Genomic DNA, 72,089 nt, shown 5'->3' with positions numbered 1-72,089 from the left:
ATTTATATTCAAATTTTTTTCTTCTCATCCCGTGACAATGCCAATACATGCCTCATTGCTCTCCGTGGACGAATGGCTGACACGTTGTGCTACATAGACCTCCCTCCCAGTACTCTGCCACAGAACAACAAAAAACACGCAGGCAAGTTTGTAAAAATGCTCAGCTTATACTTCTACAAAGATAATGAACTAAGAGGACTCTTCCACTAGGTATTTCGCTGTGCTAATGGGAAATGCTGGGGACAGCCACGTGATAAAGAGCAGCCAATGCTGCTGTTACCCCAGAACCACCAACCTGTGCAGCGGCGAAGCGCAGGAAACGGGCAAACACGCTCCATGGTTACAGTTTACACCACTGCTTCAGAACGTAACTAGGAAAAAATTGATCAAGGTGGCCTCTTCAGCCTTCGGAGGCTTTGGTGCGACAAGCCAGAAAGAACTTTTAAGTTCTCGGAAAAGCCTTGCGGCAGGTCAGGGTGCCACAGGGATCGTGATCCAACTGCACGCTGCAAACCGACCCAAAGAGAGCGCAAGCCTGCCGTTGGTACCACCAGATCTTCTTCCTTCTTCAACAGAGAAGTGAGCCGAACCCAAAGCGAAATGCCCCAGCTAAGTCCCCAGCAAGAGGAAGAGCAGGGCCTCGCACCCGAGAGCCAACCCGCGCCTCCACCACCTCAGCCAAGGCAGAAGCCACCTCTCGCTATAGGTGTCGCTGTGGACCTGTCGAGAGCACCTGGAACATCGCGCATCTGCGCGCGAGAGGGAGCAAGGGAAGAAGAATGAACGCTTGAAAATTAATGATGTCAGCCTGTCTTCATGTATCAAGCTAATTTGAAAGGGCTTTAATTTTCTTAAAGGATAAAAAAAGGTTTCTTTGCTAGATTAAACTTGCAATTGTCATTCATATATTGTTTATAAGGTACTCATCTCCTCACTCTGTATTTTTTTGTTTTTGATTTTGTATACTAGTTAGCAGTGAAGACTTGTCTGTGTGTATCAGAAGGAATAAAGAGAGAAATGTCCTTAACTGTCAGTTTTAATAAGAGGAGTCAACATGCCTCTATTCAGGTTAAATATTGCCCTGTCACATTTCAATAGAGTCAACAGATTTTTTAAAGAAAAGTCAAAAGCACTGTGTTTGCAAAAAATAATAATAAAAAACCCTACCCCCACCTCCTTGTCATAGAGTGTCAAAGCCCTTCTTTATTTGGGGGGGCGTGGAGGCAGGACAGAAAATTCTTTTGTAAAATGTGAAAAATTACTACTCATAATTGGCACTGACATGAAAAAGGTTGGGGTTTTTTGTTAGAAAAACAAAGAAAATCTCTAATTTAATAATCACCTGCAAAGTGTTATTGTGATGGGAACAAAAAACACACAATCAAAGTCATCTCTTTTAAGTAACTATAGTGTTTTTAAGCAATCACTGCACTTTACTGCAGCTCATACACATAAACTGATGATGTGCAAAGTATAACAAGACACTCCAAATTCCTGAAGTAAAGTTTCTCAAATAACAAGTGACAAGCTACACAGAAGAGTAGCAAGAAAGAATCTGTCAGGTAAAAAGCAATCACCAAAACGAAGTAAAAGGAGATTCCACAGTGATTGATACCACACGAAAATTTGCAAAAGTTGACTTAATCTACCGGGCAGAGTCTGATCTTGCGTACAGCCTGGTAAGGAAGACCTTCGTGACCCTCACACGCAGACTCACGTGGGGTTCATCCTGCCTGGTCGAGACTGGCCTAGTTCCATGCAGAAAGATGAGATACAAAGCAGACCTCTCGCGGCATGAAACACAATTTAAGAGTTCCCGATTTACTTCCAGTGGCAAAGTCCACGATCATTATTTGGAATGACTTGTGCTTTACTTTCTTCATTGAGGAGAAACACTGTTCAGAAGCTAGTTCCTGGCCCATGCTGCCTCAATTAACAATCACAATGTAATAATATTTAATAAATAAGAAGGGAATACAGACCTTGGGAACTCATACATCGTTCCCGAACTGGACAAGAGGATGAGAACAGAAGCACTTTCTCAGGGGAGCGGTGTGAACCAATTCACGCTCCAGCACTTGCATCCGTCCTTGCGGCCATCCTCGGTCCAGGGGATGCAGAGGGACGGGCGGCTGCAGCTTCAAGCAGCCCCTGTGGAGACTCGCTCCGCGCCTCCCCTCGGAGCCCCTGCTGCCGACGCTGTCCCGACGGGGACAGCTGTTCAGGTGAACTACGAGAGCCTCATAAATCCTCAAGCTAGATGGGAGCCTTCTTTTTCACAGGGCAATCACCGGGGGTGACACTGTGTCCTGCGTTTGGGGAACACGCAGTATTTCACTGAAATCCCAACATCTGTAAAACTGGTTTCATGCAAAGTTCCAAAGCAAAGCTCACATAGGTCAGCGGTGCCAAAAAAGCTCCTCTCAGTTCAGGTAACTCGGATCCCTAAAACACAGGTGGTTCCCGCGATTTTGTTTTACAAGCCATCTGCCAGATGCTTACGTTTCGTTTCACAGACAGTCTAATTTTCATGAAAAGGCCCCAAGATTTATTCAGTGAAACCGAATCCTGCCGCCTGTAAAGCCGGGAGAGGCGAGCGGAAAAGCAGAGCACGGCCGCTCGGTTTGCCTCCCCTGCAAAGGCACGCGGGCCGGCGGGACCTGTGCGGGGTGGGCACAACGGCCCCGCGTCGCACCGCGCCCCGGGAGCACGGGGCACCGGGAAACGCCCGTGGTGGCCGCCAAGATCAAAGCAAGAAGGGGCGCAGCGGAGTTGCTACAGACTTCTGCAAAGAAAAAAAACCACAATACTGGTAAAAAGTAGTACTTAATTTAAAAAAAAAAATGTAAGAGTAAGCGGGTACTTTCTTAGGGAGAGGCAGCAACTCCAGATAACGGCATCCCCGAAGAGCACAGAGACCTCACCATGCTCCCTCGGTACCCAGACTTCTCGCTTTTAAAAGCGGAAATTGATAAATCAATGTCACACACAAAGATCACTAATGAAACGTTCTGCCAGATTATTTAACAGACTTGTTTTCTCTTTAAAATGACTTTTTTGAACCATCCCTAAACTTATAGGGACAAGCACTAAAAAAGAGGAACCGTAATTTTCTGTGAAAGCAGTAGTTTACCCGAAAACGGTGCACAGTTCAAATAAAAGCTATCTTCAAGTCACCAGATCCATCTATGTATAGCGAGCAGATTAAGTTGGTAGTCCCAATATGCCAACAGAGTTCTTTGTTGGAATATTAACTGAAGCTGCATTTTCTTGCTTTACAATTCCTTTGCAAGGGAATCAAACCAGAGTGTCTTTCTCTTGAAGCAGGCAGTTCTTTGCTCCTGCTTCTTTCTGTGTGAATATTTACCTTTTAAATGGCTTGTGGGCTTTAACAACTGCAGCAAGTCCAGCCCCTCTGCCCCGGCTGCAACGCTGGGAACTGAAGTGGGGAATGAAGCAAACCCTGCAAGGCCCACACCGAGCCACGCTGGCGGTCAGGATCTCTCCAGCTTGGGATTCAAGAAGCGATAATTTCTGGCCTCTTTAGTATTTTCCTCTTGCTTTTGCAGAGGTTTGTACGAGAACAACGTCCTCCTAAGCCACGACACCCAAGCAGCCAGGGTCCCGGCGAGGCCCGTCGCTGCAGCGTGGTAAATGCTTATTAGGCCACCAGTCCGCTGGACCCGCTCCCGTGCGGTCACGGCGCGTTCTGCTCGCCAGCAAGCCCTTCCTGGAAGGGGCGTTCAGCTTCCTGGTTGCCACACGTGAAGCCGGTTTGGTGGAAATGGAAGTGGCGTAACCCCTCCCGCTCGCGCTCCAACGCCTCGCAGCAGCAGCGGACGTTTCCCATCGGAACGTTTCCCGTTCCTGCAGGATGCACTGCCGTCGCTGAAATTGTGACCTGATGTCACAGGAAGTTAATATTCCTTGGCATTTCACTTTTAAATTTAGCCTTCCATATGCATGCTTCTCCGAGGCAGATGTCGCTAGCGTGACTTCATATAAACAGACAACAAGTATTTCATAAATTAATCTTTGTAAGACAGGGTTCATTAATCTGTAAAAGACTCCGGTTGTATGTTAACCCAAAGGGCATAACACTGAAATTCTGTGATCTCTTCTGACATACAAAAGTAGTTCCAAATTTGCAGTCATTATCCAAATAAGCCTCTTGGTAAGTCAAAAGCAATCATATACTTGATTTGTGAAAAAAACGCAAGGAAACTTCCTCAATCCTTATCTGACAGATAATGCACATGTAATTGTACGGCTTCATATAAAGCGGCATTTAATCGCGGGTTTGGGTATTTTTGCTCGATACGTATAGGCATAATAATGTATCTAGCAAAGCCCACAAGGGCAACTGCAGGACCCAAAAAAATATTTAGCACATTCTTCTGAGAATTCTGAAAAACTACTACTTTGGCAATTAAAAGACGACATGATGCTCAGCACTCACAAAGGGTTTTTTGGGGTTTTTTTTGGTTTGGGGTTTTTGGTTTTGTTTTTTATTTGTTTGTTTTTTGTTAACTTACTTGATTTGTATCTTTCTCACCCTGATACATACAGGGAACTTTCTGGAGTTTGCCTAGAGATGAGTTACTGGGGTTTAGGGGTATTTTTTCAGTACTAACATGAAAAAAGGCAGAAAACAGTCCTGAGTTTACCTATTTATTAAAACTCTTATTTGTAGGTGCATGTCTGAGCATGCACGCAGACTATGTTGACAAGCAGAGGTGTGTGCATAAGCGATTTCCTAATTTGCATCTGCGGCCATAACATTTTGGCACGCAGGTGAGTACTTCCATTCTCCCTCTAGTCGCCCTTATGAAAGTCCTTGAAAATCGGGACCCATATATTTAAGAGACTTCACTGTCTAGCAAAGCTCAGAGCCTTTTTTCTTTCAGTGCCAGCATTGTTTTCGTTAAGCATGGCCATTTTTCCTTTTCTTTTTTTTCTCTCCCCACATATATATTTTCAACTTTGGAACAGTATATTTCACTCTAGCAGGAATCTAAAATGCTTTAGCAGGAACAAAACTCTTAAAGAGATTACTGCCCAGCACAGCCCAGACTGAATCTCACAATTAGGGACTCAATTTGCATTCTTCAAGTGAAATTCATTGTTATAACTGCAACTGTAGTTGACACAGTAGACTAAGCTATTGTTGAAGTAATTCCTGCAAAAGGTCATATACTTAAAGCCTTCAATTTTTCTTGACAGCCTCTCAGAACCGAACAGCACAGTTGCTCTGTGTCCAAATAAGCCGTGCTGACCACCCCGCTTACTTCTGTAGGCAGCGGGGGCTATTACCAGCCATCACGGACCTTCCTGGCTATAGAACACGCTTTTCAGACCTCAACGTCAGCAATCCTAAGATTCCATCCTCGCGCGCCGAGGATTTTCCGCATGGATTGTCTCCGCTTACGTTTAGGAGTTAACCCCGGTCTGGGGAATTTTCTTTGCACGCATCTCCGTACGCCGTCTCTGCCGGGAAGTGGGGAGCCTGCAGCAGTGGCGATTCCCAACACTGCCTTGCAGCAGATCCTTAAGACGACGTTCTACCTCCAAAGCGACGGCGTGTGCCATTTCACTCTACCAGCCCTGCTGCTGCTGTTACACGCTAATAAGCTTCAGGAGCGTAGAGTTACTCAGCTGAACATCACGTTAGTCTTAACATTATCCGGGGGTAGGATTGTCAGATTCATAAATGATTCTCTCATTGAAGAGTGAAAGAGAAGGGAGCCTCCTAGTTACGATTTTACTATAAATACCTCTCTAGTGGAGAAGATGCAGGCTCAACAGAATTCAGCTTTTAAACTGCTCCTAAGAACTACCTATAATTCTTCCCCCGCCCTTTTTAATCATACTAAATACAGCCATGTACCAGAGAGGGAAATGCCTTGCCCATCCAGCACATGCAATAACTCCTGTCTATTCTGTTGGGCTTTGTATCATGCAGAAGGCATAATGTCTTATTGATAAGCTGATATTAAGCTATTTTTACGGCATCAGAACACAGGAACTCCTTTCCAGAGTTTTCTGTGCAATTTTGTCCAAGAAAAATCCCTGTGAGAGGAAACTTGCTGTGTAACACGATGTCTCGGCGAGTATGCTGGCAATATGCAACAGGCCAACTTTGCCAGGGAACATCCAGACTGGGTTTAAATTCCTCCAAAAACAAGAAAGCATTGTATGTGCTAATCACTTGTCCTAAATCCTAGCCAAAACTTTTGTCTCAGTAAAAGGCTTATTTTGTTAACATTTGTAAAATGATATATACTGCATTTTACATACATTTTAAAGCTACCTTTTAAAGATTGCTTGTTTGGGTTTTCCCAATAGGTTAAATATAAAATTCACTTTGGTGGCAAACGTGATGTATTTGTGGATATTGTTGTGACCGATAAAACTGATCTTTTTCTTTAGTGCAGTTGCTGAGTATCTTTAGTGCTGTTACCATATGAGTAAATAATCATTTCATCTTTTGACCCTGGAATGTAAAAGTATGTTTATGTAATTAATATTCCCCTCCAAAAAAAGTCTGGCTACCCCTGTGAATACAGTTATTTGATGAAGATATATTCAGTTGTTTGTTCTTCACAGGGAAGACAAGATGTCCTCCGGAACCCTGGATATTTCACACGCCACAGAACAACGCAGAGGCAGTCAGCACCTCCCTGGCACAGGCACTGCCCCGCGTCGCGTGGCACATGCCTTCTGGGGCGGGCAAAGGCTGGCACGTTACAGGGCTGAGACAGGTCACCTGCTCTAAAGAGACTCTTCCTTTAGACTGGACTTTCCACTGATGTTCCCATTGGTTTCAAAATTTCTTCCCAGTATCTCAGAGGGGAACGTACGGAGGAATTTGGTTGTGGTCTGTGGATGGTGCTGAAGCCTCCTCCAGTCCGCCCAGAAAGCCAAGACAAAGCCCAAAAGCGTACGCCAGCGCGTGCTGGTGTCACTCCTACGTTGCCCTAAGCCATGCTTGTTCATCTGTCAGCTCCCCACCGCACCTTGGGTTGGCTTCACTGATGAGTTAGGAACTCGAATATACTCACGCTCAGGTCTAATAAGACGCAACAACCATCACGCGCTCACGTGCAAACCAGAAACTAGAGAAAAGGCTTAAGAACAAAACATAGCCAGACCTCGCTGGTATGAGCCAGGCCATAATATAGTTAAATTTGGGGATGGGGTGGTCCCAAGAGACAGAAAACTCCCTAATGTTTCAGAAAACTCTATAATCCACCCAACTAATCCAGTTTTAATTATATGAATAAGCAGATAGGGGATCAGGCTATTTTTCAGGGTAGACTATAACGTACGAGTAATTTTTCATGCTATTGCTATTCTGCTTTTAAAGAATACCTAGAAATTATCAGTGTGGGCAAATCTGAGGAAAAAATTTAATAACATAGCATCATCACATAATAAGATTTAATGTTTCTATTCCCCCAGTGAGAAGCATAGTGGCCAAATATTGTGTGTCGCTCTGCGCAGCAGCACCAAATCACTCAGCCCAGTAAAAAACTAAAGGTGTTTTTCTCCTTAGCTCCTTGCTTGAAAGTAAAAACTTATACTGAATTGCAAAGTATTTCCCACCAGAGAGAACAAAAACAGTAAAGGAAGGGGAAAAAGAAGTGCTCCTCATAGGTATAAGCACATCCAAGGTAAGAAAGGTTTTTCAGCACAGGAGAGCACAAGTGAGCCCTGCCACATGAGGGAACCCATCAGGCTGAAGTGTAGTGGGTGATACCAAAGTTTGTGATTGCACGGGAATATAAACAAAGCAGCTTACATTACATGACATTAGAAAGCAAGACAGCATTAGTCACAGTCCTTAAAGATGCCTGTAAAGCCAAATTTCCCTTTTATCCAAATGTTAACAGGGTAGAGGAGAGCAATTCAAACCGGTGATACCAGCAAGTCCTCCACTAACTTCATCAACCAGTTTACATCTTGTTGCATCCTATTCATCATCCTTCGCACCTGTATGTAATCTCCGAGTCTCAACTGTCTGATACAGAGAAATTACTTTCATGCACACCTATGAAGTAGTAATTTCTCTTTTGAGTTATGCAATAAATGTGACCAATACAGAGGCCGGAAAAGAATTTCTTGAGACACAATAAAAGCAGAGAGTGATCTGCGGTGATTGTTGACCTCTGCGTCCTTTATACTCCATGAAGCGATAGGAAATACTGTTCATTTAGTTCTGAACACCTCCTAGAAAGTCCAAACGTTTTCACACACAGCGATTCCTTGCAAAACAAGGAAACATAAAAGCATAGACGCCAGTGCAGAAGATCCCATTAAGCAGCATAAAGCAAACCTTCATTCGTTCCTGTATCACTCAAGCTATGTAGCGCAGAAGCTTCTTTCGCCATCAAAACCACACACCCGGAGCAGACGAGATCGTCCTTCCGGATCTCGTCTCCTAACCCAGAGCCGGGGTTCCCAGCGCGGCCACCAAGCCGCCCTGGCCAGCGGAGGTCTCCGTCACAGGCCCGGCTTGCGGCAGCGGCCACAGCGCTCGGCGCCCGCTCGTCCCCGCGCTGGGGCCGACGCCTCCGTCGCGGGGCTTAGCGGAAACGGAGGGAGGCGGAACCCAAACGCCCTCACAGCACCGCCCAGCCCGGCTGTGCCGGCTGCCGCCCTTTTGGCCGGAGGCGGTGACGGCCGTTATTCCAAGCTAGACTACGGCTTAGCGGCTGAACCCCTCCCGTGCATAAGTAAACCCGTTGTCGCGGCAGCCGCCGGTGGCGCGGTCCCCGGAGCCCATCGCGCCCCAGACAGCGCGCTCCGAGCCGGGCCTCGGGAGCCTCGGTTTACGAATCGCTGGACTGGCGTTTTGCTTAGGAAGTAGAACAAACCCGTCACGGGCACGGGTTGCGTTTTGTAACGGCACGCGTGCCGCAGCCCCGCGCGGCACTCGTACGTCAGCCGCGGAGTACGAGGCGGCGGCGAGCGCGAGGAGCCGGGCGTCCGCCTGGAGAAGGCCGCGGGCACGCGCAGCGCCGGCGGGCGAAGCGCAGCCGAAGGCAGAAGCGTGCGGGCCCCGAGGCGGCCGGGGGCGCGGGGGGAGGCTGCGGCCGCCCCTGCGCACCCCAGAGCGGCCAGCGGCGCGGACACGCTGGCGGGCGTCCGCTGGTCTGTCCCCAAAGCGGCCTCGTCTAACTCTTGGAAATGGTTTCCCTCCCTGCCTAAGCGGTTTTTAAGTCCGTTTACCCAAGTTAGAAATAACGCACGTTCTAGGAACACAGGAACAACGTTCCCAGAGAAGGCTGCGGATTAATGGAAATTTAAATGCTTTGCAAATTTTGAAGATTTTACCCAAAACTCATTTTCAAAACAAAGTTGGGGCGGGGGGGGAAAACTTTAACAACACTGAACTACCGTATTATTCCTCATTTGCTATCTGTCATATTTGGAACACAATATTTAGTCTCTGTTTTAATTTTTTTTTTCTAGAGCTTCTGCTGTATATTTAATATTAAATTTCAAGAAGTTAAAATCCAAAAGAAATTTGATAGATGCATACTTTTTTAAAGAATTTTCCTCTGTGGTTTTTTCCCTCTGTTACAGTTCGGAACAAAATCAAATTTTGAAATATAAAAATTCTTAGAAACTGTGTCTATACAATCCCTTGTATAATTTCACCATCTGAACAAAGCCAAAAAATAGAAAATAAAGAGAGAGACATGGCAATCTAGAAATTAATTCCTATATTTATTTTCCTTTTTTCAGGGTTTTACATATACCTTAAGTTCTATCCCAGGGCTTCAGTCTATAAGTATCTAAAGCACAGAGTGCTCTATTCTTCGAAACGTAATTTCCCAGTTGCAAAAAATTGCCCCATTTGGATTTAACATGTGTTTCTAGGTATGAACTTCACAGAATGCTTAAATTAAATGTTATCATATTTTTTGAAGTCTGATGAAATTCATAAAATGAAAGCAATTAAAAAACAGTGTAACTAATAGGTTCAAGTTAGGTGTGTAATTATAAATAAACAGTAATTAATTTCCTACCGCATCTTGGTTATTATCCATGTTTCACATGAACCCATTCATGCTCATTTGCAAATGAGTAAGGTAAAATAGTGCTCTATGAAGTATATTTGTTTTATTGTTTCTTTAACTCTGCCTTATGAAGCAAGCGCAGCCCCTCTCGCCGGGCAGCAGCTCCGCCTGCACCGGGGGAGCAGAGGTGCCGATGTTCGGTACCAAAATTCAGGTTTTCTGCCAAAATGAAAATAAAAAAGGCAAACAAACAGAAAATAGCCCAGCTCCATTAGCCATAGACGTTCCCACTGGTCTTACTCTAAGTCTTCCTAAAAAGTGAGGCAAAAGTGACACCAGGAAAAAGTTTGGAGAGTTTGGGGAGCCGGTGGCAGGCTCCCTGCCCCGACGCCGGCAGCTCGGCGGGCAGACCCTGCGCCGCGGGGCTGGGAGCGCAGCCGGACCCGCGGGAAAGGAGGCAGAGCGGCTACAGTACAACTGACCTCGCGGCCTCTCCAAGTTTTAGAAATTCTCTCCCTTTCATTTATTACACAGAACAGATGGAAGGTTTTTTTAAGCCTCTGCGGATGAGCACACAGTATTTATTTTCATTTATCTTTTCAGGTGATCAAAAAGTAACGGAAGTTATTCACACGCTGCATGTGGTACATATATTTTCTTCTGGATTAAATAAGTCCATTAAGTTTATTAACCATTTCTTGGCTGCCACGCCTATTTCAGAGAGTTGAGGCAAAGTATGCATCGCTGTCAGCGCGGCAGAGGCACAGCGGCAGTCCGCAGGGACCGCGAGAACTGCCCCAACGCTGCGTGCCAGCACAGCGGCGCGGGAGCCAGCGCGTCTGGCCTGAGCATCCGCGACCGGGACCTGCATCTGGGCAGCGACTCGGGAACAGCTCAGCCTCTCCCCACCCACCCCGGTTCCTCACGGGTCCCGATCCAGGGTGCTAACAAAGGTGACAAAAGCCTTCCACGCTGCTACCAAACACAGGGATTTTTCCATCATCTATTTGACTGATGATGTCACTATAAGGCACCTTCACACGCCCCCCCCCGCAGTCGTGCAGGTGTACACACAGACCTGGCTACACAATGGTGTAGACATTCAGCTGATAAAAAATGACCCAATAAATAAGCTTACGGGGTTTTTTTGATTGTTTTTGCTATTACTACTGGATGAAAAGCATTGACAGTTTTATAAAATTACTGCTAATAACCAGACAGAAAAGTTGCCTTTTCTCATTGGTTGCTCAGAAGGGATGCCCTTTTCCCTCTCTGAGGAAAGCTCAGCACTTGCCAGAGCCCTCACACAGGGAAGGCTCTAATACCGTCTCCTACCGGGAATTTCTGCACATCCTCCCAGAAACGCATCATGCAGAAAGACAGTGCTCTAGACATGGGTGCATGAGCCGAGTAGCTCATCCTATCAAACCTCCAGACATTAAATGTAAACCCACCGCGTATTCACATACGAAAAACATTTGACATTTTTATTGCAATGTGACTTTCTCATTGAGATCCACAACAGATCTTTTTCTGACTCGGTCTCTTTAAATCTTTACTTCAGGTCTGTGCTACTTTTCCACCTGTCTTGGTACAAGTCTATATATTCCTTTGGGCTGAATATAATTTTGGTAGCTGAAGTACATATTTTTAATTTCTCCACGTTCCTAAAGTTGGCTTCTGTCCCACCAGTATTTGCTACTTCTGATTTTGAGGTTAACTTCAGTCACATTTGGTTTTGTACCTTCTAGATCCTTAACAAAAATTCTAAATCATTGGTTATAGTCTCATACTGATTTCTGAAGAATAGTTCAGTCACAAGGGAACTACAAGGATCATCTAGTCCAACTATAGATGATATTTACTATTGGTATCCTACTAATCTTAATTATTATCTGTTCTCTATCAACTAAAAACAAAGTAGTTTTATCCTGTTTTATTTATTAGCATCAACTTTGTATCCAGCACTAACAGCATCTTTACCAGTTACTACGGTCGTTCTTTACAAGAGTGTCTGCAATCCTTTTTTCTTTTCCTAGTGTACACCTTCACCCATAGGGCTGCCAAGCACTGGAATGGGCTGCCCAGGGCGGTGGTGGAGTCACCATCCCTCGAGGGATTTAAGAGGCATGCAGACGTGGCACCTGGGGACACTGTTTAGTGGTGTGCTGGGCAGCGTGAGGTTAATGGTTGGACTGGATGATCTTAAGGGTCTTTTCCAACCTAAATGATTCCATGATCTATTTTATATATATGTAAGCATGCAGCACCCCACTGTAGCTCTATGGGTTAGTAAAGGAAGGGGATGTTCAGCGGCACCACTGAAACGCACCTCGTTAACAAGCGGTAGCAATATTAAGACGAGGGGGTGCCCCAATGGCCACGCTGCTGGGGGCCATGGAGAGCAGCAGCTTGTGGACCGCGGGCGTCGCGGTGCTGGTCCACGGGAGCCCAGCCATACAGCACGTCCTTCCCTCCGCAGCAGCCAGAGCTCAACATGACTTTAAATTACAGACCTGCCCGAGGTCCAGTCCCGGCGCTGAGGGTCCGGCAGCTCCCCGGGCCCAGAGGTGCGGAGTTGGCTCCTACCACCGCAGCAGCGGGCTCGACCGGGAACGGCCCAAGCCCAGTAACCCCAAAAGCTGAACGTGAGCTTTCTCTATGCCTTTCAGCGTCTGGTACATTTATTTTTATTTTGCCTTAATCCCATGGACTTTAAGGGTACCTGGCTGCTGTGAGGAAAGCTGCTGCCGACACCGTTCTTCACCTTACAGATCAAAACCTGAGCCAGCTACTTGACAATCTGTGAACTCATTTCTTTTCACCCCTGATACACAGAATAGGAAAACAAATAAAATTCAGGACTGAACAGTTTGTCCAGGATATTAACAATGAAATGAAAGTTGATCATCTATTTACATTTTAGCTTATTCCATTTCCATTACGCAATAGGAAACGCCAAATACCGTTATTTCAAACCGATGAAATGTATGTACCGCTCTGTCCTGCTGTACATACAGTGTCTCTACTGCTGCTCCCGTTCCCTGGGAGCAGGATAGATTTACCTCAGGATTTACAAACTGATCCCATTTCTCAGCTCAGGAAAATCAGATCCTCTGCCTCCAAACAAAATAAGTAATTGCACTGCAGGCAGTACTATCTTTCCTGTGTAATCAAGAGTTTTAAGATAAAAGCACTCAGCTTAGGGAAAAAAAAAAAAGAAGGGGTGGGTGGGGGAGAAGGAAAATAAAGGTAAGCATTCCCAGCAAGGACACCCTTACCCAGTTCTGGATCTTCAGGGGAAAAAAAAATAAAAATCTCTAAGTACAACTGAGGTTTCTTTATTGCTGTCAAGAGCCAGGATGGAGGCTTTTTGGACTGGGATATCATCAAGATAAAGCGCACCTTAGAACAAAAGCTTTCTGCAGCAAAGGGCAGTGTTTACTTCTCCAGTTTGAGAGCATGTCATTTGAGGCAATCTCCTCTTTCACATTAACACTTGTTTGCACCACAGAAAGGTGTTTTTAAGGACACAGAAGCCAGGCTGCCTTTTTCTCCGCTCTATCAGACACTTGGGTGCCGCCGGGAGGGTGTCTCACCAACACACCAGCCAGACGGGGTGAGCCGAGACGCAGAGTAAGAGTCCATCTTTAGCGCCTGACCCCCCGCAGCCCGCGTTGCCCGCGCTCCGCGCCCGCACGGGTTCACGCTATATTCGGTCTTTGTCCCGAGATAAAACGAGCCGCGCTCCGCAGCTCCACGCGCCAGCGGACGCTCTGCGGCCGGGGCCGTTCCAGCGGCCCCTGGTCAGGGGTGCTTTGGTCTGGACTCACTGGAGATGGTGTCGCTGCCTGAGCTACCCGGGTCGACTCCGCGCTAAGCCCCTATTGTGTTCAGGCAGCAGAGGAGAAAAATAGGGATATTAACCTCTAACACTGATGAAAATAATAGCCACAATAAAACAGGGACGAAAAACACGGTGGCAGTAATTATTCTGCCCTGGTTTATGCGGGAGTAAGCAGAGCCTGTAGGAATTTCCAAAGTCCCTTCGGCCAGCATGTCACCGTGCCGCAGGAGCACGGGGTGCCGCGGGGCCGTGCCCGGGGCAGCGGGTGAGCGGCCCCCGGCCGGGGGGACCCCGCTCCGCCACGGCTAACGCCTGCGGCGAGGGTGCACGCGCTCCTCTGATCTGCCCGGCAGATATACCGGGCTATACGTCAAATAACCTAAACCAACTGACCAAGCGCACTAAATTCTTGCTTTTGTGTCTGGCTCTTAAATTCCTACAGACCTGACTTAACAGACAGGAGAGGGCCATAAAAGCAAACCTGTGAAACAAAAATAGACCTTTAGGGATTTCTCGTATGCACACAGCAGGGATACCAAAACTACTTTCATTTGTTCATGCCGTATTCCTTGGTGTGAGTATATATGGGCACATATGGCGCACCCGCATCTGGCTGATGTATAAGCATATATAACCAAACATCAAGGCTAAATTGTACAAGTGCAAGGATGGGTGTCAGTATATGGGTTTTATGTGTGGAAGAGCAATAATCATTGCTATTTAAAAAGCAACTGTTTCTTCTTCTTTTCCCCCTCTTTTTTTTTTTTAGATTCTCCATGTCTGTAATTAATTTTTGACATATATAGCACAATTTCATTCCATGAGTTATCTACTTCTTCTCAGGTTTAAATGTCACTCTTCTCTGAAATCTTCTTATTCAAAAATCAAGTTGGATCTAGTAAAAAATTCAAATGTGCATCTAATAATCATGAAATAGCAGCAGCAAAAAACACACACCTGCATTTATGCCAAAGAACAAGGGATACAAGAGACAAAAATGTAGGGGGAAAAAAGAAATGAGAGGTAAAATCATGATATTGCTGAAGTGCTGCTCTCACACTAAGACCAGGGGGATTGGGATAAGGCTAAAGTTAATTGCATTTCCAGATGACAAACCTCTCACCTCTGAACTGAATGGCTCTTTATAAAAGCTATCAGTAATAAACTGTAAATCTCAGCTATGATTGCAAATAAAGGTCATCCCTTTCATGCTGCCACTTTCCCGGGCCTTATTATATTCCTGTCTGAACCCTTCTTACTTCTTAAGGTGTGCTAGCTGCCCATATAAGCAATCAGTAAGGCTTTTTGATTTTATTTTGAAAGACACAAGGCGATCGGATTTACATTCTGGCACTGCACTGAACCAAAATGGAAAAATCACTGAATTCTGACAAGACGACAGAATCCTGCTAGCAGAATTAATCTTCATCTTATATGAATGCAAAGAAAGGAAATCTCTTCGCTCTCCTTCCTTCCACTTCTGAAATTTGTATTTTCTTCTTCACCGGTACAAACAGGCATCTCCAATTTTCTTGTATCCAAATGTAAAGATGATTGTGACAATACTCGGGGGGCTGCAGCTAGTTAAGTGACCGGGGACCCTGTCCCCACCAGGTCCTTCACAAACCAGCCTCCCCACGACAGCAGGCTACAACCACAGGCACCGCGCCGGCGTCCTGGGCTCATGGCGGCAGAAGACACACATCCTCCAAAGCCTGAGCCCAAGCCCCAGCAGCCACCATTATGGACAGCCTGGATTAACGCAGTCCTGTCCGACGCACGCGGGACTCTCCGTACGCAACAGGTCGTTGGACAGAGCGTAGCAGGGAGGCAAAGCCTGGACCCACCCCCCATCCAGCCTTCCTAGAGCCAGTTCGGCACCTTGGGGCACAGACTGCTTAACCGCGACAAACTGCCAGCAGAGCCTCTTGTGCGCTAACAAAGGGCCCAGAAAGGCCCAGCGAGGACCACATGCAAGGCCGAGCAAGTAAGAGGTGCCGGTTTGATACGCAGCAGCAGCCAGCGTTAGGATGGGCGGGTCAGTCCTCTGCATCCCACCCTTACCTCACATCAACTGACCAAGAGACCTGCTATAATTCAGATTAGCCAGACCACAGAATGAGTGGGGTTGGAAGGGGCCTTTAAAGATCATCTAATCCAACCCCCCTGCCATGGGCAGAAACATCTTTCACTACATCAGGTTTCTCAAAGTCCGATCCAACCCAACTTTGAACAATTCCGGGGATGGGGCATCCACAGCTGCTCCAGGCAACCTGTTCCAGTATCTCGCCACCCTCATCGTAGAAAGTTATGTCCAATCTAAACCTACTCTTTCAGTTTAAAACTGTTGCCCCTTGTCCCCTCACTACAGACCATAGTAAAAAGCCGCTCTGACTTATAAGCCCCCCTTATATATTGAAAGGCCACAATAATATCTCCCTGGAACTAAATAACCCCAATTCTCTCAGCCCCCTGATAATTCTCCTGGCCCTCCTCTGGACCCGCTCAAGTAGATCCATGCCTGTCTTGTGCTGGCGACCCCAGAGCCGGACGCAGTACTCCAGGTGGGAACGCTCCAGATGTTCTGAGTGTTCTCACTAGACTCTGCAGGGGACATGTGGGATGCTGGGACCCGACTGTCTATTCAGAAAGCAAATTCTCCATTGGAGGAAAAAAATTGCATCAGCTCACATGCTTATTGAGTAATTTCTGTTTCTCCGCAGAATATTTCATGTTTGTGAGCATCAAGATTTTTGACAAAGAATCCACCTCTCTAGCGTGACACTGTGAGAAAACAGACTGTTCCTTACAAAGGCGTTAACCCAGCTAAGCAGAACATCAGAAAAAAAAACCCTCAATTTTGGGGAAATCCATTTTCGTTGCTGTACCACCAAGTCACCACACAACAGTTTACTTTTCAGTAAGCCTTTTGCAATGGCTTGGTGCTGACTCGAGTCCAAACGCAAGGTAGCACTAGGAACGGCAGAAAGGAGGAAAGGCAGCATGTGGAACAGCAGAGAATACCTGTATTCAGTGCCGTGAAGTGCGCCATGACAAGAATTAAGGACCCAGTCTAGACACCGTGATCTTAGTCCCCCCAGACCAACGTTTGGGGCGCGTGGGCGCTGCACAACAAGGCGGCTTCCACTGAAACTCACGTGGACAGCCCAGTGGTCCCCAAGAGCCATTATGTAGCCCACACCATTCTCATCATGCCCATCCTTCTGAGCACGGGCTAGAACAGAACTGAAACTAAACAGCACCTGCCCAACAGATTATCTACGGTGGGACCACATCGACCAAGTGGGAAGGGAGCTGGGAGACAGCCAGGGTGACAGCTCAGCGTAGCAGGTTTATTGGCTGTCCACCAGCTGGGATGCCTCTGAACTGCTGTCACCGCCGGTGCAGGGCCAAGGGACTTCTACGCTCACACCGATCACTGGGGCCAGGCCTGCTGCAGCATCTGCAAAAGCTGCCGAAGGCGTGTCCTCACCAGATGGGGTGAATTCTCCTTAAAGGCTGTGACTGGCCTGACGGACTTGTTAATTTAAGAGACATAATGAAACACGTAATCTGCAGATTTAAGGTGATGTGGGACTAGGGGAATCCAGACAAACTTAACTTCACAAAATGTTTGTTTGCAGCATACGCAAACAGCAAATGTAAGGAGAGCAGCCGCTTAATAAGTCTGTTGTACCCTTTAAATGAGGAGAAAGAGAGATAGAGTCAAATTGCACATCCATAAAAGCGATGGGTGTAAGGAACAAATAGACTTGTCTATGGGATGGGATAATTATCTTCCACATCTTCAGGCTCCTGGAAAATGTGACAATGGCATATCTGAATGAGGCTTCTGACAAGTCCCAGATGCAGCCAGGTTTCTTTTAGTTTAGCTTCTAATTTAAGCTGCTCATTTTGAAAGTGATATACCTATAGCTCCAGTTCAAGGCAGGAAGCAAGCGCTTCCGCGCAGCGCTTGAACAATGCCCCTCACTCACAAATTCCGTTAGCCCCAACGCATCATTCCGGCAGCCTGCGTGATCCTGCCGACACTCATCTACCCCGTCCCTGAACCCCAGTCTCGGGAAGACCGCGAAGAGAGACTTGTGGTCAAAGGAGCGCCACAGCGTACACCCATTTTCCAAGTGCTTTGTTTCCTCAGCCATTTTACTTGCACTCACACATAAACTTGGCAGATACTTCCAACAGTCTCTGTGAACACTGTGGAAATGAGAAGACAACGCCGCAGCCATAATAACACTTCACACCTACAGGCTTCCTTTATCTAGGCTTTCAAAGCAGTTTTACGAAGCCGAGTAAACATCATTCTGCCATACAGGAACAACGAATTGGCCAACGATGAAGTTAAATCCCCGTTTTCTAAACAACAACTGATTTTAGACACCTTACTCGGAACCAAGACACTGCAAATCTGAAGAGTATCAGAGTATTTCTCAGGTACTTCGCTTAGAGAGAAGCGCGCTCAAGGACTCGTCCGGGCCACGCGCTGCCTCCGAGCCCACGGGGACAATGCCTTGCCGAGGCTGCCGAGCCACCCCAAGATACCGCCGCGTCCGGCTCCAGCGCCATGCCTGCTCGGCTGGTCACGGGCCGCCTCCCCGCTGCCACCCAGCCAGCTTCCCCAACAGCTTTGCTTGCTCCAAGGCAGGCTCGTGCCATTGCAGGGCCCGCAGCCCCAGCCCTGCCCCAGCTGCGGCCCAGGGTGCTGCCCACCGCAGCCCCACAGCCAGGGCCAGCTGCCGGAGGCACACCCCTGCTGCTGCTGATCGCCTTCATGTTTTCTTTGATCTTGAAAACAAAGCCCTCGATTTTAGCTGGGGACAGTAAGTGAAGAACCCTGAAGTCTTACCGCGTGATACAGGCAGCCTCGTGCAGCTGGAAGCCAGCGCCTTCCCCTTATCTCCGCAGGCCCAGGGTGCGTGCGTCCGCATTTCACCTCCTATGTCTCCTCACAGCTGGGAAGTCACATCGTGTTCCACACTTCCCCCTCAACCTTCTCTTTAGATGCCCAGAAAAAAAGAAAAATCAAGCAAAGCTAGTGAAAATAATTCCAGGCATTAACCGTCTGTAGCACGTGATAACGAACAGCCTTCCTCATGTCAGAGCATCCCTACTTTGGGTGTGCCGTCAGATGTAACCTAAAAAAGTAATCTGCGTCATACGGAACGCGTTCGTCAGTTGTTCTGTCCTTAACGCGTCTATATCACTGTGTCCGTGTTTGCAGATCTCATTTAGCACTCGTGCAGGTATTTGTTCATCCCTGGGGAGCGAGAGGAATACGTTTTAGGTATTTCCACATTGGTAAGTACGAAGGATTCTGGTTTAACTGAGTTTTTTGGGGGAACTGGACTGCTAGAGGAAGGATCTCCTCCCCACTCATCTTCTGGGCGCAGCTTTGCATGCGCCAGTCGACCCTGCCGCGTACTCCCGTCTCCCCTTCCACTTCAGCGCAGCACGCGCTCCGTGCCGAGGGTTGCCTACTGGAAGCATCTGTGGGCAGAGGGTCAGGCAGCGATGGCCGAGATCAGGCCTCCAGGCTCGGGGAAGCGCTCAGCACAAGCATGCAAGGGTTTTTTTTCTGTTTTGCACTGCACAGAGTTGCCCGAGGTTCTTCTGCTGAGGACAACTGAACGAGCACCTGGGCAAACAGGCTTTGAAACCTGACTTTGCAATGAAATGTGACTGTCTCTGGTGTGTCCAAGGCCAAACGCTCTTGACATGGAGGAGAATTAATTTGAGGTCTTACTGTAAGAGCCACAGCCTGAGAGGCTTCTCCTGACAATCCCTGTCTGTCCGCGAGTTTTCATCTCGGGGATTAGCATGGCTCCCAGTTCACACAATAGCTGCAGGACCAAGAACAAAGTCTTCTCGGTCACAGGCTCGTACGGTTTTGCCATCATCACAGAGCGCAAAGGGTCTGGGCATAATGTACTTTAGTTGTGACAGTCACGTCCGCGAGACTCTTAAGGAGACGAATATAACGTTTTTCCCCTGGACTGCAACGGTTGCAGTACCTGCGTCAAAGAAAAATGGCTGCACGTGACAAGATTGGGCTTGACTCCAGCAATGGCCTCAGAGAAGGGTCCTGCCTGCCAGGCCCACCTCCCTCCCACTGCTCAGGAGGGCCTCCCCTGGGCGAGGACCCTGGGCAGGAGAAGGCCCAGCAGCACCCTTCTCGCCCGTCCGCGCCTCGCGAGGCGCCGACAACGGGCTGCGGCTCCTGCGGCCAGGAGAGCCTCGCCGGGCGGGGGACCGCGGGGACCGCGTCGCCTCTGTCGGCCCGGGGCGGCTGGACAGGCATCACGCACGCGCGCTTGCGGCTGGGCTCATGGGGGCGAACGGGTCCACCTTGCAAAATAACTACAGAATTAAAATAAAACTAAACTAATTGCTCGAAATGGAATAAGCGTTATACTGTACATATAACGTACAGGAGTTACTGAGCCTTTTTGATTCATAGGATCAAAGAATTATTTTTAAATCTCTGCTATAATAAGTATATTTCAAGGCAGCAGCATCCAGCTAAAACGCTGAAACGTAATCAGTCAACGGAATTTTTTTTTTTAAGCTTAAAAATACTTCCTTTCTTGAAAACGGACACTAAAGCCCTAGGCAACATAACCACTGAGGTTTTATTATAAAATACATTTCAAAATAACGGCTGAAAGTCTTAGGAGCACAGAAATGAAAGAGTAAACAAGCCTTTTTCTACCACTAAATGATAAATTAAAAGCAGTATTTTGCTGTTCTGTCTCATTTTTTAATCACACCGCATTCACACTACTATGACTATGGTTGTGTAGGTATTCCCATTAAAAACCACCTATTACTAAAGGTTTACAATTTTGAAGTAGCAAGTCAAAACATTGCCAGGTAAACCATCTCATTCCGATTCAAAATTTTCATTAAATTTTGAGAAAAAGCAGTACCTGCTTGACATTACAGACATGGCAGCAAAGAAATATGCCCCTCAAAGCATTTGAGTAATTTCAGAATGGAATCTGAAAGGATTTTAAGAATAGTAGTGAAGACACCGTAATGTGCTGTTGTCGCCATCAGATAAAGCTCCAAATCTTAATCCTGCGATGCTATCTTGCCTTGGTGCAGACTACATCTCAACATTTCTGTTTAAAAATGCTAGAACAAATAAATAGATACTTGCCTGTGAAGAAAGAGATTTACAAATTATGAAGGGAAATGGTATTAGTTTTACAGTCTCTTGCTCAATAATTTTTTTACTAATTATTTTGCAATTTGGTTTTGTTCCTACTGTCAAATCTGTAATACAGAAATATCTATGAAAAACATCTGCAGCTGTTAATCCATTCCTAACTTTCTCTAAACAGACATACTTTTCAGTTCGCGTTTTCTCAGTTTGCCTCCTAAATGTATTTTCAAGTGTGGTTCAGATAATATGTGTAGCATATGATTCCCAGCCTCTAAAACCAATGGACTTGCTTGCAGAGTTTACGTGCTCGCTCTATTAGAGAATACACTTCAAAAGCCAAAAAAAATCCTATTTCCTCCCCTCCGAAAGGGCTGTGCCATGAAAGCCTGATGTGCACATGTTGGCTGGAAAGTTCAGGCTCCCTTCTCTTCAAGCAAGGCTCGTTCAGCCGCATGTTCTGGCAGCGCCCACGAGCTACCCGGGTACCGCCACGGTTAGAACGCAACTGAACCAGAGGACATTCTCCTCAGGAAAACGTATGGTTTGGTGCAGCAACACCCACTCGTATCGTCACAGGTCTGCCTGGACCCGTGCGTTTAAATATTGTTCGAAGCCAAGTAACTGCAATGAAGATATCTGATGCATTAACTAGTACGTTATAAGATATCTCTATGCTATGTTTTGTGTAATCGATGCACAGGGAGCTTTTAATTCTTTTTCATGATACTTGTTCATATAAGAAACTGCATCTTTAACACGGAGCCAAATTCACTCCAACCTTACCACGATCACAAAATGCCCTTTCGCCCTTACCTCCCCCAACAGAAATCGGCAATATTAAATCAACAGAGTAATGCGAGGTGGAAAAGAAAAAGACAACCATGGACAAAATAAAAAGGAAAATTTTACTAATGCTAAATACACTTTCCCTTTCGGGTTTACACTACTGTTCCCATAACCGTTTCCAGATGGCTCAGCCATCGTCCGAGCAGCTAGCTGGGAATGAAGCCGCGGCTTGCTGCCTCTTTTATGCTAAGGGGGCAAAATCCTGGGCATAAGTGTGATTTATAGGTTTGATAAGCTAAAAACAAAGGTAAAGACACATTGAGAAGAGCAGGAAGTGAAATTAAAACTGAATTAAAAAAAAGCTGGCAGCTGAAGAGTTAACCACAACCTTCTTCCTTTTAACACAGCCTTCTGTAGTAGCTAATGAAGGTAATGAAATATGACATGTAGTTTGGCCCTTGACCACAGAGTGCACCTCCCTCCCCTCCGCCTCGCGAACAAAGCCAAAACAGATGTAGCTGCTTCGGTAGGGTTTGGGGTTGACGGCTGTTACACAGAGCAGGTCAGCGGGCGCGTTCCCAGGGCGCGGGCTTCTGGCACACCGCAGCGCCGGGGAAGGTCCCGGCTCCGCTCCGGAGGCGGCGGGAGCGGACAAGCCAGCACACATGCGAACGGAGCCAAATTCACCCTCCCCATCAGCAGCACCCCGAGAACCACACCGATTTCCAGCCTCTTTTACAGACCTAATTCCATAGAAACCCATTCCTCCCATTTAAGTATACATCTTATGTGCCCGACTAGGTTATCTACTGTTAGCCTAAATATAATTTAACAAAATGTCTTACAAAAAAAAAAAAGAGAAGACAGGCTATTGCTTGGGCAGAGGAGAGGCTTCACAGTTCGAGAATTATTGCCCTCGGAGAAGCAACCCACCACAAACAGCAGTCAGCATTTCATTACAGAGCGCCAGAGGTGGAAAAAATATTCTTAAAATAAACTTTTCTAAAAAAAGCTTACAAATTCACAAAATACTACAGAATTTATTAACCTTTTTAAGTTCTTGCAGAAATTCCTCACACGGCCCTTGCCATTAGGGCAACGGACTCGACTTTGCCGCACTCGGGTCTGATGCGGCTGCCAGGCTATCACCTCGATAGGTACCACGTGAAAACACGTGCCAAGAGATGCCAGACACTTCATCCTCCTCGATCCATCATCTAAGCACAGGAAAGCTCCGTCACAGCTGCTGGTTAATACTGAATATGTGGATAATGACCCCCGTTGGTCAAGGGGCATCAGCTCCCTCCCTCCCCCGGCTAAGCGCTAGCGGCGTCAGGGGACATCCTCCTTCTTCGGGTAGAAGTCACCATCCACGTCCCCCAGAGACCTGGCTGGTTTCCGGGGGACAGAGGGGCGCAGGCAGCCCCGCGCATCGGAGAGCTCTAGGGCGGGATTCGTTTCCCCCCTGGGACACCCAACTCGTCGGTAAGTCTGATCTAACCGGCTAGAGCTCCCTTCGCCGCCGCTGGCGAGCGCGCGACGTGGCAGAGGGCAGCCGAGGCGGCCCAGGCAAATCGCTCTCCGGAGAGGAGCGGGCTGCTCCCTGACCTGTCCTAGCTGCTCTCTGAAAGGTTTATTTGTCTCCATCGGCTCTGCGGAGAGCCGCGGCGGCTCACTCCGATGTCTGCGCCTACCTCCGAGGGAACGCGGATGCCGCCCCGGGTGACGCCTGCCTCCTGCCACGGCCCTCCTTCGCGGGAAGCACCCCTGGCCGCACGCCCCCGCCCCAACCGCGCAAATTGCCAAAGATCCGAGATAATAAAACTTAAAATTTGGAGTAAACCTGGAAAACAAAGAAGTTCTCTGGCAATTGTTAAAGCTGTAAATGCAGCAAACAAGCGAAAAAGCGTCCTCCAGCCTCATGGCTGGTGGAAGCCATTTGGCCAAGCCGGGCAAGTGAGCCACCCTCCTGGACTACCCAGGGCCCACGTGCGCTCCACAGAAACCGCTGGCTTTCACGGCTGCCTTGTACAGACCACGTGTGGTGTTTTTATAAAAAAAACTATGTATAAAACCTTAAAGTTGCAAAAAGCTAGAAAACACCATCGTTAAATTTACCTGTTCAACCTTAATTTGTCCCTCTGTTGTAACGTGTGCTGGAATTCCACGCTAACGCACCGTCGTTCGGCAGGAGCCGAACCTCCTCCAGCGAGCACAGCAGCGCGTGCCACGGGCTGGTGCCCAATAATGAAATTAGCTCTTGGTTATCGACACAGCCTCATTTAAACCAAATTCGGATACGTTACTTCCGTACGCGACCTTAACCGCAGCCACTTTGCTGCCGGTGGGTAAGAAGGGGTTAACGGTGATTTGGGTTGGCTTTAAGCCGCGTGAGCAGCACGGCATTTCAGAGGGAAGTTTTGAGGGCGTTTCCCCAGTTGTTTGCACAGTACCAGTTACACCTCAACCGGCGCGCCAGGAGCCAGGGAGGAAGGGCGGACTTCGCAGCCAGCGCGGCGTAAATCGCGGCGCAGAGGCAGGAACGGGCGAGGGGAGAGGGAACCCGGGACGTCCCCTGCGCGCGAAGCGGCCCGGGCTTCTCGCAACGAGGCGCCGCGAGCCGACGTGGCTTGAGGCTGGATCAGGCACCCAGGGAGGGTGAGCTGGGGCTGCACGTGCCACTCCGGCACTTCCAAAATTTTTCGGTTTGTTGCTTGATTTTCCAACCTTAATGACCTGTGTGCGCAGAGAGCTCTAAACACTTAAACGCGTGACACGAGCTACCGAAGCGGCGTCGCTGCGTTGAGGGCAGTGACATTTGCAGCCTTCCCTGGCGCGGTGCCCCAGCAGACGCGGCAAGAGCCCCCGCCGGGACCCAAGCAGCCGAAATCGCCGTGGGTCCTCGCCCGCCGCGAAGCCGCGGTGCGGTATCTGCTCCCCTCCCCAGGCCGTCGGCGAAGTTCGGCACGCCAGCCGGGGGGCAGGGCCCTTGGAAACGGAGAGCCCGTTTCAAGCGTTATTTATCATTCCCAGCACAGACACCGACATGTGCCTTTTGAAAGGGGATACTGTACCTTTAACCTTGACTCTGAGCGCGCTGGCAATTTGGGATGCGAGCCCGGGTTCAAGCGGGGTGACCTTTTGGGGGGAGGGGTGGGACTGCATTTATTTATGAGGCAGTTGGACATTTTTGACATCACACGCTAGTCCCATTATTCACACGTTACATGACACAAGACTGGCCCTTTTAATGCAACAACATCACATCAAAAAATTTGATTTTCTGCTCTGGCAGCAGGCTTGTCCTCCGGAGCTCCCCAAAACGTAATCTGTTCAGGTTCAAGGCCGCAGGAAAGCGGGTCCCGGGCCAGGGGCGCGCGCTCGGCGAGCCAGGGCTGCTTCGGGGCTGGAGAAACGCTCTCGAGAGCGCAAAAGGCCCAGCCGGTGAGGGACCCCCGCCCGGCCCCGGGGTACCCGCCGTCGCCCCCGGCCCCGCGGGGCTCCAGCGTCACCCCCAACCGCCCGCGGCCGCGGGGACGGGCCCCGCCTGCCCGCGCTCTGCCCTCCCGCTCCTGGAATTCGGGATGTCAAACGTTCGCCGCCGCTACGTACACACGGACCACGTGCAGCTTCCCCAAGAGCAATAAAAGCTTTTTTGAGCCCTTGCTGCACAGCGACACAAGGTACGTGCCTACGCTCAGCACGAAAAAATGTGGGGTTTTCCCCCCCCCGTGTAAAAAGATGCACCGCAAAAATTCTTTGTTAGGTTTACCCTGATAATGCTATCTGGAAATAATAGAAGTTTTTAAGTTTGTGCACAGAAAACACTATTTCAGGGCTGTGCTATACATATACACCAAAGATACGCTGCGTGCGCGTACAGCCCACAGCAGCACGGCACCGGCTCCGACTACGTGCCCGCACAATGCGGAAAGCTGGATCACAGAGCCACACTCCCTCATTCTCATAGAATTTTAAATATTAGCTAATGCACTTAAAGATAATGAAATATATTTCACAATAATGCACCACAAAGCATGCATATTAAATTACTCACCAGCTAATCCCACAGAGAGAAGAAAATAGTTTATATGTTTAACTTCTCCAAATATCCTTGGTTGGGGGGAGGCAAAAGAGGAATTTTAAGATGGTTCATTTATATCTGGCAAATAATTTCTAAGATTGCTACAATGTCTTTACAGAAATACCGCATGATGTTGATGAGGCCGATAATAAAACAACATTACAAGTAAATAAAGTGGGCTAATTTTATCACTATTTTTATCAGTTTAAACAGTGTTTTCTAAATATATTGCCAAGAGTAAGTGCAATGAGAGAAACAAAAGCCAACGTATTAGGAATGAGTAACCTTCTCTTATGGGTCCAAAGGAGTAACCTTCTCTTATGGGTCCAAAGGACGTTTATTCTATTCTCATGGCAGAATTTTAGGCGTGTTATTTACTACTTCACCCAGGGAATCAAATCTATAAAAGTGTTCCTACATTCACCACTAATACAAAAATACAACATGAAATAAAAAAAAAAATAATCTGCGCCGTGCCAGCCCCGTCGCTTTGCCGCTCGGGTTTTCCCTCCGGTCAGCCCCAGGACCCGAGCCCCCGCGCGCAGCAGGCTGGCCGCGGGCGGCGCTGCCCTTCGGGAAGTTTTAATTGCAATTGTCCTCCAAGCCACGAGGCCACACGCCCGGCGAGCGCAGGGAGAGCCCGTGCGAGCCGGGGAAGCCCAGCCAGGGAGACGCAGGCAGCCAAGACCCCCGGCCGGGCTTCCCCAGCCTGCACCGGCTTTTTTTGGGAGGCAGAGCGTAAATCCAGCAAAGAACAAATTTGCTGTTGTGGCAGGAGAAGGGCGAGGGAAATGGCAGCATCTCCCACAGTCATGCCCGCGCCTCCCTCCAAATTCCTGCCGCGGACTTCTCGCCGCCCCTCGCCGCGGAGGTGGCCGCGCCTCCCCGGCGCTTCGCTTACGGAGCACGAGGAGATCCTCGCTGGCAAACGACGCTCCCTCGGCATCATTTCTGTTTCAGTATTGCTACCGTTACATTAGAAAGTCATGAACATTTGCACTTTTCACCCTTTGTTGGCTATTTACCAAAGGGTTCGTCCTGCCTTTTTGGCAAGGGCACCCCCTCCCCGGCCGCCGGCCACGGCGGGACAACGGGCAGTCACCAGCCGAACTGCAGGAAGGGAAGGGGAAGGTGGTTTATGAGTCAAAGCTCAGAGACAACACCTTCAGGAAAACCCTCCTCCAGGAGGAAGAGGAAGATCCTAAGGCGGTATTACATTTTTACAGATTTATATGGGTTTTGAAGCCAAGTCCCAAGACTGGCAGAACGCAGAGGGGGAATCATTTTCTTCTTATTAAAAGAATGAAAAGACCCAACGTTGATTTTGTCCTTCATCACCACACAAAAAACCTTCCAACTACTGAGAGGATGACGGTATGGATTATCACAACACAGTAAATCAAAGTGAATGTATTTATTAGGGTGACTCTCTTTGTTGTACACGTGTGCGCTGTTTGTTGGCCCATACTGTTATTATTTTAATTTATGGTTTGCTTTTTCAAGTCTTTCCTCCCCCTCACAAGACTGGAGCCTGTCCACAAGTTTTACTCACGCCAGTTAAAATCAGCATAATGAAATGTCACGGCCAGATCCCATCGCTCTGCAAGGACATCAGGGCAGCGCCGTCTCCGGGACGCGTCCGCAGAGTCCTGCGAAAGTTCTCTCTGACGGGCAGCGCTGCTGCGGGGCTTCGCTAGCGACGGTGGGTGGGACAGGGCGACCAGGACCCCGACAAACCGGCTAATGACACCAGCAGCGCATGGTAAGGGAGCCTTTCTTAGCTGCTTAACAGGTCTAGCTATAATTAAGTGCAATAATTTTAAGCAATTCGCAAATCCCACCCCATCTCTCATTCTGTTATAATCACGATCTCATTATTAATAAAGCGTATTTCTACGGAGCCGGTGTTCCGGCAGGCTGCTGCGACACGGGAAGAGGGGAGCGAGGAGCCGCACAGAGGAGTTCAGCTCAACTCTCCATCTGCCCCAGCTTAATTTAAACCACGCTTGATGACCTCATCTGTGGCAGCTAATGACAGCACCCACTCCAGGGAATTGCCAGGCACAGAGATCCAGCTCTAGCCATGCAAATTCACAACTTGAGTGCTCAGAAAGCATGACAATTCCCCCCAAAATACTTACTTTCGGGTCTCTATTTGCTCTCCAGCTGCTGAACTTTTGAGGTTATTTGTTTTAATCCTCTCTTTGAAACCATGAAGCTTTAGGTGGGGTTTTTTTCTTTTTAAAAGATTCACTGTGGAATCACAGGAGCGGGCACAGCAGAGACTGAGCCACATATGAGCCATGGCAGCACGCAGAAGGGCCGGATGGCAAGACAGACCCTGTCCCGTCCCATTTAAATGATCTAAAGACCATGCAACTGTAATATGCCAGGCAAGTCTGCCATTCGAGTCTCGTATTTAATCATCCAGCTGTGCAGCCCATTGTATTAAATGCAAACATGAAATATTTGATACAACGCCTGTATTTACGAAGCACAGTACTACCCTAAACTATGAGATTAACTCGTTGGGGTTGAGTCTGGTGGCCAAGCCATGACATCTACAACCCCTGAGAAACACGAGCGACAGCAGCAGCGTGCCTCGGCACGGCCTCCCGCAGGAGAGGAGGGCAAGTGGCACGCTAAGAACATTTATGGCCCTCCTACAATACGAATGTCAGTGGAGTTAAACACGAGGAAGGTGAACTGTGGAGACTGCCTCCAGTGAGCGAAACCCACCCCAACTTCTTAAATTTTTATTTTCTGAAGTCATGCATCAGCTGAGAACCAAATACAGCCCCCACAACACCCCGTCAGAAAACTAAGTACTAGGAGCAGCGTTGGTTACCGGCACACTGAAGTAACGTCCTGTCGCTTTGCTGTCCTCTGCTCTTTTTTTGAGCGAAAAGGAGATGAACGAGGGAACAGGAGTTTGCAGCCCTGATGTAAGCTCATTTAATCTGAAAAATCAAATACTTCTCTGACAAGGGAGAGCCCTTGACACAGCTAAAACTAAAAAAAAAAAAAGATTCAGCACTTACTTTGGGAGCAGGGAAACACGGTAGTGAAGAAAAGACATTGGAAGAGTATTTTTTTAGGTACGAGCAAGCCATTGTGCCCCACAGCCACATCAGCACAAACACGGTCCGGTTGCATGTTAAGAAAAGGTGCCTGAGCAGCAGGAGCAAGGCAGGCGGGCGAAGGGCTCCCGCTCCACGGGAAGAGAGCAGGATGCCCGTGCCGGATCCAGCCCCGTGCCTCTGCGCATCGCAGCCGTGCGACATTTTCCCACGTGCGAAACAGCTGGCTTCCAGCGAGTGCTGCTTCGCTTCGTGGTGAGCGCCCATCTCCAGCAGCACCCACACCTGCTCCTTCCTCCCCACCATTTCTCAACCCTCGCTCCTCTATTTCCCACCCAACACCCTCCTGCAGCTCTGACCTGCGTACCTGCCGGCATCGGCGCTGCCTCCTCTGCCCTTACCGGCTCCTCCTCCGCCATTACTGTCCCGTTCCACACCTGCCTCCCCCCTCTCCATTTAAATACTGTTTTTCTCCCCTTCTTCACCCTGATTTGGCATCCAAGCCAGGAACAGTAAGATCAGAGGAGAGTTTCCAGGCTCTCCGTGCCGATGGCCAGGTGAACCGCTGCTCCAGCCGCCCCGAGGCAAGTAGTACGGGACAGCTTCGCTCAGCCGCCACCAGCCCGAGCGAAGCCTCTGAAGGTGCAGAGGCTCGGACAGGCTTTAAAACCCAGTCAAGTTTAAGACAATTTTCTACAAGATGGCAGGAGACATGACCTGACACCAGACCGGAGTGCCCGGCCACGGGGCAGCAAAGCCAGGGAGAATCTGAGGACTGGCCAGATGTGATGCGCATGGGCGGACGCGGTTTCCGTCAGCTTTGGGCTGGCAAGATGCGACTGCACCACTGCTCTCCAGGAAATGAGCTCAGGAATCCCGAGCGAGACAGAGCAATGAGAACCATCTGCTCAGTGCACAGGCCTGCAAAAAATGTCAAAGTAGTTGATTCTACCAAGGCTGTTACTAAATGTATTGGGAATATCCTTATAGAAACCAGTATAACAGGCTTTTTTTTTTTAATAATTGTTTCAGTTTTGGCTACTATGTGGAAAAGTATTTTGCAGGCAGAATCCACAGAAGAGCAATAAAAGCATAGGAAAAAAAAATCAGTAAAGAAAACTTTTATGTAAGTGGGCTTTTAAAGATCACAAGTACCTGTCTGGACAAAAAAAGCTGGTGGGGGGCAGCAGCCAGGGAAATCAAGAGATCCTATTCATCGTCTTTTAATACCAAATCTAGAGGACACCTAAAGAAACTGCCAGGCAACTGTCTCAAAAATGTAAATGGAAATAACAGCACTGACTATAAAAACAATTTTTGGAAAATACACAAGATGTTGTCTTTATTTCAATGACAATATACTCTTTAAATAGGCTTTTTGTTATTCCTAAAACCCATCAGCTGAATTAGGTGCTACAGGATTATAATGGACACAAGCCTTCACGCTGGAGAACAGTCCTGCAGAGATGGCGGACGGGCCCTCCGAGGCGAAACGTGTGACCGCGAGGCAGCGCGGAACAGGATGGGACAGAAGTCAAAGCTGGCAGCGCTACACCCACGCGACTCTGCGGAGATGTTGGTTTGGGACATGCCCACGGCAGAGCTGACATCCCGCTCCCTCTCATCGCTTCTCACCAAACCCATCACACCTACGACGACGCCCATTCCCAGCCATTGGAGATCACGCTTCCATACCACCACCTCCAACCAAGCGTCCTTGTCCACTCGGTCCTCCCCCAAGGCGTAATAACCCGTGCCATTGCGCCGGTGCTGCCACCACCGTTCCGTAATGCCACACAGGTACCAGTTACGCCCATTACTGAGAATTCACGATTCTCCTGGTCTGCTGTTCACCTCCTAACACTCACACAGGCAATTAAGGATCCTTTTTTCCCCTGCCTGGTGCCTCCATTAATTCTGGCCTCAGCGTCCTGGTGGTGTGCTGAATGAGTACCGATCCATTTCCTCTCCGTCGAACATCGATGAGGCAGGTCAGTGTTACCGGAGAGGCCAGCTGGGGCACGGGGAAGGATGAAGCGTGTTTTGTAGGAGTACGCAGGGAAATACACACAGTTGTGAGAACCGGGTTCAGGAGTTCCTGGCTCCAGCCAGGCTTCAGTCACACTCTAATTTAGAAATTGGAGATTGTACCAATTTGACTTTGGTGAGTCAGTTCACGTGAGCTGAAAGATTTGCCCCGTGCCCCACAGCTACTCTGAATACACAACTGAACAAAGAGGGATCTACGTGTGAATACAAGAGCAGCATCGTTGAGAATTTTCTCAAAACAGCAGATTCAAAACAGAATCAATGCAGAGAAGACAAACATGCAGCTTCATTTCTAGTATTACCGAGTTTACTTTGCTGCCGCCTTTGTCTTTGGTTGTTTTGTTGGGAGTTTTTTTCTCCCAAACAGGGAGGAGAGCGCAAGGGGTTGCATTTGCGGAGCTCCTCCGCCTGCGCGTCTGCCTCCACCCGCAGCCGGCTCTCCCTGTACCCGCTAACCTACTCGGACGTTCGGCGGCAGAGCCTCGAGTTTTCATGGATTTATGCCCGACGCTGCACACAGTGCCGTCTGCTTCACGGTTACTGTTCTCACCAAGCCTACTTCATCATTTAAATTATTAACAGCAGAATTACACTGACTGAGATCTCCTAGAACAGGCGGCTTTAAAATACAAAGGCTCCTACGTAACTTATTGATACGCTCCGAGTGGAACAGAGAAGTCGGGAGGAATTTAGACTTAAGGGTCATTGCTTCAGTTCAGTGACTGTTGGGGTTTTTTGGTACAAGAATAACAGAAGAAAAAGCTGGAAAAATCTCCTTTAGATGGTCACCTAAAGATTGACACTTATGTCCGAGTACCTTCATGTAATCAGTAGCCTGAGGCTAATTATGTTGCCTGCTCCGACATGTGGCACATCTTCAACTCTTCATGGCCCCCCCAGCACCAGCCCCGTGGCCGGGCTGGTGCCCAAGAGACCCTGGAGCAGCACAAAGCACAAATGTCGCGCGAACCTTAGCGGGACGGAGCCTCTGCAGCCGAGACACGGGTTCTTCCGCCAGCTAGGAGAGCATTTGCAGAGCACAGACCTCGTACAACCACGTGCAGCAAAGACGTAAATTACACACCGGTGCAAATCAACCCCCCGCTGAGAAAAGCACAGTGACCCCCAGGGGTGGAGGAGGAAAAGCAGGACAGGATCACCCAGCATCAGGACACTTCTGGGTCCTGGCTCATCGATTTCTTCTCTGTCATCTTCTCATTAGGAAAATAAAACAGTTTCCCACAAGCCTGTTATACCCCTGTTCCTATCATTAACTATTCCGAAAAGCCAAGTGTTACAATTGCACGAAGTCTCAGTAAATCACAAAATCCCAAGCAAATTCATCTCTCTCCCTTGACTATATTTTTTAAAATGTAGCACATGCAAAAAGGTGAACATGAAAAGCCGCTCGTGTTCAAAAAGCGGCAAAAACCCACCTGCTGCCTGCCACAACCCTTCGGTCACCTCAAGCAGCTCGTCCTCACCACCAGATACCGCAGATCGGGGCGACTCCAAACCCATCTCAGACTTAACAATGTTCATTAATAACAGACTAGACAGCACTCACGTTCAGGCTAGGCATATGGTTTGAATACAGAGAATTTGCTTTTCCCATGAACTGCACCACATATTTATACTGAAATAAAACTTTTTTTTTCCAGGGTAATTGACAGATGGAGCCGATTCAAAAAAAGTAATCAATGTATTCAAATAGTTTCTACCCATGTTGCTTTGCCTAGGCTTCAAATATTTTATTACACAAGGATCTCTGGATATTTTTTTAAAAATATTTAAAGTTCATACAGCTTTTCATATGATATTTTCTTTTAAAAAACTCTAGCCTTCTGAAGCAACAGCTTCTCTGCAATCAAGTCAAAAAACCAACGAGCTTGCACTGTACTAATAATGAAAGTCTTAAGTGCACAGACAAGTTGCTTTCAAGTAAAAATAGTGTATTTTCATTACCTCATTGATCCAAAAACATAATACTCCGTTGGTCACCCAGGCAGGAGCTGACTGAGTTAAAAGTTGGTTCAAGGCAGGTCTTCATAGCCACCAGGTGCGAGGGATACCTGGGCACACAAGCCTCATTTCTGAGAGTAATAGCAAAAACAACACTAGGAAAAAAACCCAACTTCCTACTTGCGAGGTGGGGAGGAAGAGACAAAATAGTAGTTTTAGGGGGACTCAGTATCAGTATTTACCAAGATATGCTCTTGCACTAGTACAAGGCTCAAGAAATCTCAAGTCTCAGCTGCCATCAGCTCCACCACACAGATCTACCAAAGCCTCCCAAAGATGCTGCTCGTAAAGCAACACTTCCACCACCACGGGTCCCAGAGACCGCCTGGCTAAGAACAGTCAACTTCAGCGAAAGCTTGACTGCTGAAATTAGTTACGTTGCACAAGGGCATTTCATTAGAGACGCACAAAATTAAAGTTATCCTTTGACTCCTACAACTGCAGAGACGCTTAACCGGGTAACTGCAGATGGAAACCCAAACGTACCTTGCTCCTCTTAGTACAGCTCCTTCCCTCTACCGTTCCCAGTGCCACTCACACTAAGCAGGCTCAGCTGCTTTATCCTTACATATATTCACTCCCTCCTACCCATAAGACATCTCTGATAAATTGCCTGATGCCCTACTCCTGTGCCGGATTTGGTAGGGCGGATCCCATCAAGGCGTTGTGCTCCAGCAGCTGATGCTTGTATCATCACCAGGCAGCAGGCAGGCAGCGGAGCCAGGTCCAGGCTACTGGCCCCACCCAGAAGCAGGCCTTTGCTATAAAAGACCTCCTAGAAGCAGCAGCAATAAGACTGGAGGAATCTCTGTATTCTAGAGGTGCAAAATCCAAAATGAGCTGCTTTATACATTGGGCTCACACATCAGAAGTGCACCAGAGAAACTTAAAGCATGATTCTTTACTTCCTAAAAAATAACTAGCTATTCTTGTCTTTACCATTTTTCTCTCTCCTCACCGTTCATAATTAGACATCTTACATCAATGGCCAACCCTCAGCTCTCAGAAGATCTAGCAGAGAGTGGGCTGCTCACTGTGTCACTTAGCTGCAGCTGAATAAAGCATTCTTCGTCCTCAAGTCTCTACGTCCTAACGATGCTTCCAGCTGGAAGTAGCTAGATGTTCTCCTTGGAATAAATCAACCCACAGAAAACTTGCTGCGAAGGATTGATCACTGAGTCACAGAGCCAAGGTTGGAAGGCATGTCTGGAGATCATCTGGTCCAAGGCCCCTGCTCAGGCAGGGTCACCTAGAGCAGGGGGTCCAGGACCATGTCCAGCTGAAAATCTCCATGGATGAGACTGCACAATCTCTCTGGGCAACCTGTGCCAGTGTCTGACTGCCCTCACAGTGAAAAAGACTTTTCTTGTGTTTAAGTGGAATTTCCTGGATTTCGGGTTGTGCCCATTCCCTCACATCCAAGGGCTCAACATGAAGACAGAAGGCACGTGTGTTAGCAGATCTTACCACTTTCATGGGGTGAGCTCTCCCTTACAGGCAGGCGTGCTCCCAGGTTCGGTTATATTTAGTGTTAATTGTGAAAAGCTGAATGAGAACAATTCATTTATGTTAACGTTATCTGCTCAGGGGGGCTGAGATTGTTTTGCACATGCATCACCACACAACTCTTCCCAAAACTTGTGGTTATCGCAGGGAAAAGGTTCTGGAGATGATGGTAAGCAGTCACGCAAATGCTGACCGGGTGTCCTGGCAGTGTTGTCGTGAGGGCTACGATGAGCAACAAGAACTCACCATGAAAAATATCTTCAGTTTATCTGTGCATTGTTTTTTTTACACCCTTTTTTTCCCAACAATGCCTATAATCAGAGGGGTGATAACTAGTTCATGTACTCTGATGTAGTTAACGTTCCCTATACTCCCCACGCCTTTACCGTGAGCTAGCAGCAGAAGCCGAGCGCGAGATGCGGCGGGGACGTCGCTCCAGCGCACTGCCACGTCCACCTCCCGCCTGCCTGCGGGGCTCCTCCAGCCGGCACTGAGCACAGTATCACAACATAAAGCATTAGACGTGCTCTGGAAACCCTTTGCCCAGCTGCTCATTAGTACTGCATTAGTCTGTAAACTCGAGCGCAAAACGCCTAGTTCAAGTTGCTCTTTCTTGATGTACTTGAAAGGTCCTGTGAATTTATGGCAGGATAATGCGGAGCACAGCACCTATTTATGAGTTGATCATTTGTACAAAAACCCCCTCAAAGCACCGAAGGTTACCATTCGACCAAGAGCTGCACTTAGCTGCTCAGAGGGCAAGAAAGCCAAGTATATGAAAGTTAAAAGCATTAATAAAAGTGTGACTTATAAATTACTTCATCTTTGTCACCCTTTTTGAAATGGGGTGAGAGAGGCCAGGGTAAATTTATTTTTTAAGTGCTTTCTGAGACCTGCAAGGGTCAGCCCTGAAATGCTGTACTCTATAAATCATTCCATGCGTATCTGATAGATGCGAGTGCATCATAACATTAACAAATATTGATTTGTTTATCATTTGCAACTGTTTATAGCTAAACAGCAGACTTTACAACATTTGTAGGGAGGAGAAACTTTAATCTGTGAGAATGCAGAAGTGAAGCTGCCTTGGCTGCAGCAGAGAAGAGCAACCAACATTATCCTGTCACGCGACTGCCGGCTCAGCGTACATGTTACAGTCATATTATGAAACCAGTTATTTCACAAAATGACTAGAATTTCCAGGCGTTTCATGAAACAGCTTGTATCGCGGCCAAGAACCACAGCGAAACCAGGCGTTACGGGCGCTCGGCTGAACCGCGGCCACGAGAATGCGAAAGCAGAGCCTGCGGCGGGTGACCGGCACGCGGACGTACACGCTGCCGGACGAAACTTTGGTCGGAGAACCAAGGATGGGCGTCCTTCCCCCGCCTAGGGCGGCCTCCCCGTCCCGGCGTGGCTCTGGTCTGCCGCGCCACGCAGAGCCCGGAGCCATCCCCCCAGACCTCTGCCCACCACGACGGGCAGGTGTTAACGAACACAGCAGGTCCGCACCACCCACCCTCTAGTGCCAAGGATGTCACTGGTCCTGCGACACCACTCCGTGACATCACACGGTCTGGAACGAAACGCGAGGCGGCTGGCAGCTGTACGTGTGCGTGTATACCCGCACCTCCCTGTGTGTGTCTCTCTCAGTCAGGAGCGTCCGACAGCCAGCTACAGGCACTGCGCCTCGCGCGGCCCTGGGGCATCCACGCCTTTGCCGAAGTTACCAGAATTAGTCATTTCACCAAATGACTGAAGGTAGAACTCAACCCGTGGAACCTTTTATGTAAAAGTCCCTGGAGATGGAAGGAGGACGTTTTACGGCACCTCTGGCCTGCTAACGCTGGTCAGGGCCAGCAGTACGTCCGACCGCAGGTTTCTGGCCAAAATCGGTGACGCAGGAATAAGAAGTAGCCCCTGGAGCCCTCCGGGCAGTCCGGCAGGCACCGCCGGCCACCGGAGCCCGGGAACTGACCTCACACCAGTGCGCCCTGCGAGGGTATAGACCTGACAAAACACAGCAACGTCAACTCTTCTGTATTTTCCGTAGTTTGGTATTATACAGCAGGTTGTAAAAGCAGGGAAGACACCTGGAGCAACAGGAGCAGGTCTGAAAAAACGGCAATAAAAATCTCATTAACCTAATGAGGGAGACAAACTATCTGGCAAATCTCTTCCCGATGCTTTAAATCATTAGATATTAGGGTAAAAACCAAACTTTCTCATTAAGCAACTACAATAAAAACTGGGTTGTTTTCTCTCCCCACCTTCTTTTTTTAATAGCACAGCTCTTTGCTTTTATTTATTTTTGGAACTTGACAGGCTCGATAACCAATTTCTATGCAGAACCACCCACCATTCACATCTCAGAAAGCTAATGAAGTATAATAAAATTCCCCCAGGAGACACGTATATGGAGACACGCACAAACTTTTCGGGAGAATACTAACTGTGATTTCTTCAGGTGGGAAAGTAAAATCATGTAAGATAAATGAAAACAAAATCAAATAAACACCACCCGTCAGTAGTGAAACTCAGTTTGCAAAGGACGGGCACCTTCTCTCCCGTGTAGCAGTCAGCATCGCCTTCTGCTACGGGTGAAAAAAACCTTCTCCACTTCCCTTATAGGAAAAAAGACGAAGACTAACAATACCAGATGAGACGGTACTGCACTAAACTGTAACCAACAGCCTGTAACGCGCATGGAGATAGAAATAACCGCTCCGATAAAGGCCATGCACGCGGCATCTCTTACCCCGAGCGTTCCCCGAGTGCTTTTCGGGGGCCGCATTCCCACTGATACGGAGATTTCTCTCCTGGCTGAGCATCACACCGGGATGCTTCCCACCACAAAATGCGGGAGAGCGGGTCGCTCGGACAGACGCGTTTGAGAACAACGTCATCCTCTCAGAACAAGCTCCGTTAAACTGAACCTCACGGAGATTTCAGTGGGCACACGACCTCATTCACCAAAGCTTTAGGTAGCTCCTAATCAAGTGTTTGGTTATTTCCCTGGGAGAAGTTTACGCCGTATATGCAGTGGTACCTATTTGCAAATAAAGACTGGTAAATTTGTAAATTCAGGTGTTTTAGGAATCTATTCTTCAAGCTTAGTGGAACTAAGCCCTCAAAACCGAAACAATTCTTGTAGTAAAAGAGCTACAGCAAGACCTTCTGAAACCCAGAGCAAAACCTGGAAATTCAGAAATAGCAACGACTTCCCCATCCAGCTGGCGCCTCTGCTAAGAGCACCCGTTGCTTCCAAGGAGAAGAATTAAAGCCTGGATTACATCTAAATAGCAAAGTTGGCTCACGTTGCGTCTGGTGGTGGTGAAGCCCTACAGCTCTTGCCTAACGCCCTCTCTGCCCGTGAAGAGATTTCCTTCTTCCCGGGGAAGATGGCGGCACGAGCCCAGAACCGCCGCTGCCGCCGCGGGCAGCGAGGGCTTGGCTGCGCTGCCCTGCAGCGGCCGCGGGCGCCCGCGGGCTCTGCACAGCATGGCCGCCAGGCAGCACGTTCCACGCCGCAGGGGCCGGGCTGGGAGGTGACGACGCTAGAATTGGCTTAGTATCCCAGAATTACGGCACCACGGCTCGGCGCGTGTTTGTCCAGAAAAGCTGTTCCTCACGGAAAGCCTTTGCTTCCCAGGAACCCCCTGCGCCTGCTGTAAGCGCCGCACTTTGCCTTAGGCAGCTCCTGCTCCTTTCAGAGCTTCTGCTTCCCAACCCCCACGGGGCACGGACACCATAAAAACACATTTACCAAACGGGCGGCACGACGCGGCGGCTCTGCGTCAGAGCTGAAGCCCAGGCAAAGCCGAGAGGAGCTTTCTCCTCGGAGGCGAAGGCATTACTGCCAGCGGCCCAGCACGTGCGGGAGCAGGCGCCGGCCCCAGCCTGCGCCGGGCCCGGCCGATGACGGAGCTGTGCTCGGCCGGGCCGCGCTCAGCCCGGCGCTGCCGCGCACGGGGTATCGCTCCAGCACGGGAGAGAAAACTCAGCAAGACCCTCTCTGACCAATTACAGGTCGTCAATATTGACTATCTGAGGGATTTCCATGCTCAGGAAGCAAATTAGAAACTCGATACCTGAACTATTCCTAAATGCAGTTATCAACTTCAGAGTTTTATCTCATAAAACCAATTCAGCTTAGAGTTTAATTCTATTAAATTAGGGCTTAGAAATAAGATTTGCTCTGAGAATGAATGCATCATTAGTTTTAAAATGCAATATACTGAAACCCAAAATGTGCAGCATTACAGTTTGAAGAATAAATGCGTAGCGATGGCACCCGAACGTACTTCTCCCTAAATATATTTACCAGCCTTGGAAAAATCCATCGGCTCATTACAGCAAGTCTTTTGGTGTGCGGGACGTCCCCCTTATTTAGGGAATGATAATCCTCTTGTGTCTCTCCTTGGCACAAGTTTTTCCTTTGTTCTTAAAACCTTCTTATTTCAGCAGCAGACAGAGAAAAAAGAACCAGCATCCTCTTTCTTAATAAAAATGCCACAATGAGATCCTGTCGGGCTTGTGCCAGGCGTGTCAAAGGAGCAGGGACTAATACAGGAAGCCTCAACAACTCCCCGTTTTGTGCAAGTTACAGTATATGCAAGAGTCACGTAGGGCTGGTTGTTCAAATCAGGCTTCCAATACATGAAAAGCACCCTTCCGTGGGGTGCATGTAATCTCTGAATAGGGCCCTTAGTTTCCTGCGGTATTGTATTAAAACTGATGTTTGACACAATAACGCAGGGAGAGGACATGCTCAGCAGAGGACAAGGTAGCCCATCGGGGTCTGTCCCCTTGCATCACAACCCGCTGCGCGCTCTTTCACGCCGTACTGGCCGAGCGATGCAAGTCCAAGGCGTATCCGCATACGAGGATTATACGACCGAAAGTTAGGGACAAATAGAAGGAAAAAGGCAAACGCCACACCAGAGGCACTAGAAGTCTGAAACAGAAAGAAGATATTCTGGTGATACATGTTTCACCGTCGGTTTTCATTCCAGATGTGGTTATTTCAGCTGGTCCGATGAAAACAGCGGGCTCCCCTTCAGGCCTGGCCACAGACTTTGCATCTAAAAAAGCTCCTTTTTCAAAAGAAAATAACGCCGTCTCCAAGCAGTGTTGCAGAGTAAGCTAGCAAACTGTGTGGTGCAGCTGTACCATCACAAAATAATTGGTAGTCCATTGTCTCTCACACCAGAAGACTAGGTTAAAGCTTGTAAAGACGTCTTATAATATGTGTTAACTTGCTCAAGCAGTTTTGTTCTTACTAGAAGTACAAAAATAAAACCAATTAAAATGATCTAATTATAATTTTCGGTAGCAGAAGAGTCGTATGGAACAACATGACTGACTCTACAGAGCCTAAAATACTTACCAGTAAGTATTTTAATGCAATGATTTGTTTGAAAATGCATGCAAAGCTGTGAAAGTAGAGAGAAAAGGACGAAGTTCTCTACGTCCATCTCACGAGTTACGCAGCAGCTCGGTGGGGCGTTGCCCACACCATCGCCCCCCCCTTCGGTCAGCGTCCGATTTTACAATATTGAGCAAATTCTCGTGTTCAAAAATTAGTGGGAGAAGTACAATGTGGTCAGACGTTTGTGTTTTGCCACATGATTTTCCTCTTCCTTAATTTTTAAATTATATTTAGATCAAAACAGTCCTTGTATTTCACATGAATAAAAGTCTCAATGTTTCCCTTTTATATTCCAGCTTCAAAAGCAGCAAGCAGTGGTCCTCTGTGCCAGGCAATGCACTACAAAATATTTTAGAGTCTTGCTCCAATTCGTGTTTGCTTCTACTTGGTTTTCATTGAGTAGAATGACTTTATCTGTTCCACACAGCACAACAGAGCAGCTCAGCCGAGATGCTACGGGGCTGCTGACATCTGGGAGATTATTTTCAGTCCTATTTTACATACGCTTTCAAAATTGATCTCATGAAAAATAAAAATCAGTTAGAAGATGGGCTTATCGGTGTCTCTGGCAATGCCGATGACCTACTTTCAGCCATAAAGAAAATCGAGTGACTATTGGCAGCAAAGTTAAAGGAAGGAAAGAGTCGACACCAATACCGGTGCAAATGCCCAGGGAAGAAAAATTCAACCCGGAATGGCGCATTGGAGCGAGAGGTCGAGTCAACCCAACGCCTCCGCAACACCGCGTCCCCGGCGGGACCGGGGCGCCGGACGAGCTACGCTGGGCTCCGCTCTCCGGCAGACTCCCAGGAAAAACCCTGACATCATCTTTTGTCCTGACAGAAAAACAGCTGGGAAACAAAACGGTTTCGTAAGTGCAGCCTAAGAGTGAATACTACCTTACACATCTTTTAAGGAAGCTCTTTACAAAAATCCAGAGTGAGAGAAAAGGAAACAGAGGGGGCAACGCAACCCCAAAATTTCAAAAAAGGAACTGATTCTTTGGAAAGAAAACTAATCAGAATGAATCAAGGCACTACCTAAGAAGAGAGATTGGGGGGGGGGGAGAGCTGTTAAGGTTATTAAAAATGACTATATTTGTGGATAAAGCAACAACTATAAACTTCTCATTGACACTTTATATTTTGTGTGGCTCCTTCTGCCTATAAACAAATTGTAAAAGATGGCAACAGCTAATTTAAAAAATAAAAAGCGAAGTGTTGCGGCAGAGTCTAAATTGAGTCTGACAGTCAAGGTCACATAACTTTTCACTTTTATTTAAAGACATTGCCTTGATTACTGAAAAATATTGCAAGATATATACACACAAATCTAGAGTCAGGATAGACAGCCGTTGAGGACTGTATCGATGGCTGCTTCTCCCTTGCTTTAAAAGGAACAACAGCAATAATTTTTTAAATTGCCAAATGTTGTGTAATTATCAAATTATAGAAAATTGTCAGGAGTCATCGATATAATTTTTTGAATTATGTTTTCAGTATAAGCAGTGTGTCCTAACCAGTCCTGTTACGCCTAAATAGATTTAAATTATTTCTGGAAATGTTAAAAAATGTTTGCTGCTTTAGTGCACATAAATGCGAAAGTTTTCATTACACCTTTGATTTATTTTAATTGTATTTACATTGTTCTAGTCCTTTTACTGCAAACTTTGAGAAAAAATGTTAAATCTAGTTCTAAGAGTCATTATCTGTAAAGAAAATGAGTTGAGCCTGCAATACATGTTTCTAGCGCTGAAGGATCAGACGAAGCGTACAAGATCTCACGTCTAACGCAACCGTTCTCATGGGCCCATTAGAGTCTTTATAGGTGGATCTCACTTATATCTTTGTTTAAAAGAAAAAAATAGAGATTCTGAAGAGAACTGGGAGCTTATTTGATGTTCAGCCTCTATTGTCTCCCGGCCAGACCTGAATGAAAGCTTGGAATTAAACAGCCTTTGAATATAGTTTTCACGGTGCTCATTGCAAGGGATATAAAATAAAACAGCCTGGTGCACACTTCCAGGCTTTCAGAGCCAGCTGCCACATTGCCCCTCAATCACACACTGTCAAAGTTTATAGAATTACGATATAATTTTGTCACAGAATTTTTATAAATTAAAGGCAGTAATCAGCCATTTTCTTTTCCTTTGTAACAATTCTTTCCCGGGACCTGCAGCTTTCCTCGTCTCTCCCTTTCCGCAGTGCACAAGCACCTTCGAATATTCACACCCGCCCTGGGCTTTGAGAAATCGCTTCTGGAGTCACCCACACAGCCTGTCATTAGGAAGCAAATGTAAGGTCACCAGGCGGCGGCCGGGGCCGCCCGCCGCGCGCCGAGGACGACCGCCCGAAGCGGGAGGAGGACGCGGCCGCTTCCTCTCACCACAAATAAGAAACCAAAGCGCGAAGACACGGAAAAGCTCCTCCAAGCGCACAGGCAAGCGGAAGCGGACTTAGGCCAGCTGACTGTTAGGCGAAGCGCTTTAATCCAGGCTGCGCGGTCAGCACAACCCGCGGGACCTCGCCGTGCTCCCTCGCCGTTAGCTCCCTTCGAGGCCGTGGCCGTCCCAGCCCCCACGTCCCCACGCGCTGCGGCGCAAACCTCTTTGCCTCTCTGTCCGCTTCCACGAGGGGGAAAGTGGCCTGAACCCCAACGGCACGGGAGGGTTAGCCACGGAACGGACGAGAACCCTGCGGGGTGCTCAAGGGACAGCCGCTCCAGAAGCGCTAAACACCTCTACCACCAAAATCACCGCTCCATGTCGCACCGCCCGTACGAGCCGGCCCTGGAACCCACATTTTATCCCCTCCCATGATTTCTGCAATCCCCTGCACACACTTTTCCCGGGATAAAATTTGCACCTGCTATAAATTATGAACGTGGCCTTACTTTTGAAAATTACACCAATCCGTAACAGTGGCAGTATTATTACCAATGATAACTGCCATCCCTAAGACTAAGAAGTACACGTGGTTTTGGAGGCACAGGAAGTAAATAACCTGCGAACACCGGCGCTGCACGTCTTCCTCTTTCAAACTGCCCCTGCATCGTTTTTCTTGTCATTTGTAGCAGTGTCCTTTGAGGAGGTGCATTTTGTAACCGTGTTTAGGTAGTGCTTTTTGGCATTTGAAAAGATTATTTTAAAACGGGATCACAAAAAAAAACCACTCGGGTAAAATAACGCGTCGTGCCAGGCTCATTATACTAAATATATTGCACAGCCTTGGTACTTTAACTCTGCTATTTTTTGTGCCAAGGTGCATCGACTCATCCCTACTCGGCGGCGTTTCCACGTTAAGCTAAAACTAATTGCAAGTGGTTTCGAAGACAAACCCGCTGCACGTGGGGTAATCAGCTTCGCAGCAGACCCGGGCGCAGGAGATGAAGACATGGAAGCGTGGAAGGGGAGGGAAGACGAGTCGCCCGGGCTCGCTGCCCCAGCCCGTCCCGCCGTGCAGAGGGACGCCGGGAGGCAGAAGGGCTCCGGGCTGGAGCCACCGCTCACTCCGATCTGCCCGTGCCAGCCCCTGCCTTCCCAGGCTTCCGGGCAGGGGCCGTGCCCAGGCCCTCCCGGCCAGCGCCGCGATCCCCCGCGAGCTCCGCGGCGGCTGCACGCCAGCCACGGGGCACCAGCACGCCGCCTCCTTGCACGCTCGCCTGCTCCGCCTCGGAGGGAGCGGCAACAGCTTTCCCTGTTCCTGCAGTTTACCTTTATTCCCTGTCCGGCCAGGGAGTGGGTAAAATCCTGTGGAAATACTGCAAAAAGCGAGGTGAAGCCACTTCACCGGCTACGGCGACCCATTTGTTTTTAAACGGCCACTGTTGCCCCCGAAATACAAGCCTACGTATGCACGGTGTGAAAGATGGCACCGGAGGTCACGTCCCCAGGGGAAAAAGCGGGAAACGCGAGCGCGGGAGCGGCCTGGAGACGCCCCGAGGTGTCCCCCGGCCCAGCGGGCACCGCGCGAGCGAGGCGGCTCGGGCCGCCCGGCGCCTCGTGCGGGTGAAGGCAAGATGCATAAAGGGGAATGAAAGAGGAAACGAGCGGAGTTATAAAAAAGAAAAGGAGAAAACATAAATTAAAACTGAGAGACAAAAAGCTCTGCTGAAATTTTTTCTTCTGTGCAAAGCAATAGCGGGAAAAGCATTAAGCGTTACTCTGTTTCTTCATCTAATGACACAGAAAAAAGTCTTTTCTGCAAATAATTCAAGTAAACAATCTCCAGAAAGCATGAACAACAATACCAAATTTCTTGAAATTAGCCAAGCTCACAGAATCAGCGGGCTATTATTGCTGCTCGGAGGCTGCGTCTCCAGAACCGTGGACGAGGCAATTTGTGGGAAGGGGGGTGGAAAGGAGAAAAGGGCAGAAAAAACAGCCCCCTCTTTCTCCATGATCATTTACCTGGAATTCAGTTCACTGAAAATTTCATTTCGAAGGGAAAAAGCCCCTATGACAAACTCACCTTGGCTAAATATCGTTTGCTGATTTATAACAAAGATCTGATCCACTTTAACTCGCTAAACACTTTGTCACAGTTTTATATGCACCACTTCCAAAGAAGGGAAAAATAAAGGAGAGATTTTTAGGTCAAGTGATTAAGGAGAAAGGGGATTTAAACCAACAATTTTTTTAAAGTTCTAATTGTTTGCTTATTGACACAAATTTACATGGAGCCACTTAGTGAATAAAGGTTTTCACAGTACATGGCACTTCTCTATGTCAGTTTTTAGCCATCATGTCACAGCCTGGCTTGAAAAGAAGAAATGCTGAAAACTCGTAGGCCAGAAATGAACAGCCTATTAAGATCTGAAAAGCTGTCATCCCCACTGAAAAGACTTGCGTCAGCCGCTGAGGATATATTTTAAACCGCCTGTCCGCAAGAAAACTTTAATAATGCAGCCTTGCTCTAATGTCTTGTGAGAGGAGAGGCAATTTTACTTCTTCTATTAACCCAACGTGATTACAATGGCTTATTTCATGGAATATTAAGTTCAAATTCTGCTCCCTGGGAGGACAATAAAAAAAAGAGTGTGCTTATGACATTGCCCGAAATAGCCACAAGGACCGCAACTCCTTGGTGCTTTTAATGCATCCAAGCAGTAATCCACCTTAATTTGCTAATGGTTAAGTAAATTAGCAACAAAATAATAAAATACAGAAAGGTATCAACACAGGAGTGAAACGCTTTCCTCTAAAAAATATTAAAATAACAAAACAATGTTTCCATAAGGATTGCGGTGGCCTTCCAATCCTCCCCCCCCCGCCACCCCCCCGCCAATTCAGGGGAAAACAACCGCCTTGTGTCGGACGGGCTTGCGCCACGAGGTGATGGCAAGCGAGGCGGCGTGCGCTGCGCCCGCCGCTGGGACGGCGTCATGCGAACGGAACCGTCCGCAACTGCCTGGGAGCGACAAACTCTTCCAAAACCGCCTGAACGGTCCCTGTACGGCCACCGGGACAACGGCTTCCCCAAAAACGCGGCTGCCCGGCCGGGGGGCACGGCGCTGCTGGCACCCGGCACCCCCGGCCAGGCCCTGTGCCCCGCGCTGGCGCCAGCGGCGCGGCCGACGCGGCAGCGTCCCTGCCGGGGCGCAGCCCCAGGCCTGGGGCCGAGCACGGCCGCCCCAGCTCCGGGCGTTCGGAAATCGTTGGCTTCAAGCACCATTTGCGAGCAAATCCAGCGACGCGGGCCGCGTCCGCAGGGAACCCCCCGAAAACCCGGGAGACGAACGCGCGGATGGCGCCAGGGCGGCCGCTCTGCCGGCGGCTCCGCTCCGCCAGCCGCCCCGGGGAGCCCATGCCAGGCCCAGCGGGCAGGCGCCTGCCCTCTTCCACACGCAGGCACCGGCCGGGCCCGCGCCTGCAGGTGAAGCCCAGCTCGCCGGCGCCAGTAACTCCGGCCTCGCCGGAGCACGGACACTGCCAAGCAGCGACGAAGGCCGCCCGCCCCGCGCGCCACGACCGGGCAGCCACACGTCGGCCACGCCTCGCTCGGTTCCCCGGCGCGTGGCACCGGCTGCCGCAGCCCCGCGACCCGTCCTGCCGGCAACGGCGCGCAACGCGCTCGGCGGCGAGCGCCTAAAAGCCCGGCGGCAAGCGCGGGCGGAAGAAAACTACCACAAACAGGAGGTTTTGCTTTCAAGCCGATGCAGGATGCAGAGGAAAAATCCATTACCCATTCCTCCTTTCTGGCGCTGCCTTCCGACAACTTTTTTTTTTTTTTTTTTTGTTTGTTTTTTGTTTTTCCAAAATGGAAAAGGAAATAATTTTTTCATTTAAAAAAATTAATGTATGCAAGTAGCCGGTGAAATTATAAATAGCCACCATTAATTTCTTCTACCGAGTTCCAACAATTCCAAAGCAAAAAGGCGAACTTAAATAAATACATTTAAAATCGCCTGCTGTGTAATAGTAAAGAGACTCCATAAAACTAGAACAATATTTATTTCTTCTTTTCGTAACAGCTCCCTGTTTTATTAGGCCCGTGTTCCACAGCGATCTGATAAGAAGGAGCGAGGCTAAATGGCAAATGGCAAACATCCCAAATCGCAACCTGATGTATTTCCACAGCCCTGACCTTCAGATAAAAATCGTGCAGAAATCTGCAAACCCACCAAATATGCAGCACCACATGCTTCAAGCATTTTCAGACACAACAGTCGGGGGGCAAAAAAAAAAAAAAAAAAAAAAAAAGAATTAAGAGCGTTGCTATTTAAAGCCTTTAGCCTTCCCCTCCCTTAGAATTTAAGGATTATGCTCCTATATGGCACATACGAGGGTGCGTATAGACAGACACCATCAAACCTAAAGGTTTCTCATCCACAGAAGGATGCTGTGGGTTTATAGCTGCCTATCTGTGAACATCAGAATATAAAGAATATAACCCACTGCTATATTATATGTATATTTAGGAAAATACTTCAAACAGCAAAAAATTTTGCACTGTGAAATTAGCTAAAATTATGACAACTGTAAGAAAAAAATTATACGGCTAAAATTTGGGTCTGGTGAAAGAATTCTTTGATGTCTGGATTCCAATTTAACCCCGACTGAGTTCTAAGAATCAAATGAACAGAGTATATCATACACCCCAAGTCTGCTTGTCAGTGCTAGTCATCATTTTTATTTTATTCTTTCCAGCCACATGTATTTACAAGACCCTGTTCTGACATTTCCTCCCTCCTCACTGGATACGGCTAGTTGCCAAACACATTTGCGACACAGTCCAACTCTGTATTTATTTATTCATTAAAACACATGCATTAGTATCAATAAATATGTATAACAATATTTTCCTCACGTTGCCTTATAGATTCCTTCCGCGGTATTATCTCTAGGTTGGGTGCTGTGTGGTAAACCTATAGAAATACGTGCACCTCTAGTATTTTTAAAATATTTTTAGTCAAAAGGCTGTGTCATAAATACTGCATCTCTACCTACACAGAAATGCCCTGTGACTGGGGACAGCAGTACATGTACTAAATAAGACTAGAGGTGAATAATAAACCCCTGCTTAAATACACATCAGTATTTCCAGTATTAGTGCACCAAGGTGCTGACTAGCGATGGCATGCATTAGGGAACATCACCTTTATTTTATACCGGGGCGTCAGCATGCAGGCTCTGTGAACTGTGCATCTTACAGACTGAAAAACCAGCATAATCCCCATCATTTGTGTGTTTTGCATATAAAAATCACTTTTTCTTCAGGTACTGAACGACTGCATCCTATAAACCTGAACTGAGCTTCAGGATTTTTGAAGCAGTTGTAAAACATTAATAATATATCTAGGTTGTTTAAAGAATATTTCCAAATAACATGAAATATTTAGTCCACACACCCCCCACCATCCCCACCCTCAACACTACCACCACCATAAAAAGATAAGATTTATCATGAAACGTTTGAGGGATAATCAGCCATTTTTGGCCAATATATTTTAATATTTATATACCTGACATAGCTGAATATAAATGATACATCATGATTTTCCATAGTGCATGGAATTTATACAATTAACTGAGTGATCCAATGGCTTTAGGGCACACAAGGTGCAAACAGTGTTACAGTGGTTTGCTGATTATTGTTATAAATCTTATAAACCATAAAGACATTAAGGTGCATTTTGTTTACACCATTTATTTTCAAATATTATATACAACAGTATTATTTACCATTAAAAGAGTTACACCTTCCCAGTGTATTTATTTAATGAGCTACATTTATAGAACTATTTAAAAAATACAGCTTGCAAAATACACGTCTAAAAGAGGCAGTAAAATTTGATCCTTTTCAAGTTATTTCTAAAGATTATCTTTTTTTTTCATTCTAAAACCAAGAAAACATTTAAGCATTACCTATATCCAAAATGTCTAATTTAAAAAACGACTTAGGCTGAGAAATCCGGTTTGTTTAGATACGCCCTGCACCCCAAAACCACACACGTGCACGGCCACAGGAAAGCGCATCCCTCCATCCATCTCCCCTCCGCAGCGCAGGAGGCGCAGCCGGCTCCCCCGCAGCAGCAGGCTGTTTTGACACCGCTTCTTAGCCATATTTTAAAAACCCATGCCACGTCGTTTAGAAAGCTTAATCTACAATTTCAGAGAGGAAAACATTTACAAATACGCAGCCCTAGATTTTACAGTATGAACATTTTTCCTGGAAAGAGCTACATCCTCTGCCTCTCTATTCCTATTACATATAGACGCAGGAGTACGGAGCGTATATACTTACAAATAAAAATTCCCCCAAATGTTCCCAAATGGTTATAACGTCCTAGTATTGTTTCAATTATTTTCATTTGGGTTTGCACGGGTTTTGAAACGCCGTAGCCCCAGTATGTGAAATTTGAACCACGAACGGTCCTGAGCGAGCCCTGGCAGTGGCGGGGCTGTCCACCCGTCAGCAAAAGGGACCCGAGCGCTGCAGCTGCTTATCAAATCAGTTTTATGTTTCTGAAATGAGTTCCTGCTGCTGAGCCTGAATCCATGGACAGTCGGGGGGGAAAAAAAGAGATTGGTGTAGCCCAAAACAAAACCTCTGAAAACACATCTAGGGTGCTGCCTCTTTGTGCACGTATAGAGACAGATGGGTATATTTGTTTTACGCCGACGGAAACACGACATGCTGATTACACATATGTGTGTGTATGTATAGAAAATCCCTGCCAAAAACCGTGTTATAAATCCATACGTTCTTGCTGCAGTTTCGTTTGCTTTACCAGACGTAAATGAGTACTTTGCCTTTTTGCTGTCCTTTTTGCAGCACTGGCAGACGGGGTTTTTTCTGATGTTTTTCTATTCGGGAGGCACACGCATCGCTTGCTGAACGCAATCCCATTTTTTCTTAAATTTACATTTTTTTTCTTCGGCTAAACCAATCAGAGAAATAAAAAGAGAAAGCACAATTCTGCTGCTTACTGTCCTTTCCCACATGAATGTAACACCAGCCCAGTGAGCTACCCAGAATTTGCTTTTCTCCTTAGCACTTACTGGCCTGCTTAATGGTTTCTTTCTAATGTACATAAAATACAGACATAGGGAACAAAAATGTGGAAATGTACAGAACTGTCTGTTGACTTCAGGCATCGGAAGCGTTTTGTGGCAAATTCGAAGGTGCTAAAATCTCATCAATGAGTGGGAAATAGTGCTAAATACAAGCTCTGCTAACTTTATTTTTAATGATGACTTTAAAAAACGGGGATCAGCGAGGTGAATGTAAAAACTGTTAATCTTAAATTTCTACAAACCCAAGTGTCAGGGCAAGCATGTATGGTGCATCAAGCATAACAAGATGAAAACGAGGAGGTGTTGGTGAGGAGGGGGTCCGAGACACTTGCTTTTCTTGAATCCCTCTGAATACATTTCACAATTCATCAGTTTTTGTCTTTCCTGCCACAAGTGAGGACAATCAGACCAGACACCCATTAGATTTTTCATGCAATTTTTTTTTTTCTTGTTCATGACATGTTGGCAGGGAGGATGGCAATTCTGAAATCTTACCAAATGAGAAAAATGTCAGAAACTGAACTGACAGCTAGTGGTTACTATGGTGATAGGTGATATTGAAAAAAAAATAAAATAAGACTCAGTTAATTCAAAAGGAATCAAGTTCAGTATTTTTAAGCCAGTTGCTATAGATGAAAACTTAATCCCGCTACTGGGATGTTATCTTGTTTTAGCTAAGAGCCAAAGGCACCATTTACTTGATTAGATAATTAAGTAAATATAACCAAATATACAATGAAAATTATAGTTCAACCAAAAATTAAAAAATATTAAGAACATGTTTATAAAAAAGGAAGAGTCATATTAGAAAAAAAGCAGGTTAGGAAAAATATTCTGCTTCTACGAGTAACCCAGAATTTTCTTCTCCATAATCACAATTACCTACACGGGTCCAGTTTTCTACCATCAGTTTTGAGCGAGAAAGAGTAGTTTCATTCAGTGACAAAGACAAATCAGCTGGAAGGTACAGAAAGCTGCTGACTGATGTCTTCAATAGAAAGAAGCCTGCGCATGCAGGTTCTGCAGGAACCTGAATATCTCCATATTTGTGTTTATGTATTTTATGGGCTTTTTAAAAATTCCCCAGGGAGCTATTTATGGGGCCAAAACAACGCGAGATCTGGTGTTCTCATGGTGTTTCCATCGAGGAATTGAAATACTAAAGTACCATGAGAACATCAGATCTCGTGTTATTTCAGCTGCATTAATGGTTCCCTTAGGTATTAACAAAGCCCATGAAAAACAAACACAAATATTTGAGGCAGAAATATAAATGCTGGAACATCCACCGCGCCCCGACAGAAACTCGGTCCACCACACACACAGTATCACAAAACCTGCCTCTTTTTTGATCTCACATCTTAAAGAAAAAGAATTGTGTAACTACACACACTTAAGATTAATATTCTATTAAAATTACTTGACAACCACCTCTACCTTTCCGGTAGAAATTTAGGTTGTTTCCCACCAACCCTTGAGGAAGATTATCTGAATGTCAAGGCACGTGTGAGGTTTTAGGGGTATTGCTCTGAAAAGCAACTTCTGAACGCAAAAATCTCCGAAACAACTCGCATTTCGACCGCGCTACCTCGGAGGCGACGCCAGCGGAGCGGGCCCGAGGGGCCCCGAGGCGCCGGCGGCGGCCGCCGCGCGCCGGCGGTCCCACACGCCGCCCCGTGCTCCTCACGCGGCCGCGGGAACGCGACAGGGAGAGGAAAACGTTAAACGACACCGGGTCCCTGCACAACTGCGCGTTAGCAGGCAGACGCAGGATCCTTATTTATAACAACCAGTTGGTGCTTCGTGATGAAGAGGAGGAGGAGGAGGAGGAGGGGGAGGGGAGGGGAGGGGAGGGGGAGGAGAGGAGGGCCGGGCCGGGCCGGGCCGGGCCGGGCCGGGCCGGGTCGGGTCGGGCCTGGCGGCGGAGCCCGCGCGCGCCGCGGCAGGCGACACTGCCACCTGCCGGCGGAGGGCGGCCAGCGCCGCGGCCCGGCCGGGAAGCGCCCGGCGAAATGCCCGGGCCCGCAGCGGCGCCCAGCAAACAGCGGGGAACAAGCGCCCCGGGGAGTCCGGCTCCTCGTACCGCTCACCGTGTGCCGCTCCCCAGACCCCCTCCCACCAGCCTCCTCCCTGATGCCCAGCGAAGCCTCCCCGGCCGCCCCCCGGGAAGGACCGAGCCGCCGCCGCCGCCGGCCCGCGGTCCTGCGGGGGCCGGGGCAGGCAGCCCTTCCCCGGGGCACGGAGGCAGGGCGGAGGCCCCGCACCCAAGCGAGCGGCCCCCGGGGCATCTCCCGCGGCAGCCCGAGGTGCCCCGAGGGCAGCAGGAGGAGGTTCCACGGCCCCTTGGAACCGGGCGGCTCCCGGGCTCCTACGTGGCCTCGGTGCTGCTCATCCCCGGTGGCTGCTCGTGCCCCAGCCCCACGGGGCAGCACCAGCCCGCCAGCCCTCGCCACGCCGAGCACCACACGCCCACGCGAGAGGCACCTCGTCTCTTGAGCACGCACGGCCACGCAGCCAAGACAAACAAGGGCGGGAAAAAAAACCACCTGTGCTTGTTTTACAGCCGGGGAAGCCGCCTCTCCCGAGCCCGGCCCCAGCGACTCGCCCGGGCCCAGCCCGTCCCTCTGCCCGGCCACAAGGCTGCAGGGCCACGGACGAGGAGCCGAGTCCCACCCCCCCGCAGCAAGAGCCAGCCCTGCCCCACTGCTCCGCGCCGGGAACATCACCGCCACCATGCCCGGCCCCAGCCGCCGCTTCCCACCGCCCGCCGCCTCCGCCAGGCAAGCCCTGCGGCCAGGCCTGGGGCAGGGCCACCACGGGCCGCGGGGCAGGAGAGGGAATGCGAGGACCTCCCGGCAGTGGGCCTATGGGGCTGGAGCGGGGCTGGGCTGGAGGGGAGCTAGGCTGGCCTGGAGGTGGGCTCCCTCGGCGGCTCCGTCCATGTCTGCAGCGCTGGTGGTCGCCTGTTACCAGCACAGCTGAGCAGGTAAAGGTGGGTCCAGCGGCTGCAAGAGGCTTGGCTTTGCGTGGCAGCGGGCGCTGGAAGGCAGCAAGCCAGAGATGGAACAGAAACTGGCCTCTGCCGCAATTACCCCACAGAATAATATTCTGTGCGCTACCCCGGAGTGAGAGCGTGGTCCCTGTCATACCCAGCACATCCCACACCCAGGGATTACATTTCTTCCGCAGCGAACCTGCTTCCCCCTCAAAAACACACGTGAGCTTACAGGAAAGTGGTGGCCTGTAAATAAAAATTATTGCTGAAATAGTTTCAACCTAGACCCACAATATCAAACTTTCACTGCTCGTTACACGGAACGCAGACGATGCCTGCTTGTTCCCATTGCAAACACGGGAAGAGAAAATTTGGGAATCTTCACCGTCCTGGATGAGCCCCACTGTCCTGTGACGGCTGCACTACCAGGGTGGCAAAAGCCAAACGCTCTAAGGCCAAGTAACGCTGAGGGTGCGTTTCTGTCCCTATAGGTAGGTTCACTGGAGTCAGGATTTTAATGAGAGTCCTGCATTTTCAATGCAAATAGGATTGCTCTCAGGATACATTTTCATCCCGGGTCTTTGTAGACAAAACATCTCCCCTCATATCAGTGATGGCTCCGACATTTGATTGCATGTATTACTGCATTAAACTGCTTTGGGGAGAACATCAAAACAAGTTCTTTATATACTTGCATGAAAAAAACTCTTGTCTAAACAATAGAATTATGCTAAAAGTAAAAAAATGCCATTTGAAAATAAATGCAATTGCAAAAAAGGCTCTGGGTGATAAGGGAACGATAAGGTAAATAAACCAAAACCAAAAGATATCACAAACCTCATTTCAAGATAAAAACTAGTATAAATAACTGTTTTGGACTGTTTATAATTATAAATGACATTTTCATTATACACAAAAAATAGAGACTGTTTAAAATTGAAGCCTACAGAAAAAATGAAGTCAGTATTGCACCCCTGTGCAAACTACCTAAGAATCTGTATTCTCTGTAACTTAGAATACGGTAAATTCAGTGAAATCCTGAATACCAGCAAAGAGGTTTGTCTTGCAACCACCGCACCAGGAAATCTGTAAAATGGACCTATGTAAATACACACTGAAATTGAATCTATTTTTATATATATTTCAAGAAAAAACAAAAGTGCCTTTTTTATTGTAATGCAGTATCCTTTTCAATACAGTATCCTTTTTACTGGACATGGAGGTGGAGATCATAGTAGATAGCTAATGTTAACTAACAATAAAAGACAATTAAGAATAACACACTTTATTCTTGTCCCCTTTTTCCTTTTAAAAATTTTGATACTGAATTAAATGGTGATAAAATTTCCACTGCTATGTGGGATTATTGTTCCTTCCTTAATAATTTTAATTGAAAGCCAGATCGTGCCCTTTTGATACGGTACAAAATACAACTTAGAATTCTGGAGAAACCGGAGTCACCGCAATCTGTTATTTTTATGTATACATACACGCACGTACGTACATCTGCACGTACGCGTTATAATGCAAACCACTGGTGACATCTGGGCGCTGCTCAGGCAAACGGAAAAACATCCTGCCCCAAAGATCTGACACAGTGACTCAACCCGAGATGGGATGAAAGGTCAGAGGAAAAGTGGGAGATAATAAGGAAAGAATCAAAACATGATTAGAAACATGTAATCGCACAAACTAACTGCACGCATAAAATAATGGTTTCGAATTGTTTTCATATATGCTCGAAGCAAATAAAAATGCAAACCTCGACTGACCCATTGCTGCCTTTCTGACACCTCCGCCCTGGTACCACGCCGCGATACATAATTCACGTACCTTTATTTCACCACCACCCCCCCCAAAATACAGGTTTTCTTCTGTAATTGAGCCAGACCACACGTATTCACGCATTCAGAATAAATCCATACGAACTAGCTCCAGTGTTTTTAAAGTAACGCTGCTTGTGGGGTCTGCTGACATCTCAAAGAAACGAACTATTTTCACATCTCATTCCCATAACGGATGAGCTGCGGAGCGGGGGAACACTCGGGAAACTGTTCGGTTTGTCACACGGACATGGAAATTCCCTGCCGCCTCCTCGGCAGCCTTTCAAAGCTGAGCTGTTTTGCTGGTCTGCGCGTATACGTTAGGGACCGCGATGGTCACCAAAGGTCTTCTGGTTTTTTAATGGAAAAAGGCATATGTAAATAAACCCTGATGAGCAGGTCAACGGTCTTAGGGTTCAAGCAGGGCTTCCCATTGCTTTTTCACAACCCTCTGCTTTGTAATTCTGCAATAGCTTTTCAGACACAGAACCTCGGACGTTCGCAGGAGCCCAGCAGCCCGGTGGCACCCGGTGCCCTTCCTCACCGGGCCTGCGCCGGCAGCCGGCGAGGACCTTCCACGAAGATCCGTCTGGTTCCTTCCCCGTTATCGACAGGTGTTGTTAAACCACCTCTCCAGAAACGCCACGCTTTGGGGGCCACTCCTTACCTTGCTCGTCCCCTTCCAATGCGTCCGAGTTCAACAAAACTAACCCGCTTTGCCGCAGCGAGCGAGCCGAGTAACGGCTCCAGGCGGTCGAGCCTCTCACCAGCCCCCCGGCGCCCGCGCCTGCCTGTTCGACCGTCAGGTTTGCTCCTTCCAGGCGCCCATTTCTGCTCAAAACGCCCTTCAGTGGGATTTCGGCGTGAGGAGCACGGCTCGGACGCAGCCGCTGTGACCCATCTGCCCCGGGTTTCGGCAGAGGCCGAGGCGCTGGCGCCCTTGCCGGGGAGCGACGCCAACGGGGCGGGGGTGCCTGTGCCACGGGCGCCGGGCGGGATGAGCACACGGGCGAGGTTTGACTTACGGCGGTTTAAAAAATGCAAAGCACAGTCCTCTACCTGTTCTCGTGCCGTTTGGTTCCCACGGTCATCGCTAACTAAGTTGAGCTACCAGCGCTGCCGAGCTTAGCTACGCTCGGAAACCCGCGTCGCCTCGGTTCCGGAGGGGGTTCCGGAGGGGTTGGTTAAGGATTAAGTCACCGATGGCGTCGGGGAAAAACACGGTGTTATTCTGGCTGTCAAAGACGCTTTGAAAAGTTGTTTAAACAAAGTAAAATAAAAGACCTAACTATGAAAATTATACAGAAACACGGTCACTGAACTTCACATTTAGGAAGAATTAAGCTTTTAAGGAGTTTTTTTCCACTGAAAAAAAGCCTTTAATGGTAGTTATCCAGGTGGCCCCTGGATTTATTGTTGGATTTCACTTTGACTGCTATGGGGTTCCCAAGGGGACTATTACGTCAATAATTTCTAAGGCAACATTTTATTCCAGGTAACTGAAATTCCTTAGAAGATGAGAGCTTCAGCTTGGACATTCTCGGATCCCATTTGAAATCACTCATACTGACTACAGAAGAATTTTTAAAATAAATTATTGCGTAGCCTTCTGCTTTCAGCTATATATGTAATCTATCTATATATATTTATAAACATTCTTTATATAACAATTCAGAACTTAATTCCCCCTGAAGCTATTAAAACTATATATTTAATTACATTCATAAAGGAGTTGCCTGGGATACAGTCAAAACCCGCCACTAATTCAACATGTATTATATATTAACACACTTTGCAGTTCTGCAAAATTAGCAATATGGGCCATGCGCTGTTTTCATTCTGTGCATGGATCTCCCATCAGAGTCAGTCAACAGCCTTTATTTATAAAGTCTGGGGTTTTATGAAGAAGTCTATAACGACTATTTTTGGTCAAGTTTAAAAGAAAAAGACAAGACACAAAGGTCTTCGAGTTTCCAATGTACAAAGCATATATGGCTAGTAGGAAAAGTCGAGTAGGACTTCTATCTAGACTAAACAAATTTCAGCATAAAATGATAAATGAATCGAGGAACTTACACTCTCAGATCCTAAATTATATTAAGTCACTGATTTTATGAAGCCAGAAAAAGGTCACTGCATGATACTTATAAACTATAGTAAATAACCAAAATTTATGCGGTAGGATGATTTTAATCGTTAGTATTCTTAAAACCTTGAAAATCGATACAACTTGTAACAAATCAGAAAAGTTAAACGGAAAATATAATTGTTCCTTTTAAGGCCGATTATGTTTAATATCCATTGGCCATATTTGTTCCACAGGTCACGTATAAAAATAAATTTACTGTATTTCTTGCATTTGATTAACAGAAAGAGCCTAATGATACGTGTACAAATTCCCAGAACGGTTGTCTCTGCGCTAGTGTCTATATGGGCTTTCTTGCATAAACTGAAAACCATCTGTCATAAATACATAATCGCGTTTAAATCCACCACACCCAGTCCTCCCGCTCCCCAAAAAGGATGCCTGTCAAGCACGGTCCGCTCCTGAAATATTCCTTGCAAGTTGCTAAGTGGATATAAAAGAACACAGACCTAAAATAATCTGCAAATAACTGTAACACAAGCCCTGCAAAATGCTTCGGGATCCGGCGAGAGGGGGGAGAAACGCGTCCGTCGCCCGAGCCAGCGCCGAATCCGGGCGAACTGCGCGGCAGGACGGCGTTTGTCACCAGCCTGTTTTGCAAATGTGAGAGATTATCACAAACCTTATTTAAATCAAGGTTCCTTTAGAGTATTTTCTTATAATCGAACAAGTGTTGAGCTGCACCGGGCTGTCACAGCTGTTACAATACATGAGCCACACTTACAGCAACAGCTTTCGTTCCACATTTTTGTGAAGTAGTTTCCATAGCGCTGTGATCAGGGTTTGCATATTTTTATACCACTTGCATATTGAAAATAAACTCTGATGTTTAGCTTGCTTTCTCCAAGTGCATCTGGTACTTAAATTTCCTGAAAAACAGGCAGGCAACTGTGATTTAAGACACAACAGTCGGGGTGTGACACCTTGGTTTACTTTTTATAAAGTTATTTTTAGCCTTCCTTTCCCTTAGAAGTGTAACCTAACAGTGCACGGGATGAGAGAGCTTGGAAATAGGCATCGACCTTCATCGCCATCCCCGAGTTAAACGCTGGGGCAGACTCTCCCGCCCGCAGCACAGACAATACGATCGGGTGCCCTGCGCGTCGTAACGCGCTTTGCTTAACGACCTGTGCCCCAGTTAAACGTGCCGACCAGGCAGAAAGCGAAGTGCTCGGGAGCGTGAAGGCAGTGGCCGCTGCGGGCCAGGCACCTGCCTCCGGCCAGTGCCACGGGGCCACGGCGGGGCCCTGGCCGGGCGCCCCGCTCTCCGGCACCCCCAAAGGGTGTCGGGGCAACGAGGCGCTACCAAAGCCCTGGCCCGGCAGAGCACAGGCCCAGCAGAGCGCGCCCAGCAGAGCCCTGGCCCAGCAGAGCCCTGGCCCGGCAGAGCACAGGCCCGGCAGAGCCCAGGCCCGGCAGAGCCCTGGCCCGGCAGAGCACAGGCCCGGCAGAGCCCTGGCCCGGCAGAGCCCTGGCCCGGCAGAGCACAGGCCCGGCAGAGCCCTGGCCCGGCAGAGCCCTGGCCCGGCAGAGCACAGGCCCGGCAGAGCACAGGCCCGGCAGAGCGCTGGCCCGGCAGAGCCCAGGCCCGGCAGAGCCCAGGCCCGGCAGAGCCCAGGCCCGGCAGAGCCCTGGCCCGGCAGAGCACAGGCCCGGCAGAGCACAGGCCCGGCAGAGCACAGGCCCGGCAGAGCACAGGCCCGGCAGAACCCTGGCCCGGCAGAGCACAGGCCCGGCAGAGCACAGGCCCTGCTGCGCGGTTTGTTCTTGATGAAAGGGTCACTTTCCTGCTAGGGAAGAAGCGGAGTTTCACAATTTCTGGTGGAAGCAGCCCAGCCAGCGCCCGCTCCGCCCGGGGAAGCAGAGCCAGCTCCGGCGGGGGCGGCTGTGCCTCGCGGCTGGCCCCTCCGAGCCGCGGCCCAAGCGCCGCGCCGGCGGGTGCACCCCGCTTCCCCACGCGCCGCGGCCCCCGCTGAACGCCTTCCGACGAGCCGACCGAAAATGAGCAAAATACAGCGCTGCTTTTCGCTTTAAATTTTAATAAGAAACAGAGACATCTTCCCTCTCTTTCTTCTGCTGTTCCTCCCTCTCCTCTAAGAACAGAAGGCTGCTGGTGAAAGGAATGAAAATCTGGAAAGAATTTGGGGTGGACTGGCCAACCCCCTTTCATTTCCTTCAGATGTTTACAATCTAGCACCTTTCTGAAGACAAAGATGGGAAAAAAGCTATTTTTTCTTTTGACTGAAGGGTGAGACAGGGGGGTATTAAAAACTGATCAATGTAATTTTTTTCACAGAAGTATTTGCACATCTGTGAAATAATGTAATTTATGAAAAAAATCTTTTTATATGACATTCATTATTATAGCCTGATCTGGAGAATGATTCAAATATAAAATTAAATACTCAAAAACTAGCCGTGCTGTGGATGACTGAGCTTTTCCCAGCTGTGCATCACACTTCTATAATTCTATTAAAAGTATATAAGTGAGGCTTTCCAAGTATGTCTGAATCTCTTTTAAAAGGAATGTTACATTTCGAAATGGCTTTATGATCAGTTGCTTTTTGTTTTTTCTTGATTATCATCCCAGTTGTTGGGTATGTTTTATCTGACTGTACAAAAAAAAAAAAAAGAAAAAAGAGGAGGAGGAATGCATACCCATGGAAAGCGCTCTATAAATTATATTGTATTTTATTATCACACGGCTTAAGGAAAAATTGGCTCTTAAGAAAGGTTAAAAACCTTTAAAGTGAATTCTTCTGTTTGCTCAAAAGTACTTTTGATTTAATATGATCCATCTGCAACCTGTGCCTGGCCTGCACCCCCCCAGGGTGGGCAGCGCGCCGGGGAGCAGGGCGATGCCCCAAGGACCAGGGCACGGGGCAGCTTTTTCTGCCCAAACGGAGCACGTTCGGGCAGCCTGTGGCACAGCCTGGGTGCTAGCCTCCCCCCCGCCGAGAAATCACGCTTACTCTCTACTCCGGCAGCAATTCCCAGATTTTTAAACGGTTAGTCTGGTGGAAGACGAGCGGGCGCGCGTGCTCCCGGTGTGACTTCACACCCCAGCGTGGCTGCGCGGAGCGGGACCCAGAGGAGGAGGCGCGGGGCTCTCCGGGGCAAAGGCAGCCGGCTCGGCGCAGCCGGACCCGCTCCTCCTCGCCGGCACAGCCTCCGAAGAAAAGTTCGGTCCTATTTCCTAAGCTTAAGCACACCGCCCGGCGTGGATCCTCCACGGCCTCGCTACTGCCTACAGGTCACAACCAGCGTGGTCGCGACAGGCGGTGTTCCTTCCCACGCCACACGCCAGCGTTTCGACCGGAAGGGAAAACGCAGTCCTGAAGCCCACCTAAGCGCCGCGGAATGAAGGAGCCGCTACAAGAAGAGCACCGACAAAAGGCCGCGCTGGGAAAAGGCAGGGGCTGCAGTCCCAGTTTAGCAGGGAGAGAGGCAAAATAAGGGATAAGATATTGTTCCTGCTGCCTAAGACAGACGGACTTTAATAACACTTAACAGAATGATGCACATTAACGATCTCAGAAAGCACTTCTTATGCCTCATCCATCATGCGGAGGAGAAAATGAAGCCTTCGACAGCATTAGGAATTATTCTAGATCTTGTCGGTAATTCGCAGCTTCTCGGTAGTATCGTAACACAAATTTGTGTGTATGAGACACTGACCATTAATCTACGGGCTTTTTCTCCCTCGCCGCCGCGTGCGGAGAATGTATCAATTGTTTCATGGAGAAATTTCACAGATGAACCCTTACTAAATAAAACGGGGGGGGAGGAAGGAGATACAGATAGAAACATAAACAACGGGAACCCAGAGACAAATTATTATCTTTAAAACAAAAAACGCAATAAAATCTCCGTACGTGTGTTTTGTGACTGGGCAACAAGAAGCTTCCTTCGCTGAAAATAGTCAGAATATGCCGTGATTATAAAGTTATGTTCATACACACAGACGTACTTATATTTAATTTTCTGTGAGGCTTTCTTCCCCCTTTTATTTTTTCCCAGAGTATAGGAAAAAATCCTGATTTCTCCTCCCAAGAGAGTCATGTATTTTTACAAATAGTAGCAAAACAAATTTCAATACAAAATGCCACGCGCCTAAATAAACAATAGCTTTTGGCAACCTCTTCCTTAAGTCGCAATCTGCTGTTAATCGCGTGATAGCTATTTCCACTGGAATCTGTACTACAAACGCAAAGATCCATAAATATTTGTACCGCAAACTCCGCAGAAAAAAAAGCCCCTCTCAGTACACTCCAAACCCATTTCTATACGTGCAACAACGTAAAGATGAAAGCTAATGAGTTATATGAAGTTTACGGTAAATTAAAAGCGCTCTGCTCCCAAGCCCATCCGCCAGCAGATGTGTGTTTACAGAGAGATGATCGACTGCTCCACAACAAAACACTTGTCAGACAGAATGAGGCAAATTCGCCTCTGGATGTGGAGGAGCTGAATTGTCTCAGGGACACGCACAAAAAAGACAGAATTTGATCAAATACTAATCAGGCAGCAATAATCAGCCCACCGGTATCCTAAAAGATACACTATTTTATCTCCACTGAAATAATGACATATATCCAAAAAGTCCTCAAAGAAACTTGGGTTTAGGTAATAGACTGTGATTGCGGCAGATATGCAGGAATAAAATCAGTCTTGATCTTCAAACAGAATGGGAATGTATAGTTCTGTTTACTGCACATATATTTGTATATAAAAGGTGTGACAAATATTGTAGGTTATTGAGAAACCGGCATTTCTTTATTTTGGATTTTTACACACCAAGTGCTGGGAATGCGATTTGACAGTCACAGGTAATAGACGCAAATTACAGATTAAACTCATCAGAAATTATAAACACTCACATATCCTGTTAAGCCCCCTGACAAAACCTGAAAATCAGAAATCCAATAACCAAGCATCAACAGGGTCTTTTAACAGCTGGACAGATGTTTAAACTGCACGATGCTCACGTCAGGAGCGAGACGAAACAGTTGAAAATCAAGGTTTGCATTAAATAACAAGGCACTGATGTCAGATCAGAGCATTCGTATGAACTGTTTTAATCTGTCTTTTGCCATTAATTTACGTTCTCCCCTTACAGTATAGTTTCGTCGTTCCTTCATTTTGCATAGCATTAAAAAATACAAAATAAGAAAATATGCAGATGAGACAGACCGTTCTCAAACATGCGGTACAGCCACGCGCAGAACAGGACGGCTATCCGGTGGGAATCTGCAAAAAGCCGCGGCTACCGTTTCAGAACAAAAATGTAGATAATGCTTTCAAGTAAAACGCTGTCTGCAAGCTTTAATTTTTGGCTTGTTTAATTAAATCACAGAGGGAAATGTTGCGAGAACGGTCACGTCACCTACAGCAACTACATAAATCCCTAGGAGCGGGCACCGGGACAGCAAAAGAAAAATTGTTTGCGTTCCTAATGTTCGGTCTGACCTGGAAAGGATAACAAAAGAATCTGGCATGAATATGTATTTTTATAGGGAGTGCTGCTGGTAAACATACCAAATAAAAGCGAGGGGATTATTTTAAAATAGTTTCTCCTTAACTCTCAATACGTTTAATATGATGATATGAAAAACCGTATAGAGAGCAGAAACATATTCAGCCCATACTAAATTCTTTACAGAGCAGTAAAAAGGCAGCCGGATTTCAGCAAAAGAAAACAAACAAACACCAGAAATCCTGTGCAGCTCCAGCATCTCCCCGCCAGCCTGCCTGCTCTCCAGCGCCGAGATAAAGACCCAATCTGCTCATCAAACACCTCCGGGCTCGGCCATCTAATAGGAACAAATTGGCAATGACTGCCCAAGCAAGTAACACGGGCCCGCTGATTTGTAGATTGATACTGATGCCTAATGATCCCCTTGGGCAGATCAATAGCAACAATCCTCATCCCTGCCTTTCTTCTTTAGTGGCGCAGAGGAGCGAGGCGCGGGGAAAGCCGCGTGCGCGCCGCGCGGCAGGCGCGCGGGGAGCACCCGGCGCAGGTGCTCGCGGGCGGCGGCCGGGGCCTGCTGCACCCGGAGCGCCTCCGGAATGGCGGCCGAGGCGCCGCCGCCCCGTCATTTTGTCCTCGGAGGTACCATGCTGCTGGCGCTCTCCCTCGGCAGCGATACCAACGGCGCCCCGGGGGCCGTGCCCGTCGGCACCAGGCCCACGCCGGCTGCGGGAGCTGCTCCCGCCGCACCCGTCTGCAGCGCAGGCCGCCAGCGTCACCTCGGGGCGGGCCCGCGCCCGCGCCTTAGGCCAGGGAAAGCTCCCAAACGCAGCTAATGAGATGAAAAGCCAACACCTGCAAGTTGGGATTGCCGAGAACTGGAGGCAAGCGTGGCGCGTGGGTGGCAGAGAAACGAGGGGAGGCGGGACACCGGGCAGTGTTTCGGAACCCAGGGCGCACGGGCGGGAGGGCTCATCCTGCGTGGGGCTGCAGCAGGGTCACACTGCGCTCCTCGCCACGCTGCTGCCTCTTCCCCCCCCCGCTTTCGGTTGTCACCTCGTCCCCCCGCGCACTGCAGTACGGTCAACCAGGCCGCTTCCGCGCGGGATTTTTATTCAGTTAACCGCAAGTCCCTTTCATCCGCTTCCCCCAGCCCCACGCCTCGCAAGAACGAGGGATTTTCTAGCTATTTATTAATCTGGTGAATACAAGCACCCCGTTAGCCTATCCTCCCGAAGTCCCTGCCGCTACCCAGGAAGAACTCGTAGAGTTGCTCTGCTTTCTAACGTCAGCGACATTCCGCAGACCGGCAAGCGGTCGCTTTGGTCGGGGTGCCGGCAGGCGGCCCCGCAGCGCTCGGCCCCGCTGGCAACGGTCGTCTCTCTGGGGCGGCTGCGCGCGAACGCAAGACTTCACCAGGTACGCCCCGGTCACCGGCTGGGCAAACGCAGGGGGGAAAAACTCATCAGAAAGTTTGCGTCTACCCAGGATGAAACGGTCCCCTCGCCGTTAACTGCTTGGTAGCGTCGTCTGCGACGTCTCCCCCAGCCGGCCCCCGCGTGCGCTGCCTGGTGCGCGAGGGAGGAGCAGGGAGCACTGGCACGGCTTCGAAATCCGGCCCCAGACCCAACCGCCCCAGACCCGCTCCGCTCAGCGACGGCTGCGGCGCCTCCGCGCTTCACGGCCGCTTCCGTCAGGCGCGGGTAAAGCACGCGGCGAAGGACGAAGGCAGCTCGCGCCGGCTGGCGGCCCCTAACACGCCCCTCCCGTCAACGCTCTCCTGCAGCAACGTCCTTCCCGCCTTTTCGCCCCCCGCGCCGTGTGCGCGCGATAAAGCGGGGCCGCGCCGAACCGCTCGGCGCTCGGCCCCGCGCGTGCACCGCTCTCGGGACGCTGCCCGCTGCTGCGGGCGCCGGGGGCCCCCCGAGCCGCACGCGCGCCCGGCGCCGCCCGTTTTAAAATTCAAATTCCGCACTCATGAGAAGCCTCATCACCGCAGTCGCCGCCGCCCGCGCGAGCAGAGGCGCGTTCCGCTGGCCTCGGACATCAATCAGCCGCGCGGGGAGAAATCGGGAGCCTCCCCGCGCGCCCCCCCCCCCCGCCCCGGGCCGCCGCCGGCAGCGATCGCGTTTAACTCCCCGCGTTATGATGTCACCTCCGCGCTAACCCCGGCCGCGCGCCTCCGCCGCGGTCACATGCAAATGGACGCGCGCAGCCCCGCGCGCAGCCCGGCGCGCGGCGGGGAGGGGAGGGCAGATGCACGTGCGAGGGCGCAGCCCAGCCGCCTCATTTGCATATTCACGGCGGCGCCGCGCCCAGAGCGCGGCGGCGCGAGGCGGCGGTGTCCTCCCGCCCCTCCCCTCCCGCGCCGCCCGGCGCCGGCAGCGCGCGGCCCGGCGGAGGGGGCCGCGCGGAGCGGCCGCGCGCGCTGCCTTACCTCGGCGGCCGGCGCCCGCGCTGCCGGCGGAGCGGCGGGCGTGCAGCGCCATCCCGCCGGCTCCCGCGCGCTCGCTCGCGCCCTCCCGCCGCCCCCGCCTCCCGCGCTGCGGCCGGGATTACGAGGGAGAGAGCGGAGGCAACTCCACGTTCCGCGAGCCGCCGGGGCACGGCGAAGCCTGGGGCTGCGGGGCGGGGGGGAGGAGGGGAGGGTCACAGCTTCACGCCTCACAAAGGGGCGCCGAGAGCCCGCGGAGCTTCTCAACGTCCGGCGGCAGCGCGCGTGCGGCCGGCGCGCGCCGGGCGGCGGACGCATCGCCGGGGAGGCTTTTTGCCCCCAAACCGCCCAGGGGTCAGCCTGTGACGCGAGCAAACGCAACGGCGCCCGGAGTTGGCGTGCGACCGCCGGCCTCAGCCCGCCCGGCGCAGCCCTGGCGGCGGCGGCCCCGCGGCCGTGGCGCGGGCCTGGGCCGCCGCGTCGCAAGCGGGGCGCTACTCGAGGCGCGCTTCCGCGCAAATTAACCCTCGTAGCTCCGAGTGAGAAAAAGGGGAGGGCGGGAATTAATGGGAACCCTGCGTCCCCTTGCAAACGCCACTGAGGCGGCGTCCCCGCGTTTCGGGGCTGGGTACGCAGGAGCGCGGGCCTACTGTGCTGAAAGGGCACGGCACGGCACGGCACGGCACGGCACGGCGGCGCGTGGCGCAGACGGGCAGCCCGCAGCCCGCCTGGGCTGCGAGGAGGAGGAAAATCCCGTGCGCCAAACGCGCCCTCGCCGCGTGCGTCGCGTCCGCTTTTTAACAGCCTCGCATCAAATGTTTGCTGCAAATCCGTGGCGCGTACGTGTGGCACTTTCTTACAAACGTGTCATTACCGTGAATGATTAAGGGCTCCGTTGCTTCCCGGTGCAAGGTCTCGGAGCAGAGCGCTGACTGATGGCTGACTTCCACTGTACACCTCACGACACGATTTTAGTGAGAGGATCGGGGGAAAATTGTACTTTATTAAACATCTTTTTTTGCACGCGGAATATTTAGGAAGGAACAAATTTATTTTTGCGATTGGCAAAAGCAAATTTGCTCCTAAGCTGAACCGTCGCAAGCCGTGTTTCATCCCGGAGTACGTTTTTATGGAGAAGTTATAAACCCCTGAAATATGCGTTGTCTATCAGAACTGCTGGGATGCTTTATCACAGGGCAGGGCGGCGCGGACCGCGCTGCTGCGATGCCGGGGCGACGCAAGCGCAGAAGCGGTGTTTGCGGGTGGGTTTGTACAGTAAATACGTGTGCGTTCGGCAGCGGAGGGGCTGCGGCGGTGGCGAGGCAGACAATGGGAGCTGGAGGCGAGGAAGGAGGTAAAGGGGGGGCCTGCCCGCGCCCCCCCGGCCAGGTTACGTGGGGAGCGGGGAAAGCGGGTCACTCCCCATCAACTGGGTAAGCGAACGCCAAAACAAAGAGCGGTTCTTTATTTTGACGAGCTCTTGGCAGACACGCTTTCATATAAAAAATAATTTCTCTGCCTTTGTTTCTCTTCTCCTCCTTCACGGACGGCGGGAAGCGCGCTCTTTTGTATTCACGCCGGCTTTCCAAAGGGAGAAAGGTGATTTTTAAGAATCTGACCACCGAGCACGAGTTACTTGTCCTCCCCCACAAAACAGATTAAAAAAAAAAGAAAAAAATCTTTGACAAGACTCAAAGGGTCCCTGAAATAAAGAAGAAAGAAAAAACATCCAAAACATTAGACACAGAAACATTATATTTCAATATTATCATATGAATTAAATGTAATCCTTGAAGCGACTAGTCCCAGGGGTCACATATTAGGCCATTTTTTTCTTTTTTTTTTTTTTTTTTATTTAATAGAGGTCATCCAGGCTGAAAAGCAGGACCCAAATGAAAAGCATCTTCAATGTGGTTATAACATGAGCTGCACGAGGTCAGGCAGTGTCTTGTATGGCCTCATAAAAAATACATAACCAGACAGCCTAATAGTATTTCTTTGCATTCATTTTTGGATGGGAACTGGCGGCGGGGGGAGGGGGCTGGCGCAGTCAGGGACGGAATAAAACCCCGCGTGTGCATTTCCCTAACGTGCAGCTTTTCATACGTTTTGGTTAAGAAAAAATGAGCATCCGTTTTAAAAGGTGACTTGGGCTAGCCCGCTTCAAAGGGATGATCCTAAACGCACCGTCCGCGGCCCCTGAAGACGGGGGCGGCGTTTGAGCGTCGCCCTGTGCACGTACCCAGCTCGCACACGCACGGGCGCCGCTTCCGGACGGTCACCCACAGTCGTGCTTAATTGGGAGTGCAACCGTGTTGGGCTTGCTTTCATTAAAAATTTCTAATGCGCTTCGTTATGTGTCCTCACACAAACACAGCCTGATTAATTTGAGTAACTTCTCTTCTGAAAAGAAATACAGACGAGCCCCCCAGTAACGTGGATTCTGCTTCAGTTTGCTCGCGCCGGGGAGGGGTTTGCCCACCGCGCGGGATTTGTGCGGGTTGCAAAGACACAGCGGGTGGAGGAGAGGGCGAGAGAAAGGCGAGGCGTGAAACGGGGAGGGGGGAGAAAAACAAAAATAAAAATAAAAACAGTGCTAAAAATGCCGGGCGGTAAGAGAATCTCTGAATATGGTCTCCCTTCCCCCTCTCCCCAAATACAGCCTGGAGACGGGTGACCCCGCTGGGGAGCGGAGCCGCAGAGGTGACCCGATGCTAACCAGCCTGTTAGAACTAATAAGGTGTGCTCCTAAGCCAGGGGCTGACACTGGGGCATTGTGGAAATAACTCTCCTTGTTATTGCCCATCCTCAGCTTGAAATTTACTGCTCCTTTGCATTATTAAAGAGACAGCTTGCGTGCTCTATGGGGGAGAGGCGCTGGGCAGGAGAAATAACTGTGCACGCTTTTTTTAATGTTATGTTTGTGCTCTCCGTAGTCTTTATATTAAGATTCCGAGCATTAAAGCATGCTGGGTTAATAGGTCGTTATTTATTATTTGAACTGTTTTCAAAAATAAAATCTGGTTTAGAAAAATAAAAATTATTTTTTTCCCCCGTGGCGAATGGTCAGAAAATAGGAAACGTGCGAAACATCTTCGAGAAGGTCAGGCCGCGGCCAGCGGCAGGCCTTGTGGGACCAAACCCTTCCCCAAACATTTTCCAGTAGCACTGCTTCCCATTTACATCAGATGTTGAGCAGAGCTTAAAAAAAGCCAGCATGGTGGATAAGGGGGATCACAAGGTGGAAGCAAAACGGGACCGGCTGCAGCCTGAGCCCACCCTCACACGGGCAGCGAGAAGGGGCGTCAAAATGCAGAGCGGTTCCGCATCTCCGGGTTCTCGTTAGCTTTGCAAGCAGCTGTGGAGAAAGGCAAACCTCAAAGATAGACGTGGGTGGAAAAATCTAGTGTTTGCCTGTCTCTGTTCCCACGACCTCACCTTCCCGTGCCCCCCACGACCACCCCGCAGCTCCCACGCGAGCCGACTTCCACGCCACGGTCCGAACGCCTGGCGCGGCTCCCCGGCGTCGAGGGGCAGGCTGGGAGGGCGGCACGGCAGCCCCCAGAGGTACATTTGCACGTGATGGATCAAATTTTATAGAAAACGAGCTGAGCCGCTCCTTCGGGCGATTTTGCCATCACTGAATCAGTCTTCGTGGGCAGGCATTCTAAACTTGATCTGCGCAGGGGCTGGAGAGTCCGTACCACGCGCGCTCGGGTCATGGGGCAGAGCCCCGCGGCCGCTGCCGCCGGGGGAGCACCTACCATAATTAGGACTCGAGTATTATTAATTTTCTGCAGCAAAGCAGCTGACTGCACGTTGGAGACGTTGCTGTGAGCGGTGATCAATGATAAATAAAATCCGCAAGGTAAATAATACAATTTAGCAGCCCACGGCGGACCGGCAGAGCCCAGGGCTGCTTCTGGGGGACGGAGCCAAGGGGGTTGCTCGGTTTGTTTCTTGGTGGTTCGTTATCAGGGAGTCCATGAAATCAGCTACCGGAGGGATCTGAGAGAATTCTTCCGAGAAGACGTAGAGCCGCAGCGACACTTCAGCTGTCCAAGGCAACCGGTTTTGCCTGCACGTTCAGGGACAACCCATTCTTCTAAAAGGTTAATGTGGTCAGCCGCTGGGAAGGCCTGGGATGACAGCAGGAATCAGTGCATAGTCATGGGATGAAATACATGGAACTGCCGTCGTGCACGGGAAGAGCGAATACATAGATCGCGTCGGTCCTGCGCATTCGGGGACCGAAGAGCAGCTCTGGAAGCAGGCGTCATTTGACGTGGGAACCGGAGCAGCCCAGAACAGGACACCCGGAGCGGGCAAAGGACGTCTGCACCTGCGGTGGAGACGGGTCGGAGGCTGGGGGGACGCAGCCTCTCCCTCGGCCCGTGCTCTCGGTGGTTTCTCAGGACACGTGCCGCGGAGCAGCCCGCGTGTCCCGCAGCACCCGCGGCAGCGGCAGGACCCCGGGCTGAAGTATTTGAAAGGGGTCTGTCGAGGAGGTATCGAAAACCTTCATCAGGTCACTGAAGGTGCTTCGCACGTGCACGGGATGGTCGTTCTGGAATCACGGTCCAAGCAGTGTCTGAACGTATTTGTAACTTCTGCTTTAAACTACTCTATCCCGATCTCAAAACTAGCGAGGGTGAATGTTGAGCGTCACTGTACAAAGGTAGGTTTAAATACAAAATGTTGACATACATTTATGGTAACAAATTGCAAATGAAAAGCATTGTTTCAGAGCAAAGGGATAACTGCCTGTTAGTACAGGGAAATGAAATCCAGATTTTTGATACTGCCAAATATAAACAAGGAATTAAGACTGATACCTGGGCAAAGAGGCAAACCAGAAGCCCCGCTGACCCCTCCCAGTTATTCCCTTTCTGGCATTCTGATTTTGTGAATCGACAAAAGCAGCCCAACTCGTCCCGTCGGCATCGGAACTTACAGATATTCATAACTCCTCGACACCCGAAGTATAAAGTTACTTTTATCGAAACACTCTGTTATATGGCTGGACTTGACTACAAAGTATTTGACCATTTTTGCATACTCCTATTTTTAATCATATCCCTCCTGCAAGTAAAAATAACAGCAACAAATGCGATGCTTCATATTTTGGTTGGACTATCCGAACGTTTTGGGGTAAAATCAAAGGTGTGGAGACTCAGAGGACTGTGTTAAGCAGCTCTTGTGCTCAGCCTTCAGGTGGTAAAGCTTAGGTAATGGGAGTATTAGAACCGTGACGACACTCTACTGGATTTAAAAATACAATTTTCAAAACTGATTGCTGAACTCTGATCTCAATAGCATGCCCATTTTTTTCAGCTCTACCAGCTGATCCCATTAAAAGTATTATTTCTCCTTATAAGCCCAGGCAAAGTTCGGCATCCAAAGAAGAGCGGTGTGATTTGAGGGCTTCTAATCCCCCACAGCTCTCACAGTAACACTCAACATCCTCTTGAACTGGCAGCAAAAACACAAATTATAAAAACAACAGCCAAAATTATTCCTTGCATAACCAGATTGTATCGGTTCCGTATCTCCCACATAAAGCACAGCGGTGTTTACCCTCCCTCACGTTTCATTCTGTAAACTGTTTAAAGAATTCTATGGTTCTACGATCCTCTTGCCATTCTGGCTTTTCCAGATATCACATTTTATTAATCTAAAATCTGCTTCTCCTGCCTTTCTGATACCTAACAACGCTTCAGAGTTGTTAGGCCGTATGGTCCACATAGCTTTTGTACCAGGCCGACAGAAGGTGGAGATGGTGGAGAAGGTGCTGCTTGCCACCTGCGATTGTGTTCTGCTCGGCTGATGAGCACGTTCAGAATAAGCACGTTCTCATTTCTAAATATATAATTCCGTGGACGTGCCCTTCTGCAGATCACAATCGAGCAAATTATCAGTTATTACAAAAGAGTTCACAAAGCTTTTAGCATCCAAAACCTAATACCTAAATATATGAAGCCACTGGATGTGTCCTATTAAAAGTTATGAAGGGGTTTTGGATTTTTGTTAGTTCTTCATTTTTCACGTAGAACTGTTACAGAAGACCAGCGTCCCCACGGTGAAGATGCTGAGCGTGGTCCAACTTCTGGGCATGCCACCAGCTGCCTCCTGAGCTGTGGACGGTTGCTTAATACTCCTGTAGAATGAGGATGGTAATTCACCTCTCCCATGACTCCTCTGTTTTGGCTATTTAAACTAAAACTCCGCAAGATAGGGAGTGAAATTTTAGCTCCTCTCAACGCAGTGAGTTTTGGCACACACTTCAATAAACAAAAATTGTAGGTTAAACAAGTTCAGGTGTCTATATAGTGAAACACTGATCCTGCCTGTGGTTTCTAAATGCTTTTAGAGTGCTAATAATAAGAATGTGGTGGCATATCCAAGACTACACTGTAGCCACAGAAATGTAAGGTCTTTGTTTTCAATCCTCTGAACACTGCCAAAACCATCTGTGCAGGAAAATACACACCAGCAGCGGTCCAGGTCTGGTAATCATGGAAGCGATACCTCCTCTTCACTTGCAACCAGAGGTGCTCCGTCGTCGTAGAAGATGAAGAGGAGGAAAGTGGAGATCACAGCTGGGGTTTCAGCCCCACAGAGAACTGAACTAGAAGTGAGAGATGCAGAGAAGACCCAATGTAGCTGCCCTGGAGGAAAACTGCGGCACGTAACTCTGGAAGGTGAAAACTGGGAAGCCTCAGGGCGTATTTAAGCATCTGCGCAACCTAGTTAGGGAGAATCATCTTGTTTACAAGAGACTCCCACGCGAGCAACCGGCAGCTCTCTGTAGCACAGAGAAGCTCCTGGAGAAGGCCCCGGGTTTCAGCCAAAGGAGACAAGAGGAAGCCTACGGATCGTTGAATAACTAGCCAAAACGCCACTGGTTATAACTGAGAGTGATATGGAGGAAGGCATTTAATTTATCTCAGTGATGAGACTTGCTCCTTTTTAGGCCTTTCCAGGGAAGATTATTTCACAGTCTAAATGACACTGTTCTTCTTAGGGAAAAATGAACGATATTCAAATATCTGCTAAGGATCATCCTATAACTCTGGGCTGCTGTAAGCATGAAAATCTGGTTTCTGAACGTGAAAAAAAAATCTCAAGCCTCATAAATGGTCAGTTGTATGCGAAGTAATAGCATCAGTTTTTTGTTGCTGTTGCTTAAAAACTTCAGAATCATATAGTCAATATTGCAATTTTACAATTAACAGATGGAGTAAGTATGCTTATCTTTCAAAATCACTTTAAGATCTGTAATATTCTACATCATCTAGATATTAGTGTTGTTATTCTGTTTTCGTAAAGGATTTAGGTGCAGTTCTGCACTGTAGACGGTGCAGAGTAATTCTGATTGGATTTCCTTAGCGAGTTGGGGGCTACATTAACAAAAACGAAGGCATGAACTTAAAACGTACGCGGTTGTAACTCCCCACGTGACCTTAATTTGCAATAAGGACGTCTTTGTTTTGTTTAGTTTAGTGGTTTTTAAAGTTAGGACCAAGATGCCGCTACCCAGTGGTGGAATTTCTTTGACTCACCTTGCATAGCCACACAGAACTGACTCGTTCATAAATTTTACTGCTTAATGTAATTCTATAGACTACAGTTAAGGAGCCAGTAGTTTAGTTTATGGTATTTTGGAGAAGTTAAACTAACCC

Source organism: Phaethon aethereus (assembly GCF_964289735.1).
Source record: "Phaethon aethereus genome assembly, chromosome: 13".
Lineage (NCBI taxonomy): Eukaryota > Metazoa > Chordata > Aves > Phaethontiformes > Phaethontidae > Phaethon > Phaethon aethereus.
Note: the sequence above shows the minus strand (reverse complement) of the source record.